The sequence below is a fragment of the Microtus oregoni genome, unplaced genomic scaffold (assembly GCF_018167655.1).
Source record: "Microtus oregoni isolate MIOR12 unplaced genomic scaffold, Mior012 000013F_ref0000133, whole genome shotgun sequence".
Lineage (NCBI taxonomy): Eukaryota > Metazoa > Chordata > Mammalia > Rodentia > Cricetidae > Microtus > Microtus oregoni.
Genome location: NW_024543072.1, coordinates 11056571 through 11128659, shown reverse-complemented (window position 1 = coordinate 11128659; position 72089 = coordinate 11056571). Strand labels below are relative to the sequence as shown.

At 41.0% G+C, this 72089-nt stretch overlaps 2 protein-coding genes across 2 annotated transcripts; one reads left to right on the top strand and one right to left on the bottom strand.

Annotated features, from left to right (window-relative positions):
- Positions 1-26682: 26682 nt before the first annotated feature.
- On the bottom strand, positions 26683-52007 carry Ptpn20 (protein tyrosine phosphatase non-receptor type 20). Its single transcript, XM_041663033.1, has 7 exons — positions 52001-52007; positions 51516-51664; positions 41686-41776; positions 31805-32139; positions 29918-30133; positions 27613-27675; positions 26683-26748 (listed from the first exon to the last, which is right to left on the bottom strand). Exons 1-7 carry the CDS (start codon positions 52005-52007, stop codon positions 26683-26685), a joined length of 927 nt encoding a protein of 308 aa, XP_041518967.1.
- A 16339-nt stretch (positions 52008-68346) lies between these two features.
- On the top strand, positions 68347-70256 carry LOC121454878 (ribosomal RNA processing protein 1 homolog A-like). Its single transcript, XM_041662255.1, has one exon. The coding sequence runs from the start codon at positions 68534-68536 to the stop codon at positions 69884-69886; it is 1353 nt and encodes a 450-aa protein (XP_041518189.1). The 5' UTR covers positions 68347-68533; the 3' UTR covers positions 69887-70256.
- The last annotated feature ends 1833 nt before the right edge of the window (positions 70257-72089 follow it).

The window sequence follows — 72089 nt, the reverse complement described above, 5'->3', positions numbered from 1 at the left end:
ATAACGACCATTTGCATTCTCCCCAGTGCGTGTCTTTCCAGTGTTTATTCGCCAACAATGTGACCTCTTCAGGGAAATGTCTCTTTTAAGGTTGTTATAATTTTCTAATTAGGTTTTATAAATTAAATCTTTTTTGACAACACCATACATGTGTATAATGCATTCTCCAATGTATGTTTTTGTTTTTGACAAAGGATTTGCGAAGTCTTTGTCTATTCCAGGTATGAGTACTGGGTCAGCGCACGACTCATGGGCTTTCCCCTTTACATCTGAAATATGTTTTGACCAAATCTAGAATCTGAAGCTGAAACTCATCTTTCAACACCTAAAACATGTTAAGCTAATTCCCTCTAACTCAATAGATTTGGATGATGAGACCACGGGCATCTGAACAGGCAACGTGCCATTCCTCTCTGTCTGCTTTCATGACGTTGTCTTTAGTTTTCAAGGGTTGGCTCTCATGCCTCTTCTTGGGAATTCGTTTGCTCTGTGTTTGTATTTTGGAGATCATCTAACTTAGGAGTCTGTATGTTTATGCCTTTTTCTGTATTTTGGAAGTTTTCAATCATTGTTCTTTGGCATACTTTGTAAGCCCTGTCTCCACCCCCACCACCACTGCCCCACCCTGGAGCTCTGTTGACGCTAACATTAAACCTTTCCCAAGACTTCCCATTTTCTATTCCCAGTGCCCATTCCTCTTTTCTCCAAACATATCAGGCACTACTGTTTGCTCCTCTCCCCTGGACATCCCTCTGACACCACCTTTTGGGGTTCCGTCTGCTTTATGAACATCTCTGCTCAGCTGTGTCCGCTGGGACTTTCTTATATTCTCCCACTGCTAAGTTCTAAATTCTTGATTTTTTTTTAAATTGAGACAGAGTCTCACTGTGTAGCCCTGGCTTGACATGGAACTCACTAACTAGACTCACAGATATATGCCTTAACTCAGAGGTCTGCCTGCCTCTGACTCCCAAGTGTTGAGATTAAAGGTGTGTGCCACCATGCCTGGCATTAGTCTTTGATTTTTATCTGTTTGTAAGCACAGCACACTGTCCCTGTAATTTTTTGTTAGTCTTATAGCTTCTCTCTCTCTCTCTCTCTCTCTCTCTCTCTCTCTCTCTCTCTCTTTCTCTCTCTCTCTCTTTGGTTTTGTAGCTTTGAAGCCTGTCCTGGAACTAGCTCTTGTAGCCCAGGCTGGCCTCGAACTCACAGAGATTCACCTGCCTCTGCCTCCCGAGTGCTGGGATTAAAGGCTTACACCACCACCACCCAGCAGTCTCATAGCTTTGTGACATCTTTGAGATTGGTTAACACTCGGCACTTCTAGCTCTAAACTCGCTCAAAGGTTCACTCTCATAGCTTACTTTTCAACATCTCTTTTCCAAGGTGACAACTGTCTGGTCCTCTGTTTCATCCTTCACTGGTCCTTTAGTCGTGTTCCTAAGTCTCCATTCTCCTTCCCATCTTTACTCACCTGGTGACTTACATTCACCGCTGGGGAGATCTCAGTGGTGTCAGCTTGGAGTCTCATCGTACTTTCCCATCATGTTGATGTTAGCATTCTCAAAACATGCCTTCCCATCTCCCCGCACTGGGGATTCCTATTGCTTTGCTAATAATTGACCTGACTTCTCATGTGTACCAGATCCCATCCCATGCCAGTCCATGGCATGGTTCTAACACTGGGAACATTGGTAGGGAAGCGAGTTCACCTCTCTTTCCCTCCATTGCCGCAGCCATCCCATGCTTCACCACACCCCTGAGACTCCCTCATCTCAGAGGATACTGTCAGCTTCCCTGGCTCTTGGTTTCACTCTGTCACTTGGCTCCCAGGGCAGGGTATGGACAGGACAGCAGCCTCTAGGCTGGCCAGTCATTTAGAACTCTGCTTCCGCTGCCTCTGGACCACGGGTTCTACCCTTTCCAGCCACACAGCGTTGCATTTCCAGCTCATGTTTCTCTGTCCCCCCAGAGACACTTCAGCTGCAAAGTCATGTCCTCTGCTGTCACGCTGCTAGTCCCCATCTGCCCTTCCATCTTTCTGCAGGTCTCATTCACCCCCGTCTTCAGCCCCATTCAGACCTGCATTTCTTCCTGTAACTTCCTCCAAAACCATTTTTATCCCTGGCCTCACACTCAGCCCCAACTCCTGACCCTTCTTTCCTGACATTTTTCTAGTCCACCTTGTCACCCGTCAACCCTGGATCAGCTACCACCTGTCCGTCTTTCTCTCCTGGCTATGCTGCCATGCAACGGCACGGCTTGGCCCCCTGACAAAGCAGTGCTCGCTGGCCTCCATGACTCCACCACTGCAGATCCCCCAACAGCTGTTCCCAATCTTGCTCCTCTTCCGGAGCCCTCAAGCCAGATCCCGCTTCCTGGACTCAGAGCAGATGAATGCGCTTTATAATTTATCGAGAACTTCATTCAATAATGACGTTCTCACTTTCGCTCCCCTTCTCTGAATGTCTCTATCTCCCCCCAGTGTGTCTTTATCGAAGAAATATCCTTCCTCTTTTCAAGACAAACTTTCCCCGCTGGACTCTGGATCCTTCTCCTTCCTGATTCCTTCCTGACCTCCTTCCATTTCTCTGTCTCCTAGCTTCTTCCTGCTAAGTTTAATATTTAGTTTTATTAATAAATTCTTATGAAGTACAACATATTACACACATCTGATGTAGATATCCCCATGAATTTGGATTGATGAGTACACCTGTGATCTGTCACCATAGCCAAGTGAACATATTCATCACCACCATGAATGTTCTTTCGTGGCTCTTTGTTTTTGCAGGAACACAGTGTGAAATCTACCTCATAACATTTCGGAGTGCACACTAGTACATTCACGTGGGTTTCTAGAACTTAACTCATCTTGCATAATAGAAACATTATGCCAGTAAAAAAAAATCATTTCTATTTTCCCCCATCTTTAAGCCCATGGCAACCCCCATTTCATTCTCTGCTTTCTTGTGGTGGATTGTTGTAGATAACGTCACATAAATGAAATAATGAAGAATTCATGACTTACTTCACTTCCATTATCCATGTCACGGTTACAGCATATTTCCTTTGTCATTGATTGATCAGTGGATAAAGCCATGGAATCGTGTATGCTGTGGGATCAGGCAAATGTGAGTGATGGAGACAGTTACTAACGAGGGGGTTCCCAAGATATGGAGGTGGAGTGAGGAGGTTGTGTCAGGGTTTCCTGTCTTACTACTATGACATCCTGAGCATATGGGTGCAGATACCTCATCAAGATTCTGCCTTCAATTCTTTTGGAGAAATATCTAGAAATAGGATCATACAGCGGCTCTGCATTTCACACCACCATAGTGGCTGTTCCACTCTGGGGTCCCTACCACAACAGTTTTGTGTCCTCCATACCCTTAGCAGCTCTTTTTAACCTTTTGTCCTTTCTGTAGTGGTCATCACAACCGGCGTCAAGTTAGGTATCTCTCTGTGGATTTGACCTGCATTTTACTTATGACCATGACAGTGAGCCCTTGCTGGTCATCTGGATATCTTCACTGGAGAAACACCTGTTCAAGTCTCTTGTTCATTTGTAACTAGGCCATGTGGGTTTTGGCTGTTGACTTGTAGATTCAAACATATTTTAGATATTGACTTCTTATCAGATAGATGGTTTTCAAATGTTTTCTCCTGTACCACAGACTGCCTCTTCACTCTGTTGGACTTTTTTATTTTCTGTGAAGAAATGGTGCCATTTGGTGTAGTACCACTTAACTAGTAGAGTCTTGTTACCAGTGATTTCTCTTTTTAATCTCCAACCCCAAAAGTCATCCAGAACCAATGTCGCGAGTATTTTTCCTTACATCTTCTTTGAGGCGCTTCAGATCTAAGCCTTCAGCGTGTTTAGACTTGGGTTTTGCTTATGAAGTGCAAGAGGGGCCCAATCTCATTCCTCTTTTGTGCATATTCAGGTGTTCCTATATTTGTTAAGAAGCCTATGTTTTGACAGAACTCTTCCACACAATTCATGGAAACAAAGTTTATTTATGAAATTAAATGATAAATTCAGCACTTACTGCTTCTTGAGTGTCTTCCATTTTCCCTTGGCCCTCGGGTCCGGTGGTTGGGTCCTCATATCTCCTGAAAGTCATATGTACAGTTCCCTTCCTTGTTCTCATTCACCACAGCCGGTTACACACACAGCTGTCCATCAGTCTCCGAGCAGAAGTGGGTCATGGTTCCAGTTCCACTCTGCCTTCCCTCAGCCCTATCCACCCATCTCTAATCCTACTGTCCGTGATCCCCTTAACCAGGGTAGCAGGGAAACGGAGATGCTTTCAGACTGCAGGTATCACCCACCCCAGGTAGCCTGTATGTTACTACCCCATCCATCACTCTGCAGCAACATATTTGAGTGTGAAACAGAGAAGGATGCTGTCTTAGCCTGGTGTCGCCCTAGCAGGTTACAGGGAGGGCCCTCTTCTTAGGCAGTAGGAAGCAGCATGCAGAATAAGCAAGTTAGACTCTGAGTTAAAGGATATGGTGGTTTGCTGCTCTGCAAACCTTTTTGCTGGTTTACATTTGAAGGACTCTCAGTAAGAATATTCTACCCAGGGAGGAAAACAAGGTACACAGATTTTGGGGGAGATCATTATTGCTAGTGATTTTGTTTTTGCTTATCTGTTTTTGTGATTTACTTACTTTTTTTTTCAGGCTCATGGGATTAGTGGTTTTGAAACACATAAGTGCTTTAGGGGGAGCTAAAGCTCTCCTTATGCAGATGGGACTCAACATCCGGCGGGTCCATAACCTATTTCACGGATGTGCAACTACCCCGACCTCAAAATCTGACAGCCATTGCTCTTGGATGCTAATATGTTCCACCTGTTCCTTCTTGTGGGTCACCCCAGAGACATAAGCTAAGTGACCCCTCCTTCCCACCCCCTCCTACCAGTTACAACTGAGCCAATCAGTTTGAGGTTCTCTGAGTAAAGGCAATTTCTCACACTTCCATGAATTTGCTTCCCAGTACTGAAACTGCAGACAGGTGGTTTTTGAAACATGTGTATTTGAATCTTCCCTATAACCTTGAGAATACCACATACATAGAAGATACCATATTGACTTCTGCCTATAAGACTGCTCCAGAAAAGAAGGGAAAACACAAAGAGAGAATATAGGAGTGGGCAGATTTGTGGATGGATGGATCGATGGATATATGGATGGATAGATGCGTGGGTGCATGGATGGATGAATGGAGGGATGGATAAATAATTTGGAATATCCATATTGGAAACTCTTATCTGATGAGAAGTAAAATATGTGGCATGATGAAGATTCCTTTCTTGACTGACTCCTTAGTCTCTGTGAAACCTGCTCTTCCAGTGAGACCTTGCTGAATTTTCCAGGAGACTAGGAATACTTCCCTCAACCCTTGATATCAACCAAGTTCCTCTGAACAATTCCCTGTCCACTGATCCCTCCTAATGACCTTTGGCTCTAACTCTCAACTAGCTTTGCTCTATGTGGAGCTGAGCTCCATCTACATTGTTCTCAAGCAGTAGCTTGAATAGAAAGAGCCCCTTTGCCACTTGATTTCTCCTTGATAGTTAAGAAGTGTGCCTACAAAGGCTCTGGCCTGGGTGTCCTTGGCTACCCCGGGTCAGCCTTAAGTTACATGGTGTTTCTCTTTCCGCGTACTTTCCGATGAAGGGGCCACAGTCTTCAACAGCAAAGTCTCATTGATCCAAGTTTGTTATCTCAGCTTAGAGATGCCAGAATAAGAATGGGCTTGAGGTGGGCAAGTCACCGGGCACAGCAGTTGAACACTGGTTCAGTTGTCACAGCACACCCGGATTTGTGCTAAGCCTTCTGACCAGTGAGCTCATCTGGTCTTGACCACCTCCTACTTTAACAACAGACACCCATCCCTGGGGCCCATTAACAGGAGCTGATCTGGTCTGAGCTCCATACAGCAGGGCAATGGCTTCCCTGAGAAAGCATAAGTTGCCAGTCCTGAGTGAGGCCTAGCGTCATCGCCTTGTCCACAGCTTGTCCGTAAAGACCCGTCAAAGGTCTAGTCCATATCTCCCAGGCAGGAAAAATTGTACCTCTCAAAATGATACCAGTGTTCATGTATTAAGGAGGAAGTAACTTATGGTGGCCCTCCCCCAAGACCATTTACAGCTCACACCAAATATGGAGTTTCCTCCTCAGCGAATGAGCCTCTGGAAAAGGCTGTGCTCACTGAGATGAGAAAGTAGTTGTTGGGCACCTTTGGGGTCACAGACAAGAAGTATGGGCCAGGAATAGGTGCTTACAGATTTAGAAGGGGACAAGAAAGTTCCACATTGAGTTCTGTAACAAACACTTGTCTATGAACGCTCAGACACCACAAACCCAAGCTAATCTGGAGAGGAAACTTACTTTCTGTCCCATGCCATGGAGAGTACTATGCTCTAGCAATGGGCCAACCTTCCCAGAGACACCCCAGCAACAAGGGTTATGCCTGGTTCTTGCTGGTGAGGCTGAGTAGGGGTGGATGGCTATAGCAGAGTCAAAACCTCACCTTCCAAGCTTTCCCAAGCAAAGCTCTGGAGGCAAAAACACCTCCTGGTTGTTCTCATTCCCCAAATGGCTATGTTTTATGATGTGTTAAGTTTGGGGGAAAGAGAGAGTTCCTCCAGCTGTGGCGTCCTCCCAGCTGAAGGCATTCCAGGCTTGGAGATTTATGACCTGCTGAGTGCCAACAGCCCACTGGCTCCACCAGAGGACCTGGGAGTACAGTGGATTGCCAGAACTCTGTACCCAGCCCTGCAGGGACTATAACTATGGCTCCCAAGCCAAGGCGTATCCTCTGTGGGCTCCTGATTTATACATGCTTGTAACCTATTTTGGCCTGTCACTGGTAATCTGTAGGATGTTGTGGTGGTTTGAAAGAAAATGGCCCCCAAAGAGAGTGGTACTATGTGGCCTTATTGGAGTGGGTGTGGTGTTGTTGGAGGAAGGTATGTCACTCTGGGGGCAGGATTTGAGGTCTCTTTTTTAAGGTTCACTCAGTCTGACAGCCGACTTCCTGTTGCCTGCACGTTGTGGGACATTTGGCTATGTCTCCAGAATCAAGCTTGCCTCCATGCCGCCATGCTCCCCGCCATGATGTTAATGGACCAAACCTCTCAACTGTAAGCAAGCCACCACAATTAAATGTTTCCTTTATAAGACTTACCATGTTCTTGGTGTCTCTTTAGAGTGACAGTAACCCTAACTAAGATAGACACGTCTTAGAAGAAGGCCTGAATTCCTTGATCCCAAGGCACTCATGTTATAAGTTGCCTTTCCCTTCCTCAGGACCATGGGGAGGTGGCAGCCTCTGATGAGCCTTTGATTGTCAGTATCCCACTCCCTAATCTACTAATGAGATTCACACACATCCCCACTCAAGATTCCTTTCACAGAAGGCAGAATGACATACTAAGAAATCAGACTTTGCAGTGGCCCAGCCTGGGCTTCCTGAGGTGGGACTCGTGCCAGCTCTTGAGGATGGCTTCTTCCTTAAGAGTGTACCGGAGAAACAGGCCACCCTAGAAGGCATGTACAATGCCTACTGTGTCAGGGTGCATGTATGATGATGCCTGATGCATGTGTGTGAGGCAGGGAGGAAGGGGCGAGGTGGGAGAGTGGTGGCTGGAAGACCCTACAGAGAAGGTTAGAATGGTCCAGCTAAGGTCACATCCAGAGTCCTCCTTCTGTGATGGTGCAGATCCTACCTGCTAAAGTCTCACTTGCAGACCCCCTCACCTTGTAGGCTGTCTGTACTTCCTGTAGGTTGGGGAAGGTGAGAACGAAGGCCATTCCTACAGCCCATAGCAGGGCTGTGGAAGTCATGTGACAATATGGCAGGAAAACAGGAAGTGCACACAGAAAGCGCCTGTCCATGCTCCTGTCAGCAGAAGTCAGTTGTGTCTCCATTTCTAACTCTACATAGAAAAGGTCCCCTGAGAGGACATTTTGATTGCTATACACACCATATACCAATAGCCATGCCCTGGATTTGCCCGTCTTTAGGGACAGCCTGACCCCACTGAGAGAGGCTGAGCTCTGATCTCCAGGTGGAAAGAAAAAGAGCAGCAGCATCCGGTTCTGGCCAGCTAAGGTAATTGAGCCTGCCAGGCCTCAAGTCCTCCAAAGGCCAGCAAATCTCCCTTGAGGTTTGCCATGTGTGCTCCCTGGGAGACGCTGGCTAGGAAGGGCTCCTGGGATCCTACAAAACAGTTCTTTGCAGGAAGCACACCCTTAAAGCCCACGAGGACAGCACTGCTCTCCCCGACAGGTCATGCAGGGAACAGGCTAATAATTAGTTAATCTGAGCTCACCCTGCTGCCTGTTTTCATTAACATTTATTCATTCAGTTATATAACAAATGTGTCAGATCCAGAAAATACACTAGGCAACAAAAATACAGAATCAATGTGCCACAGTTGGAAATTTTCTTGACCCAAGAATTAAGCTTATTATTAATTCAATGATCAACTTGTAAAATTGTGGTCTGTTGTTCTGAGGGCTGGTCGTCAGAGGAATTCCTACCTGAGTAATTCGACAATAAAGGTCCTGGTGGTTGGCTCGCCTGGTCTGAGCCCTAGTGGGTGCTGGTCTCTGCTTGTTCATTAGAAATTATTATAGATGCCCCTTGACTTATGGTGGCGTCATTTCCCTATGTAAGTTATATCATCAGTCTCAAATGCATTGAATAGCTCAACCTCTGACCATCCCAGCTCGGCCTAACCCATCTTAAATATCGTGCATAAGCCTGCTGTTGTTGGACAAGATCATCTCCCGCAAGCTTACTGGATAATGACACATTGAGTGTCTCATGTAATTTATTGAGTGTTGTAACAAACATGACAAACAAATGGGCTTTCTGGGTACTTTCACACCATCATACAGCTGGAAATTGTGCCGTACAATCATTGTAATTGTGGGATCATCTGTGCATGACCAAGAGGAAGACAAATGTAAGCGACACAGCGAACCAGCTCCCTTGGCCCTGCACCCTTCCTTCCTAACAGCCAGAAAGAGGCCAAGGCTTTCTCCTAACAAGAGTGGGTTCTAAATTTGGCTAGAACAATACTGGCCAGAGAAAATCATGTCACTGAGCTTGCCATGGCTTGTTACTAATGTCTGTCAGAAAAAAAGACAGGCAATTCAACTTGATGAAATCGCAGACCTACATGGAGGAGCTCCCTTATGAGCCACACCTGCTAAGAAAAGAAGGGATCTGTACAGGGTCAAGGCAAGACTGTAGTAATAGGGGCGGCGGGGCTGCATCCCCAGCACCCCAGCCACCCGCACGGCTAGCTTATGCCCCGAAATAATTACACGGACACTGTATTCATTTAAACACTGCTTGGCCCTTTAGTTCTAGCACTTAAAGGCTAATTCTCACATCCCGATCAACCCATCTCTAATAATCTGTGAGAACCGGTCTTACCGGGAAGATTCTAGCCTAGTCCATCCTGGGTCGGAGCTTCATGCCGGGAGCGGGGCATGGCGTCTCTCTCAGGCGTCTGCTCCAGAGAGCAGAGCTGTCGAGACTCTGAGCTCACTTCCTCTTCCTCCCAGCGTTCTGTTCTGTTTACTCCTCCCACCTATCCTCTAACCAATAAAATGGGCCAAGGCAGTTCCTTTATTAGCCAATGACCTTCCTCCATCACAAGACCACCGAGAGAATAAGCCAGGCAAGAGACAAGGTTTCCTCACTATAGCAGTGCTATTAGGCAGAGGGCCACATTGTGACCTTTCTGTTAACAGATGGTCCCAGAAAACTCAAGCTGAGCTAGAAAGGTAGTTCTTAGCATTTTTACTGTAGTTTTTCCACACTTAGAAATTGCCATCGGGCTACAGTTGCCTGTGGTACTCATACAGTACAATACTGCACAGGTGGGCAATCTAGGAGCAATAGCGGTATCATTCAGCCTGAGTGCACAGCAGGCTGTACCATCTAACTGTGTGTGTGACTCTGAGATGCTTGCACAGCCGTGCAGTTCTAAGAGTGAGTCCTGGTTCTTAAGTGACACAGGGCTGTACTGAGAAAGGACCAGACACACTGCATAGCCACTGTCTTGATTAAGGAACCACCTCTTCCCTCACTCCTCTTTTTGATTTCCTGCTTCTAATGTTCTTGCTGAGTGGGCTGTCTCTGGTACTGTCCAGAGAGAACAGTTCCTTTTCTACAGTTCCGTGTGGTACCACCTTTTCCAGCTTTCTGAGATGCACCAGGCAGGGAGATGTGATGACTAATTTTCATTGTCAACACATCGAGAAAGAGAAAGCGTCAACTGAAGAATTTCTTCCATCAGATTGGTCCATGGGCATGTGTGGGGGCCTTTTCTTGACTGCTAATTAATGTTGGAGGGCCCAGCCCACTGTGGGTGGTACCATTCCTAAACAAGCAGGTGTGGGCTGTATAAGAAAGGCAGCTGAAGGTGAGCCTGGAAATAAACCAATAAGAAGCATCCCTCCATCCTTCCTGCCTAACTCCCCTCAAAGATGGACTGTGGCCTGGAAGCATAAGACAAAATAAAACCTTTGCTCCCCAAGTTGCTTGTAGTCATGGCACTGAGCAGAGTGACAGAAAGTCAACCAGGAGTGGGGCTTTGTGATATTTAAGCCATCACACACAAAGGGCACCATCCAATGGAAGACGATTTATTTTAACCAGCAAATCTTTTGTCTCTCATCTATCAGCAGAAGGGGCTTAGCAAAACAAGCATTCTAAAATTTGAAGGATTAAATGAACATATTTCTGCAGGGCCTGTATGAATGCCAAGGTGGGTAAAATCTGACCCTGTTACAGTGTATTATGGAGAGCTTTCCTCTAGTAAGAGATGTCTTGGAAAGGCCTGGGTCCCAGGCGCTGGCCCATCTGTCAACTGTCTCTAACCATCCTGGCTGGCACTGCATAGTGAAAATTCAAATGCGTCTCTTGCCATTCCACATAAAAGGAAAGTCCCTATGGCCTCTTGTGACAAAATTGCTCTATTTATTCTTTACTCTGGAGAGGTGCTTGGCTTTGTTACAGGCAAAGGAGAAACAATGGTGTCTGTAAGAAACTACATGATGAAAATAAGGTCTCTCTGTATTTGTTCTGTGAACTGAAGCTAGGGGGGTGGGAGGGGTAGGTAGCCATAAAATTGAAGGACTCATTAGAATTTTTTGACTGTGCTGAGCTGAATGTCACAGGTCCAGAGCCAAATTATCTCATACAATCTTTAGTCTCCTAACAAACACTCATTGCCTACCTGTGTGCTCAACCTGACATCCTTTCAACTATCAGATTATCTCTTTGGGGTATATTAACAGACCATTAGAGTCTACCAGCCCCAATGCTAATAACATCGTCAGAAAGCAGTACGCCCTACAGCTCCCCTTTGCAGTGACCCACTTCACTAATGTCCCCATTTACATATTGGGAATGCCTCGACTTCAGACGTTGGATTGTGTAACCACTTCTACATTGGAACACATTATTTGGGGCACCCCGAATCCATGCTTCTGGGCCACAATATGTGGCTCCAGAACAATCTTTCTCCTGTTCCCTTTAAAGTGAGAGCTATGTTTTGCACCGACAGTTCTACTCATTTACAATATGAACTACTTGGAACAGGACGGGGACATACAGAGGCCCTTGTTGCTGCGGATATTTAGAGATAACAGCAAAATCCAAGCTGCCCCTGATGACTGGGGATGTGACTTATGCAGGGAGAGCATGTGTCTAGAAAAGTAAAAGAGAAACAAAACAACCCCAAATCGGAGCTGCAGGTGAACGAACTATCCCTGTGCCCAGCCAGAACTAACTGGTAGAGAGAAGGGCTGCTGTTCCCTGGAATAACAGGAAAGCTGCTCAGGAATCCAAACAGAAAGGAAATCAACAGCCCAAGGCTCAGCATCCCCACCAGATAGGAACGACACTGAAGCTTCCACAAGACTGAGCAGAGACCGGCCTGCAATGACAGTAACGGGGTAACAAAAGGAGTTGCAGCAAGATGGCAGTGCATGGGGGCAGGGCTAGGGATATTCTTGTTTATTATCCAACCTTCCTGCTGGCTCACTAAGAAGGAATCAGTGAACTGTGCTCTGTGCATGAAATGTGTATTCAATACTTAACATTCAATGTTAAGAGAAAAGGAAATGACATTTCAAGACCTCCAAGAGAGGAAAGATTTGGCACATGAATTTGACACGGATCTAAAGCAGCACCCACACAAAGACAGCCCACATATGCAATCAAAGAAGACAGAGATTAGCATCCCACTTTGAGAAAGGGACTGAAGGATGAGCTCCAGACAAGCAAGCCCTGCATCATGCCGACCTCAGCAACAAAGTCAAATATGGGGTGTTTGTCAGCTGCTTGACCTGCTCATCCCTGTTCCTACAGCCATAATTCCATACTGTTGACCAGGAGACCTGGCACTCTTGATAAGCCTTGTCCTTACAAGTGTTCCAGTTGGGAAGACACTAACACTGGAACACCAAGAGAAATGATGCAGTGTTTCCAAACCCTTGCAATCATGAGGCCATTCTCTTGTGGACAGTTCTGGAGGAATGGGTCTGTTATGCAGGATTAGCTGAAGATGTGTTACATTTGTTTGTGCTGTGGGACATTTGTTTAATTATGCGAAGATGTGTTGTGTTCTTTTATATTGCATTTGTTTAATTCTGTGAAGCTCTATTACTTTACCCATCTAAAACACATGATTGGGCTGATAAAGAGTTGAACAGCCAATAGCAAGGCAGGAGAAAGGATAGGCAGGGCTGGCAGGCAGAGAAAATAAATAGGAGGAGAAATCTTGAGGAGCTAGAAAAGGAAAGGAGGACTCCAGGGACCAGCCACCCCGCTACACAGCAAGCCATGGAGTAGAAGGAAAGAAAGGAATACAGAATAGAGAAAGAAGCAAAACATAGACAGGATAATTTAAGGAAAGGTGGCTAGAAACAGCCCAAGCTAAGGGCAGTTGTTTATAAGAATCCGCCTTCGTCAATGAAAGGAGACAGAGACAGAGTCCCACATTGGAGGACCAGACTGAAATCCCAAGGTCCAAATCAGGAGCAGAAGGAGAGAGAGCACGAGCAAGGAACTCAAGACCCCGAGGGGTGCACCCACACACTGAGACAATGGGGATATTCTACCGGGAACTCACCAAGGCCAGCTGGACTGGGTCTGAAAAAGCATGGGATAAAACCGGACTCGCTGAACATAGCAGACAATGAGGATTCATGAGAAGTCAAAAACAATGGCACTGGGTTTTGAATCTACTGCACGTACTGGCTTTGTGGGAGCCTAGGCAGTTTGGATGCTCACCTTACTAGACCTGAAAAGAGGTGGGAGGTCCTTGGACTTCCCACAGGGCAGGGAACCCTGACTGCTCTTCGGGCTAATGAGGGAGGGGGAGTTTTACTGGGGGAGGGGGGGAAATGAGAGGCGGTGGCAAGGCAGAAATCTTTAATAAATAAATAAATAAATTTAGAAAAAAGAATCCGCCTTTGTGTATTTATCTGGGAACTGGGTGGCGGGTCCCCCAAAGAGCAAAGAGTAAAAAAATCCCTTACATGGGTCTGTACAATATGCCTCAGTGTTGGCGTTTGGGGGGTCATACACTCACCTCAGAAACAAACTCCAAACTTGGCATAAGACTCCAGGGCCATTCATGTGACACTTCCTGAAGACCCACTATGGGACCATTATGCTGGGCACGTGACTTGAAGCCAAGCAAAGTATGGGTAATTCTTTGCAAAGATCACGGGAAAGACATAAGTGACAAACTATGTAAGGTGCTTACTGAAGCGAGTGCACGAACAAATCATTCACAAGACTGTAAGGGGGAAGAGACACAAATCATGATGCTTCGCAAATTCGTCATATTTCCCGACATCCCTCACCTCTGACAGGACAGGGCCGGTGGCAGGAATGGTGCGTTGTACTGCTTACCCTGTGTAGAAGGCAGGTGTTGGGTAAAGTGCATGGAACATGGCCAGAACACCTACTCTGGCATGAAGGCTTGTGCGTGCAGGTGTCAAGGGCTGAGAGTCGCCACCCACATGGTCCTCAGTGCAGCATGGAGTCACACCCTGGTAAGCCCATCACAGGCTGAAAATGCATTGGATCAACCTAACTTACTGAGCATCCAAGCTTAGTGGCACAGCGCTGTAGGGTTCAAAACATTCCTCCCTACTGATCACAGGGCTGACCATGGGTGCTGGCTTTCTCAGCTGCCCAGCATCTTGAGTGACACATAGTGCATCCTATCTAAACTCAAAGTGCAGAATAAGATTTCTATTGACTATGCACTGCCTTTGCGGTTAATGTGTAAAATAATAAAACAATAATAATGATAATAAAATAATAATAATAACAATAATAATAATGCTCAACAGTTATGGCTGGGTGGTGGATCAACAGAGCATCTGTCCAGCCAGGGTAGAACAAAACCACGAGCTTCTCATCCACATCCAAAGCCTTTCCTCACTGACACTCCCAGGATTACGGCCATTCTGAAGATCCCTGTCTCCACTCACAGCACCTTCTCTCTTGTCCAGTGGGTCCTGGTCCTGAGCACCTCTTGGGACACTTTCCAGTCACCTCTGGCCTCTAGTCAATAAGCGACAATCGCCTGTGTCCTCATCCTCAGTGATGAGCCATGCACTCTTTTCTCATTGAGACCCAGAAGCAGCCAAGGAGTTGGAACCTCAGGCGTTCGTGTAGCCGCCCTACTTTGCTTTTACGTTTACCACCGCACCCGCCCTTCCCCGACTTGACATTGTTAGCAGGACCACTGTAAAGCTCCCTGATTTGGGGTCAACTATGACAGTTCTTGAAAATAAAGTAATTTGTTCTCTGGACTTTTGCCCTCCTGGCCCTATTAGTCAGGAGACATGCTTGTCCATCCCCTCACATAAACTTCCCATTTCTAGGCTACCCCTCATAACAGCTAACTTCTAGCCCAAACACAACTTCGGTGTCCTTCCCACTCCCATCACTGAAACCTATAAGAGACCCCTGAACTCTGCTGTGTGGACCCAAACTTTCCTCAGAGCCCCTGCCATGCTGTTGTCTGCTTGTTTCTGCCATGGATACCTCTTCTAATACGTGTCCTTGCTCAAAGAACGATCTGTCTCCATGTTCCCCTTAAACCCCACATTTGAAACCCTTCAGACCCAGTAGCCAAAGGTCAGATTCAGATAAACAGAAGCAACCCAGCTTCAGGGTGAACCTGCCTTTAAAAGCCCTTATGCCGAGGCCTTGGTTCTGCCAGGAGCCTTGGCGGTCTCTACCTGCTGGACAAATCTCTCCCACAGGACTTCACTGTGAGGTTAAGGTTCACCACTGTGCTCTGATACTACAGGAAGTCAATTTCTGTGTAGCTCTGAGAGCAGCCATAAGTGGCAAGGCACCCAGGTATTGTTTTCCAGAGGCATTGGAAATTGACATGTATTCCAGCTTGTCAGAGGCCATGGGAGTTCCAGCAGATGACAGCTAGTGTTCAGATGTCAACCCACTAGAGGAGTGACTTTCTGATGGAGGAGAACCCCATTCAGAAAAGGCCTGTAGGACCACTGACCCTGGAAACTTGCTCCTGTCTGTAATTTCATGTGTGCAAATGCAGCTATGGTGTCTTCCAGGTACTTGTAAATGAATCCCAAGTTAAAAACTTTACAGATATGCACAAGGTCAGAATTGCAGATGTCTAACCAAGATTAACACAAAGCAACTTAAAAACTCATGCCAATTCTTCACTTGCCAAGTCCGGCTGATAAAAATACCTATGTCTCCCAGCTTGTCTCACGGAGTACTGTGATCTGGTTACAGTCTTATGCCAGGAACCTTGAAACCTTCCATTGCTATGGTAAATGGCTCTGCTCTTATTGTTTACCTAAGGAATGAGCTATGACCAATGAGATGTAACTCTTGTAGCTTTTTTTCTTATTGCCTCAAGCCTCCTTTAAAATGTGTATTTATGCTAGGTGAACAAAGAAGCAAGGAAGAATTGAAACAGAGAATTGGAGCTAAAGAGAAATAGAGTTGATTAGAGCAAGGGAATTAGAACTGCAGAAAAATAAAGTGACCCTCAAATCTTATGTGAAGTTATTGCAGAATTCTTGCTCCTGAGAACTCTTCTCTGAGTTGCTCTGGGTTGTGGCTTGGAAGCTAGACATTTGGTCCACTAATCCAGCCCAGCATCCCTGCAGGCCCCAGCATGGCAATCCTTGGTGGCAGTCACAACAAACTAAAGGGTGCATGTTTGTTGTGTGGGACCAGTACTGCTTAGCCTCTCTCATTTGGCCTTGGTCGATTTTCTGCTTTATACTGGCAGAATCCCTGGGAAATGAGTGCTTTGGAAGTACTTACTGGAAGAGTACTTCATTGGAAGAGCATGTGCTTTGCTAAAGATGGATATTTTGCAGAATGAAACACTGCCACTATCTACATTTGAGTTTGGCCTCTGAAGAGTTTTTTGTACATTGAGTTGATAAAGGAAATGCTTCTTCCCTAGCAGAGAGATACAGCAGAGTGTGTCATGGGTACTCTAAGGGGTAGGTTAATCAAATTCACTCATTTATCTATGTAAGAGTCTCAGGCTCATTACCAGTCTGACTTGTGGTAGAGTTTTCCTACCCTCACTCCATCCATTCTTTAGAAGGCATGAGAGACGGTACTCGAGTTGTAAGAGACAAGGCTTCAGTTTTAATAAACGCCTGTGGTATATTTGCTTCTGCTTGAAGGTGGCATCTGGCAGATCAATGCAATTTCCTGCTATTCTTAGTTTTCTAAGACTCCTTTTCAACATTAAAGATGGGTAACATGTTGGAGTCAAATATTTCTCTGTGATCTACCGAGTTGTACAGTGGGAGGACTCTCAGGAATGATACTCTCCCAGCACTCTCTGATACACCACTTGTGCATAAATATCAGTCTTCTAAGATGAAATCCTGGACTCTTGATCTCTCACTGGAAATTACTTTTATATTTCTTTTAATTGTAAACCTTTACTAGCAAAAAGACTGACAGTAAGCTAAGTTTCCCATCACATTATTTTTGAATAGATAACCAAAGGATTTTTAATTTATTTCAAACTTCAGTAACTTCACTAGAGAAGCCTTTGTTATTTATTCTTCCTCATGTGATATCCTCAGGGACACATTATAAACTTTCAATACAAAGACTTAAATATTTTATTTCAGGAATATTTGAATGACTATTCAAAACTGTCCTAGCTGGGAGGTGGTGGTGCACGCCTTTAATCCCAGCACTCGGGAGGCAGAGGCAGGTGGATCTCTGTGAGTTTGAGGCCAGCCTGGACTACAAGAGCTAGTTCCAGGACAGCCAGGACTGTTACACAGATAAACCCTATCTCAAAAAACAAAGACAATAAAACAAAAACCTGTTCTTTGGTGGTGCATTTGTCCTGACCCTTGCTTTATGCCTTTAGAACCAATTATCTGTATGCTGGTTGTCTTAGAGAACTTTTGGTCACTGTGAAAAAATACTATGACTACAAGCAAGTTATAAAAGAGCTTTTTTGGGGGGCTTGCAGTTCCAGAAGAATCCACAATGGTGGGGAAAGCTGCAGGATCAGGAAGCTGGCTAAGTATATTTTAATGCACACAGAAAGCAGAGAGAGGTCATGAGGTAAGTCTATAAATTCTCAAAGACCTGCCCCCAACACCACCCTATGAATACTTCCTCCAGCAACACTCCATGTACCAAAAACTGGGGGCCAAGTGTCCGGCCTGATGCATCTATAAGGGACCACCACACTCAGGAATATTCTTTGAATCACTCTTCAGAGTTGTTCTTGAGTATTAAACCCTCACTTTGGTTATGTCTCTAAGACCTATTTTCTATGGCCTTGTCCTCCTCACCTGTCCTCCTCAACCTGTCCTCCTCACCTGCCCTCCTCACCTGCCCTCCTGTAGTAATATGAGCGGCGGGGCTGCGTCCCCAGCACCCCAGCTGCCTGGCTAGCTTATACCCAAAATAACAACACACAAACTGTATTCATTTAATCACTGCTTGGCCCATTTCTATCTAGCCTCTTCTAGGCTAATTCTCACATATTAATTTAGCCCATTTCTAATCATCTGTGTTGCGCCCCTAGGTGCGCTTACCGGGAAGATTCTAGCCTATGTCCATCCTGGGTCAGAGCTTCATCGCGTGCGTCTGCCTGGGACCTGGGAGCATGGCGTCTCTCTGAGGCGTCTGCTCCTGAGAGGAGAGCTGTGGAGTCTGAGCTCACTTCCTCTTCCTCCCAGCGTTCTGTTCTGTTTACTCCTCCCACCTATCTTCTAACCAATGAGGGCCAAGCAGTTTCTTTTTATTTAACCAATGAACTTCCTCCATCAGCCTCCTCACCTGTCCTCCTCACCTGCCCTTCTCACCTGTCCTCGGTGATTATTATGATTCATAAATTCTGCTTTCCTGTCCAGTGTTAATGTTTCTTCATAAGGTGACAGTTGCTGGGTTTTTTTTTTTCCGTTTTTGTTTGCTTGAACTAAATTTGAGTTTTTCTGTTTAGGCTGCTCTTCAGGTCCTACATGACTTTTCTAATGTGTCTGTGTAAATGTTTTTGGAAATGGGTTACGGTTCGTCTGATTTTTAAAACATATTTTTATTTTTCCCCAACATAATATTTTTATTAATTACTTGAAAATTTTATAAAACAAACCCACATCACACTTGCACACCCCCCCCAGGTTTACCTTCCCACCCTGTTCCCTCCCTAAACAAACAAACTACCAAAAACCAAACCTACCAAGTCCATTTTGTGTTGCCCATCTATCACTGGAGTGTAGTCAAACTCCCAGTGGCCAGCTCCAAAACCGACTCCTTTGTGGTCCCCACCCCTGCTAGGAGTCATTAACAATGAAGAGCTACATTTCAGCATCTTTATCACAGGTTTAAGGACTCCCTTCAACGTCTTCCAGTCTAGACTGGTTCTTTCTTATTGGGGAGGGGAGAAGAGGTTCTCACAGCAGCCTTCACTATCTCAATTAGGAGTCTACAGTCGTTGATCCCACTGTAAACGAAGCTTTCCTGCTCCCTGAAGCCAGTAGGCAGCATGGACTTGTGCATGGCTTCTGGCTACAGCACAGATCATGGACAACAACAGTTTCTGGGAGTAGCATGGATCATGGACAGAAGCATGGCTCCTGGTGACAGAAAGGACTACTGAAGTCTTTTGAGGAGATTTAATCCAGAAAATGAGACATTCTTCATCTTGATATCTTGTTGCTCAGTGTTGGGGTCAGGGTGATCAGCCTCTGGGTAGTGTGCCCTCAGCACTGGCAGTGCCATGAGCATCCTGGGCATGGCAGTAGTGTGTGTTCTCATCCCCCAAGCCAGCGAGCAGCAAGGCCAGCAGCAGCAGGTGCTCCATGCCCTGGGCTGGGCCTTCAAATCCAGCTGCCACATTGACCTAGTGGGTGGTGACTGGACAAGGTGGGCCTGAGCCTCCTGGCAGCCTGAGAACGAGGTCTACTCAGCATGCGACATGCTCCTTTGTCAACTGCCAAGTCTCTGGTTCCCTTTTCTCCACAGTGGGCACTGACATCTTTTTTCCCAGTCCCATGAAACCACTTTTTAGAAGCATCTTCCCAAGAGATCTGTCATTTTTTGGTTGTTCTACAGATATTGTATGCTTTGCCAGCTCATCCTCCACCATCTCAGTCTGAGAAGCCTCCCTGAGTCTCTCTGGCTCATCAAAACTGCCCTGTAGCCCCTTGGTTGCTGGCAGCCACCAATACATTCTTTATAATAGAAAAACCCCAAGTCGTGTTCCTTGCCACTGGACAGTGCTGTGGCTCAGGCTCGGGCTCCAGTGCAGCTCCTCCATAGTGGCTGCAAAGCTGAGAGCAAATGCGGGCGAGGTTTTTTGTTGTTTTTATTGAATCATACATTTTTATCCACTTCTCTCTCTTCCTCCCCCTCTGCTTCTACCTACTCCCATGACCCCCATGCTCCTAATTTACTCGGAAGTTTTTTTTTTTCTTCTTCCTATGTATATCCTTTTGTGTGTGGGCATGTACATTTAACTTTGGGTAAATCATCAGATCCCGTGGAACTGGAATTACAGACAGGTGTGAGCCACAATGTGGGTCCCGGGGATCAAACCCAGATCTTCTGGAGGAACAACCTGTACTCTTAATCACTGAACCATCTCTCTAGCCAGGCTCCCTCCCAATCTGACTTTGAGCATGATTTTCTGTGCCTTTATTGTCCAAACAGGAGTGATAGAATTTCCTGAATCTTTTGATTTCTTCAACTTCACTCATAGGGTATTTGATGACAACACTTTTGTTCTCTGTAAATTTAGTCTGGGCCTTTGCTGGCTTTCACGTACTTCCTGTAATCGTCAATGAACCCACTGTCTGAGCTCTGCTCACTCCACTCTCCTCTCTTCTATTTGGACTTTTCCTTCACCTCTTTTCTCAATGTTCTGTTAAAATTTTGTTTTAAGATTTATCCTCATTGTGGGACTCTGTTAAAGTCCTTAACTGTTAATCTTAAGTACTTTATATACTTGATAAAATGTTTTAAAACATTTTGTTTCACATTTTAGAGACATTAGCCCTTTTCACTGTAGATTACACATTCAGTTTTAGTCACCACCTTCAAATGAGACTACCCCATTTTCTAGTGAGTATCTGTAAGCTGTCAGTGTCCTTTGGCATAGAGCTTAGGAAGCACAGACAAAGAATAAGATGGGGACAGACACCATTGTGTAGCAATTTCCTCTAAACTGAGGCATTCTACAGGAGGGATGTTCATTACCACCCAGAAAGTGAACAACACACAAGTCTGAGGAAGTCCTGAAACTTATCAGGTTCACGAGGTCCCCCTGTACACAAGATTATAAAAGAAGTAAGGACTACTAAGGAATGAGGACTCTCTGACCTGTCAAGGTGCCTGCTAATTCTGCAGAGTACCAGCTTTTAATGTGTTTCACCCATGCTAGGGTGGGCTTTGGATAATACAGTTGCCTTTGAGTAGACAGTGCTGCTAAAAAGAATCCCATACCCATACTTCTGAAAGAAACCCCCAATAAACCCATTCGTTAGTCAGGTTAGATTTCAGCAGTATCATTATTTTGATTGTCATTGTGGTGGTTTGAATGTAAATTGGCCCCCAAAAGATCACTATTAGGAGATGTGGCTTCATTAGAGTATGTTTGGCCTTGTTGGTGGAGGTGTGTCACTGTGGAGGTCTCAACTATGCTCAAGCCGGGCCCAATGTCTCAGATCACTGCCTGTTGCCTGCGGGTCTAGATGAAAAACTCTCAGCTTTTTCTCCAGGACCATGTCTGCCTATATGTTGCCTTGTTTCCCACCATAATGATAATGGACTGAACCTCTGAAATGTTAAGTGAGTCACCCCAATTAAGTGTTTTCCTTTACAGGAGATGCTATGGCCATCATCACAACAAAATCCCTAGTGAAGAGAGTCATCAATTGCTCACCTGGGGAAAGTAAATGTCAGTACACGTTACCAAGGAATGGTATCACATAATACATTTTGAGTGAAGAAGTGACTCAGCAGTCAGGCGACCAAAGGTAGTTAAGAACACTAGAGCTCTCCAGGGCTCAATCCTTGGTCTCCATCTTATATTATTTGGGCAGTTCATCCCATGCCTCGGCATCATGTTCAAGGCAAATGTCCCCTCAGATCTGAGTTTTTAGCTTGGGAATAGTTTTAAAGCAGCTAACATGGAGGTCTCACAGGTATAAAATACAGCAGTGCTCAAACTGTATACACCACTCTCCCTCCTAAGGACATGACCACATCTCACAAGTTTCATTTACATTTAGTTCAAAATACTCTTTAGTTTCTCTAATAATAAGTTTCCTTTTCGACTTCTGGGTTATTTAAAAAGATACAAATATATATTGGGCAGGTCAGATGGCTCTAGAGGCCTCTGCTGCCAAGCCTGACAACCTAAGGTTGATCTCCGGGACACACATGGTGGGAGGATAGAACCCACTTCCTTTACAAGTTGTCCTCTGACCTCCATCCACATTCAGACTGTGAAACATGTGCCACCCCCCACAAAATAAAAAATATGCTGAATATTTTGAAACTTTGAAACTGACTTTAGTTAATCTAAAAACATAATTAATATATTATTATGATTCTTTTCAATTTTACTGAGGCAAAGAATTTATTCTTAGAGAATATCCAGTATGCTTCAAAAGAATGTGTATTCCGCTACAATCTGGTGCAGAGTTCTTTTTTTTTACCATGTGGATCTGGTTGACAAGTCAGATCTCAGCAGAATATCTCACCTTTTTCCACTTGTCCTGATAATTACTAAGACAAATGTTGAACTCTCCAAGCATTATTGTATATTTGCCTATCTTTTTAGTATCATCTGATCTGTCAAAATTTGCTTTAATTGTTAAACTCTGGACTTTAAATAATAACTTTATAACAAATTAAAAAAATAAGTGGACATGGGTTGGTGAGGTGGCTCAGAGGTTAACAGGCACTGGCTACCAAGGCTGATGACCTCAGTTTGGTGCCTGGGCCCCATAGTGGATTCCTGAGAGCTGTCCTCTGACCTCTCCATGCACTGTGGCATGCATCCACCCAGGCACATGTGCACACTTTCACATGCACTGTGGCATGCATCCACCCAAGCACATGTGCACACTTTCACATGCACTGTGGCATGCATCCACCCAAGCACATGTGCACACTTTCACATGCACTGTGGCATGCATCCACCCAAGCACATGTGCATACCTCCATGTGCACTGTGGCATGCATCCACCCAAGCACATGTGCATACCTCCATGTGCACTGTGGCATGCATCCACCCAAGCACATGTGCACACTTTCACATGCACTGTGGCATGCATCCACCCAAGCACATGTGCACACTTTCACATGCACTGTGGCATGCATCCACCCAAGCACATGTGCACACTTTCACATGCACTGTGGCATGCATCCACCCAAGCACATGTGCACACTTTCACATGCACTGTGGCATGCATCCACCCAAGCACATGTGCACACTTTCACATGCACTGTGGCATGCATCCACCCAAGCACATGTGCACACTTTCACATGCACTGTGGCATGCATCCACCCAAGCACATGTGCACACTTTCACATGCACTGTGGCATGCATCCACCCAAGCACATATGCATACCTCCATGTGCACTGTGGAATGGATCCACCCAAGCACATGCACACATTAATACAAAATAAATAATAGCTTAAAGATTTTAATGTATGACTCTGTAATTTACAGCTCTATTGTGTTCCACTGATTCATATCTCTGCACACTAATTGCTCGCTTTCTATTTTTGTGTGTGCTGTGGATCAAATTCACGGCCTCACACATGCTAGGAAATGCTCTACCACTGAGCTACACTCCTGCCCAGAATCATAAGTGTTCAAATCCCTTTGACTTTTCTACCATATGTGCTTACTCTCCTTCCATCCCAATTAATTTTCTTTTTCAAAATAATCTTCTCTTTAATGAAATTATTGTCATCTAGAGCATGGTCATTAACTGCTCGATTCTTATTAAGTTTAATCTTACATTGTTTTGGTTTTTGAAAGAGGGTCTCACTGTGTAGCCCTGGCTAGCGTAGAACTCACTATGTGCACCAGGGTAGCCTTGAACTCACAGACATCTACCTGCCTCTGCCTCTTGAGTTTATGAGATTAAAGCATATGCCACCATGCCTACATCTGATTAAAACATTTTGTACAACTTTTTAAAAAATATTTTTATCTCTTTATTGATGATATAAAAGGAGCAGGCAAAACTCCTCTTTAAATGGGCCGGGCAGTAAATACCTTAGAACCACACCATCCCTGATAATATGAATTAACCCAGTCATTTTTATTACAGCACAAAGCAGCTATAGAATGTAATTTACAAGTGAAAGAAAGAGAGGCTACAATATTACAAATAAAAGCAGGCTATGAGGTAGCTGAAAAATCATAGAGAATTAAATTTTACGAAGGTACCTTGAAGTCTGACTTTGTAATATCTTTTCTAGTATTATTTCCAGTAAACTATTATAATTCTATGGAGGCAAACAAGTAATTTTGTCTTAACTGTCCAATATTATTAGCAATGATCGTACTTTGTATTCTTACACTATCACCAGCTAACTCCTCAGCGATAGTGTTGATGGCTGTTAATGGGCTCTCCTTTTCCACCCTCAAATATAATGTGATTTTTCTAAAAACTGTTCCTTATCATGTTCAGCCTTCAGTGATGACAGCTGCATGGATAGCATTTACAATACCATCAAATGCAGGCTGTTTCGTAATGACACCATTATTCCTACTTTTGGATCACAGCTAGAGACTGAGTAGTCTGAGCCGTCCATCTTCCCTCCCCAGTCCACTGACCCATTTTTGCCGAGTGGACACATTCCAACTCTTCTCCTTCAGTTTTTCAAATCTCAAGACAACACAGAGGAAAATTAAGTCTTTCCAGGGTTTAGAAACAACTAATAGGAAATGGAAATTTCATTTTAGATTTTTCAAGGTGTTTTCCTTTGAGATTTTTCAATAAAACAAATCATTGAAATGGCTTGAGTCATAAATGTGAACTTCATTGGAAGTTGAATGATACAGAGAGAATAAGAGTGAAAAGACTACAGGAAAAATAAATGAGTAGGAGCAGTGTGAGGATAAAATATGTAGTACTTATTTCTGAAAAGCCTCGGTCTAACACTTAAGTGTCATTAAAATATTTATTTAAAGTTGAAAGTTAACAAATACCTATGCTTATTTATAAATATTTTTAAACTTTCTTTAAATCAGCTTTCACACGCTCACAAAGTTGCCAATGAGAGTTGCATATTCCCACCCTGGGTGGAAAGTGACTCACTACTAGCAGTGTTCCAGTCAACCCCAAGTTTCTACCTTGAAGTAAACCTTCAAGAACGAAATCAAAATAAATCCAATTACTACTCCCATATTTATTACTTATATCCAGGAGAACTCAAAATAGTCCAGCTGTAAAGATAATGAAACACATTTTAAAAAAAGGTATGCTCATCAAGACATGAAATCACAATATCCTGATAAATAAAAATACTTCAGGCAATATATAGAAAATATTTTTAATAACATACAGTCCATCTTGGGAACATTGTTCTGTATTATATTATCTTATAGTAACAGAATGAAAATACAGTTACAGATGCAAATATTAAAAACCAATAATCAAAATGATATTTTTGTTCTACATAAATTACTATGTATATTATCAGTATAAATAGCTATAATCATCAACTTGAGTTAATGTCAAATATATGGCATATAATTATTTTTAAAATGAGACTTATCAATTCTAATTTAACCGATTCAAGTATTCATTTAACCAAAGCAATAAACCTCTTAAAAGTTCAGGATTTATAATTTTAGGAATTTTCAGTATGATTCACAGCTCTTATCCTACTGAACTGACTGTACAATACCCTTATCAATTGCTTTATGGGTTATAATTAGGAATGACTGACTGATTGCCAAAATCCCTTAACCAAAGAATCACTATAACTGTCTGAGGCAGAATCCTGATATGATGAATATAATAATGGCCAGAAGTTTTTAGCAAGAATATAGAAGTTTCACTTTCACAACTACGAATTTAGTTTTCCAAAATCTAGTTCGAATGTCCAGAATCTAAATCTTTCTACGGAGGAAACAAACAACTTAATGGACCTCTGGAGAAAAAGAAAGAGGAGGGGGAAGAAAGGAGGGGGGAGAGAGAAAGAAAATGAAGCTTTTTTTAGATCTTAGTTTGAAAAAAATTGGTTTAACAAGTAATAAAAAACATAGCATTATCATTACATTAAAGTTTATTTGCTAGCTAAAGATTAAGAGGCAAGTACCATATAATACTTGCTTCTGATAAAGCAGACAGAATGGTGTGTTAACTGTTAGGGCAGGGTAGAAAAGAAGTTTGGGCCTGACAAACATTTCCACTGAATTTACAGATCAACGAGCATTTTTGTTTGGGACTGTTCACTGGTGTGCTCGCATGAGGGCGAAGAGGGACTCTGTTCACCAATAAGGTGTTTCTCAGGGCAGCAGGACAAGGGCCTGGCTGCTCCAGGAAGGTAGCTGTTTCGTGGAAATCCCTAGGGCACTCTGGGACTATGCAAGTATAGGACACTAAAACCATTTATATTGAAAGTCAATCCATCCTAGTTAGAGTCCTTTTGAGTTATTCAGTTGCCAGTTGAGAGTATGGACCCTAGCTTCTCTAAAGACCATAGACAATACCTGCAAAATGCCCGTGAGAGGTCAACATATGAACCTACCATTTATTAGTCCCATGTTCTCCCTGAGTAAGGCTTGTAAGGCTTGGAAATCTTCTGAGGTTGTTGGCCACCTTTCCAAATAAAAGCTTAATCAATATATTTCAGTCTTTTATTGAACTCTAAAGACCCTTAACCCAAACAGCTAAGCTGGGGTTATTTTATGTAACCTTTGCTCCACTGAAAAACATGGGTGGGTATTTTGCCATTGTCCAGAAAGATCAAGTGAAAACAGTTCGCTCTGTGCCCAAAGATGCTGCCTTCAGTGAGATTTCAGAGAGAAAATCAGAGGGCAAAGTGCACGGCCAGCAGCGCCTTCAGCACAAGCTTCTTGGTAATCTCAAGTGAGAGGCGCAGTCTTTCTTAACTCAAAGCCAGAAGATTCTGAAGAACTTCAAGCACAATTTTATAACAAAAGTGATACTGCTCCTGCGCACACACAAACGACACGGTTAAGCAACCAGAAGCCAAGGTCTCCTTCGGGAGTACACAGCTGTAACATGAGAAAATTCCCCTCAAAGACCAAATGTTGACTACAAACCCTTGAGAGCTTCTTTAAGCAAGTATGTATTTAAATATGAAGAACATAAATAATAAAAATAAATGTCTTGGTGTAGGATTCTTTAGCAGACAAATATCTAAACAGAATGAAATGAAACATCCCTTTCCTTATGTCTTCTTTAGCTAATCTAAGGCTCTCATGTAAGTCTAACATCTCAAATATATACAACGGTTATATAATATATAACCAAATATATCCCTAATTATATATACATTTTATATATAGTATACATATCAGTTCAGAGGCAACTGTTTTTATTATAAATATTCTCTTTATTTCTCCTGGTGGTTAAAAAGTAATCTGTGATATTAAAAAATACCTTTTTACAATGTGCCAATAACAAAAAAACAGACAGACAGGTGAGAAATAGATAGATAGATAGATAGATAGATAGATAGATAGATAGATAGAGGCAAGTACACATTTCAAATTACTGTCTAGAAACCTAGAAATAACATTTGATATACTGCTTATACAGAATGTGGTCAAGGCCTGTGATTTCAGTCTCAGTGCCAAGTCCTCCCCTTGTTCTCTAAGTAACCCCATGGAACAGACTCCATTGCTGGAAATCTAATGTACTTCATCAAGGTTATCAGAGCAAAACAACTCCACCAAAGTTAAGAATTAATGCTATCACAAAGGTAAAAAGAGCACTATGAACTATAAAGCGCTGCAGTACACTAATCTGTGTCTTGGCTGTCCTTATTAAGGTTTACGAGAGGAGCACCTACCTTTGTTTGGATCATGCCACAACGCTGTTTTCTCATCTGGGTCACTATGTTCATAATGTTGAACTGAAATGAGATGGTGGTAACTGAATTATCCAGACAGAGGAAAAATGCCAACTCATATGTAGAGTACAAAAGTGAGCACTCTATACGTCCTTCTATTGAAAAGGGACGTCAAGACGTAACCAGAAAGGTCTCCTTCCCAGTCACAATAGCACAGTCCGATGACTAGGAAGGACTTGTTTCAGTCGACTTCTCGTGGGGAAGAAGGAAGCCATCATTTACAAGAAAGAATGTTCCCAAAAGGAGACCCCCTTTGTGCTACCAGGGAGAACTGAAAGCAGCACGGGCTCACATATGCTGTGCAGTGAATGTACATTTAGAACCCAGAGGTCATCTTTAGGTCTTATCCCTTGAGAGTTATCCACCTTATTTTTTGACCTTTTGGGACCAAGATTTTTTTATATACCTAAGTCTACACTCTATATTGAGCATTTAAGTATAAGGTTTTAATTAAGTATAATATAATTTAAATTATAATATAAATTATAACATATTTTAATAAGTATAAAGTATAAAGTTTTAATTAAGATTTATTTTACCTATTTATTGGGTATGAATAGCCATTTGTTCCAAAACCATTGTTGAAAAGGTTATTCTTCCTACACAGAATTGCTGGGACACCTTTATTTAAAATCATTTGGAGAATTCTGGCTCTGCAGTTTGTTCCATTGATCTGTGTGTCTTATTTTGTTGCTAGTATCAACCTTTGTATCTCTTTAACCGCATAAAATATTTAATATTAGATAGAGTTATTCTTTACACTTTATTCTTACATTTCAAAATTGTCTTAGGCAGTTTAGAATCTGTGTTTTCCAACATATACTTTTTATTATTAGTTTGTGTCTTAGTTAGGATTTCTATTGCTGTGATAAAAAGCAAGTATCTTGAGGAGAAAGGATTTATTTCAGCTTACAGTGCCATGTCATACACATTAAATCACTGGCAGAAATCAGAGCAGGAACTCAAGGCTGGAACTAGGGTTTCCTAGTTTCGTTCCCATCACCAACCTACCCAGATTTGGCACAAGTGACAATGAGCTAGGCCTTCCTATGTCCATCACAACTTAAGAAAGATTATTTTCAAGAAAGGCCAATATTATGGAGGCGTTTGCTCAGTTAAGATTTCTTCTTCCAAGATATGTCTCTAACATCTGTCAAGGTGACATAAAACTAGTTAGCACAGCTTGCTTGTGGAATTGTGGTAAAAATTACCTGCAGTCTATATACGAATTTTTGGGAGAACTGACAATTTCCAGAATTTTCATGAATTTAGCAAATCCATGAACATACTATATATTTCTTCATTTTTTCCTATTTTTGTTTTGTTTTATTTTTCAGGACAGGGTTTCTCTGTGTAGCTTTGGCTGTTCTGGAACTCTGTAGACCAGGCTGGCCTTGAGCCCAGAGATCCACCTGCCTCTGCCTCCTGAGTGCTAGTATTAAAGGTATGAGCCACCACCGCCCAGCTCAAACTGTCTCTTGCACCCAGTTTAGGAGAAAAGTAAGGGATTGCTAATGTTTGGCTCACACCTGTGTATAATTCTCTCCTCATTTTATGCTAAGAAAACTGACTTTTAGGGCTAAAGAAACAGCCCCATGCTCAAGAGAGCAAACTGCTCTTGCAGAGGACTTGAGTTCAAATCCCAGTACCCATGTTGAACAACTCACAACTACCTGTAAACTCCAGCTTCAGAAAAATCTGAACCCTTTATTCTCTCTGGCATGTGCACATACACACATATACACATAGTTAGAAATGTTAAATCACAAAACATAAAATAATACAGCTGATATTTGAGAGAGGATGAGAGACCTATATAAAGTCACCCAAATCTAAAGCATATAGTAAAATTGTCAGTTAAGCCTAGGGACCTCTCATTAATCCGAGCTCAACATGTTTTCAGTATACATGCATGTCAGATTTGTTCATGGAAAGCAATCACACTTCACTGAAATTACCTAGAAAAATGGTAATGCCGTAAGTGGCACACAGAGGAAGGAAATGAATGCACATTTACAGAGTGTCCATTCCTTTCCACACTATCCTAGCCATTTACTTGTATAATATGCTTTAATCCTCCCCACTATTCCCAGGAGCCTGCAGCAAGCGCAGTGAGAATGAGGTCTCCTAAGCTACTGCGCATCTGATGTGCTCCACTGGTCCAAGTCAGTCTTGCAGTAACACCAAGCTGTTAAGAACTGTGTTTAGAGACAGCCTCAGTCCATCTGCGTCATCACACACTTACAGACAAATTCTTCTCGATGGCACAGAACACAACATCCACACATATGAACACCCCCGTACGGCCTACACCAGCACTGCAGTGAACAACCAGGGGTCCTGAGATGTGGCTCTTCCTCACATAACGGACGTATTTGATGAAAAAGTCCGCTGAGGCAGGAGTGCCATGGTCTGGCCATTTTGTGAACTGCAAGTGTTTTACACGGTGACTCATTCCTGTCTGTTAAAGAGACACAGAGAGGTTTATTGATTTCTTATATTAGAGGTCTCATTTCAACTTCTAATATACCAACAACAGCAACAACAATGATGATGGAGATAACACAAACTGGTATACAGAGCATTCAGAGTACTGGAACCTAATTTTGATGTTTACAGAAACTCTGGAAGTTGTCAGAGTTAGCTTTTCTCCATCTAAAAAAGGAGAACACAATAATGAAAACAATAAAAATAAAAATGCTCTCAGGAGGCAGGACTTCAACACTTGATCCACACCAGGTAATGTGGCAGGAATTTCACATCAGTTATAATTTAATCCTTATATCATCATTTTTAGAGGCCAGGGTTGGGAGGTAAATGCTAGGTCACAAGGCTTCCACAGTTAGAGCCTGGTTTGTATGTATGCCTTTCAAATCCTAAGCTACCTTTTCTTCTTCTCTATCATGAGGCTTCAGAAAAACCAAGATTTCAAAGTATTTAAAAGTAAAAAATAGGCTGACACATTCAGAAGAATCTGTACATTCTGGTACAGTAACCAAACTTAGGCATGGTTGACATGGTTTCAAAACCCTCTTCGTGTCATAAGTCGCAAATCCTAAGCACCTTATTAAGTGTGGCAATTTTATTTAAAACAAAACAAAACAAACAACAATTCCACCTGTGAGTGTTTCATCCCAGTTACCACTTATTAAATTTATGTTCTTTTGAAGAAATAGGGTATGTTCCAGCTGGTCCCTGCTTTATGTTTATAGTCACACTTTATTTCTCATTGTCCCTTGATAATGAATGAATTTACGTCCCAGAGCATTTAACTTTTATGTATATGGGACTGTGTGTGTGTGTGTGTGTGTGTAATGTGCATGCCTAAGGCAATTTCTTTTTAAACTGTCTGCTTCCTTTCCTTCTCATCTAAGTCCTGCACGTTCCCGGTGTGATGTTGCCCCCAGTCGTCCTTTTCTCCACCTTCAGGTAAAACACTAGGTTTCCCCATCTTAGCCCCAAAGTGCCCCATGTGAATCCAGTCACTGTGGCTGAGCACAGCAGCTCAAGAACGGGAAAATACAGATATCTCCTGGCTCACTGAGTATGGTGGAATCCAGCAGTAGTAAGCACGCTTGTCTGGGCAGAAGCCACCAAAGCACATCACAGGGCCATCTAGTGCCCACTCCCTGACCTATTTTCCCTCTCCATTTTCTTTTCTCTCCAGTTTGACTAAGCAGAAGTGAAAATTTATAGCTTCATTTTTAGAGAAAAAGAGGCTAAAAGTTACTTTTATTTTTCTATTAGAGACAGGGTCTCTCTAAATAGCACTAGCTGTCCTGGGATGCTCTCTGTAAACCAGGCTGGCCTCGAACTTAAAGAGACTGTCCTATCTCTGCCTCTGGAATGCTGGGATTCAAGGCATGTGCCACCACCACTGATCACAGTTACGTTTTTCCCTTTTATTTACTTTATTTATTTTCTTCATTCCAACCGCAGCCTCATCTCCCTCCACTCCTCCCAACCCTTACCCTATCTCAGATCCATGGCTCCTCCATTTCCCTTCAGAAAAGAACAGACCTCCCAGGGTTATCAAGCAACACAGCATACCCTTAGTGCCTATTCCACCCTAGTGGAATATGGCAGCTTCTATCATAAAGCATGCATCTACTAGCAGCAGTTTAAGACTTACGGACTTCTTCACAATTTGAAATATTTGAATGATGAAATATTGAGTTATCTGGCAGTTCTCCAGAAGGATGCTCAAGTGTTTCAATTCCAAAGGTTCCTTCAGAGAAATGGGCCAGTACCTCTGACACTTGATAACTCCACCTTCTATCTCTCTGGTTATCATAGCAATAACATTACAATTATTTTCCATAACCATTTGCCAGAAGTCTTCTATAGTCTCTGGCAGTGGTCCTTGAGTAGCAATATAAAAATACTCTTCTTCATCATTTTCTATTCTAATATAACTAGCATTGATGTAGTTTTTGTTTTTTCCAAGAGGAACACGTGTTGAATCATCTATTATAGAAACAGAAACATGTGGTGAAAATATGGAAGAGTGGGTAGACAACCCATCCAGACTTCATAAAGCATCCCACATAGGTAAATCCATGACCCTCCCCTCGAAAACTGGCACACAAGATTCTTTTCAAAGGGGCTAAGTTTAAATTCACTCCTCCATAAAACCTATTTGCAAGACATGATAAATACACAGCCAGGAGGATACTGAGAGCAAGAGCCAGCGCCAGCGCCAGCACCTGTGACATGCAGCAGTCTTAGACCCAAGGGTGTCTGGTGACAACTACTCTGCAACTGAGTACAGCAGCTGTCGGGGACAGCAGTGAGTGGCATTCTCCTGAGAATCAGGGAAATCTGTACGTATGTGGCAGCAGAGACCATAGTTTTTACAGAATGGCTTGATAATGGTTTAGCAACAAATTCTAGTATTAATGGAATTCCACCAATGCCCTTATTGCAGCCAGGCAGCCATATTTTCCAATCCTTCCTCAGCTTTCACTGGGTGAGGTAATGTGCCAATCAAAACAAGGTGTGGTGATTTGAATGTAACTGGCCCATATAAGCTCATAAGGAGTGGTTCGGTTAGGAAGTGTGGCTTTGTTGCAAAAGGTATGGCCTTGTTGGAGGAAGTGTGTCACTGCGGGGTGGACTTTGAGGTCTCATATATGCTCAAGCCATGCCTAGTGTCTCAGATCACTGCCTGTTGCCTGCGGGTCAAGATGTAAGACTCTTAGCTCCTCTCCAACACCATGTCTGCCTGCATGCCACCATGTCACACCATGATGATAATGGACTAAGCCTTTGAAAATGTAAGCCATCCCAGTTAATGCTTTTCCTTTATCAGACTTGCTGTGGTCATGCTGGCTCTTCACAGCAATAGAAACCCTGAGACAGACACAAGGGAAGTGGCAAAAAGGTGGTACTGGTACTGAAAGAACTGGCTCCAAATAGCATGGGACTTGTCTCACACTGTTAGAAAGTACAAGAGGGAAACTGGCATTTGGCCCATAATAAACTTCACCGTCCAGGAGCTCTTGATTTACTGCACACAGACATCTGGAGCTCTGTTCCACCACTGCTCCCACGTAAAAAGCATCAGTGTGTTCTGCTCAGGGCCTTCCCTGCCACAGTGTTCTTCTCACCAGCTACTTCTCTTACTACTCAGGATGTCATGAGCAGTCATTTAGCAACTACGCTATGCTTAATGGTCACCAAACAAGGTCTGTGGAGTCTGACAGAGTCTGTCTTGAATTCCAACGCAGTATAAGAACTCTCTTATAAAGATGAACAGGAAAATCTGTTGCTAAATATAGAAAAACAAATATTTTCAAATGGAAGTAAAGTCAGTACATGCTGTTAACTGACAGGAATGTACTTTATATAAGCATTTTTAATATTGAAAAGGGAGATTAGAAGTGTTAAATAATTCAACCAAGTCTGGCTTAGAGATACAAACCAAAAGTACTCAATTCAAACTCCTGCCCTACTTGTCCCATTCTATGCAGCCTCTTGTAGGCTTCACAAATCCAAGCAATTATTACAAGCTTTGTGATTCTCAAGAAAAGAGTCAGCTTTGCAGAAAGCCACCACTTGACTTGGAATAACATTAAAGAAGAGAGTTGTTAACAGCTTAAGGTCAATGTCATGGAAGTTAACAACTACTTTCTGATTGGATTAAAGGTACACTCCATAAGATGAAACCCATCCTGGAAACCATTAGTGGCCCAGAACCAATGACTAGACAGTTACTACAGACCCTAGGGTAAAGCCTACTATGATGGCTGCTAAAAGGCCAGAGTATTAAATCAACTCCTAATGACCTATCATTATACCCATATATTAAAGTATATCTCAATCCTCATCAGAGGCATTTACATTTATAGTAGATAGTAATCAATGCACAGACCCACAATTGGGCAAAATTCCTAATTGAGAATAACAAACTGCAGAATGAATGTTCAGCCCTAAATGAAACATACACACCCCACTCTTCCCTCCAAAGGCTCGGGCTCCACTGTAGAAGAGGGTACATAGGAACGTAAGAGCCAGAGAGGTGGAGGGCAACAGGAACGTGCTTTGTGGATACAGCAGGCAGTTGCGTTTATGAACTCACAGCAGTTGTTGCAGCAGACATAAGACCTCTGAGAGCCCAAGTCAGACCAAATGCCAGCATGGAGAGGAAAGTTGGGTGCAAAGTTCCACCCCTAGCTAAGGCGCTACTGGCAACTGATAGCTGCTGGAAGAAGTTTTCTCTAAGAGTGTGCTGAGACATAGACCATGCTCCAACAAAGGCCCACACATTCCAGAACGTTTGGACAGACCAGGTTGGTCTTTATGGGGAAAGGGAGGACATAAGTCTGGGTGGGAAGGGAAGGGGTGGATCTAGGAAGAGCTGGGAAGAGTGAATGTGATCAAAGCATAAACAAAATCCTCAATGACCTAATGAAAATATCTCACCACCACCACAACAAAGACAATGAGAAGTCACACAGCCAGAAGGCAAACATTGTGCTGATGGCTTATTAGAGTGGTGTTGCTCCTGTGTGTACCCCTTAGTCTCTGAACCCTAGCCAGGTACTGTGTATACACACAGTCTCCTAGAGAATACTGTCCCAAGAAGAGAATGTCACCTATTTAGCACTGTATCCAACCACTATATCAAGTAAGTCTCCCCAGAATGGTGAGTTCCTTTGTGCGGCACACCCATGATGGTGTATAAGGCATTCTGTAGGTCTACAGAAGGTATATTTGGAAAAAGCACGGTGTCTAGGTAAGAAAAATCCATATACAGAGCAAATTTATCTTTTGTTTAAAAAAAATCACTATCTCTTTCAGATAGAAGTGGCTCAATTATAACCTGCCATCTCAAGGAAAGGTTTCATGACAGGGACTCAGTGCCGGTCCAATGCTTCTGGAAGCCCAGATACTCATCAATGGTTGCTCTTGGTAAGTGGCAGGAAGTCTACAAAACTGAATCCATACATAACCTCCAACAATGCTGAGTAGGCTGTTTTTTCATGAGCTACTGAAAACTGGCAGGGTAATCAGGGAAAATGACTGTTGTCCATAGAATAATATTCTATCTGCATGGCTACTGCCCCTGTTGAAGCCACTCTTCATGAGTGCTCACATGAGACATCAGGATCTATGTGGACTGTGCTCATTTAGAAAGCTCTAGCTACATACATTTTCCTAGACCTTCTCTTACTAATTGTTCAGTCATATTTTTCCAAAGCCTTGACCATCCACCCAGTTAAGGCACTGGCTTTCACTTAAGCTTACCCTCCAACCATTTCTCTCCAAGAAAAAAAATGAACAACCAAGTATACCAACCAAAGTTATTCCCTCACCATTACACTTCAGAAATGTCTCAAAATGGTGGTGCAATTGTCAGGTGACACAGCAGATCTATGGAAACAATACAGGCCACGTGGAACCCTCCCTTTGCTTCCCTTTGGGAACTCTTCATAAGAACATAAGTACAAGCGAGGGAGAGAAAGCAGTATACCAGGAATAAGGATCATAGATACTTAGACAGTTTTTTCATGGAACTTATTTGTGCCTTCAAGGTTGTGAGGGGTTGAGTGAGGATGACTCCCATAAGCTCTTAAGTTTGCATGTCTGTTCTCCAGGTGTGGGACTGTTTTCAGGAGGTTAAAAGGTTCTGTCTTACTGGAGGTGGTGTGTTTCTGGGTAGGCTTTGAGAATTCAAAAGCCCATGCCACTTCCCAGGTCTCTTTCTTTGCCTTGCACTTGTGGATTAGGTGTGAACTCTCAGCTACTGTTCAAGTTTCATGCTGGTCTGACTGTTAACATGATGTTCGTGGACTCTAACCCTCTGAAATCATGAACTCCCAAATTAAATGCTCTCTTTTATAAGTTGTCTTGGTCATAATGCTTTGTCACAGCAACAGAAAAGTAACTAAGAGGGTCTACTCGAGAAGAATCTCATGTCTACCATATTTCTCTGCTAATAAGTGCTGTTGTGTATACCCACCTTAATATCTTGCTTATTCACATAGAAGCAATCTCTACTTAGTTCTCTTCTATGCAGTCTCTGCTAAGGTGTAATAGTAGGCTAAAGCCTGCCTCTCCAAAGGAAAGCAGTTCACAGAGGGATTGCAGAGCATTCCTTCAAAATCCTAAGACACTTTGGAGTAATGCAACAGGTTCTAAACACCACAACTGCCACCAACCATTACATCTTCTGAATTTAAGTGGCAGAGCCTTCCACAGTGGTCTACATTTGTGGCAGAGCCTTTTTTAGAATTCCCATCTAAAAGAGGAATATGTTGCCACCCAGAGGCTAGAGAGGCTCAAGAGACATTGTGACATCATTTTTGGCTTGAGAAGCCTTATATAGTAATTTATCTTTCTTCATAGAAGAGAGTATTGCAAATTGTCCCACAAATTTGGATCCCTTGAAACTTCAACCACAGAAGTTCCTTTTAAGTGTATTTTCCATTCTCTGATATGAAAATGTGTTACAAAAAAGTCTAGACTATTTGCTACTGTTTTCTCACCATAATGGCCTATAGAAGGAAAAGATGTTGAAAGCCCTTTGAACTAAATTATGACAGAACTGAAAAGTTAATCTATCCTGAGTTCAGACAGTGAAGTGAAAGCGAGCTACTTCTAGTCCATCCACCTCCTCAAAAAGTCTCAAATCTTTTGTTCACTTGTTGTTAAATTGTTGTTCTTTGAGTCATAGAAGTTCTTACTATATTATAAATGCATATCCTTTATTAAGTAGATTTTTGTACTTAATTTTTTTCTAGCCTGCTATTTGCCATTTTGTTTTTAAGATGGCATAATTAAAAGCACATTTTTTTTAAGAAAGTTTGATGAAGTCTAATTATTTTTCCTTTGGCAGTTTCAGAGTTTTGTGTCCTGCTGAGAAATTTTTTACTTAATCTAATGATGCTAAAAAATTTTCTTTGGTTTTACTCCAAGAAGTTGTATGCATTTATGTTTTTAATTTAAAATATTTTATATGTATTTGTGTATGTATCTGTGTGTCTATGCCATATGTAATGTGTGTATGCACATGTGTGTATGCATACACATGTGTGGAGAACAAAAGAAGGCATCAGACTGCCTGAAACTGGAGTTACAGGCAGCTGTGAGCCATCTGACATGGGTGCTGGGAACTGAACTTGTGTCCTATAGAAGAACAGCCTGAATTCTTAACTACTGAGCCATCTCTCCAGTCCCAAATATGACTTTTATTATATTTAGTTTTGTGACCTATTTTGAGTCCATTTTTATATAAAAGTATGAAGATTAGAGAATTTTTATATAAATATGCAGCTAACCAGAGTGTTAGTTGAAATAGTATCTTTTCCTTATTGTTTTGCAACCTCAAATTCACATATTATTATCTTCCCTGCCCTCCTTGCATTTTTATAAAGAATATCCAGAAATCTGAGACACTATCTTGACCTAGAGACAAGTAACTGAAAAGATATTCCACTTGGAGTTGGATACTTGACATACAATGTGTTTTCACTTTAATAGCCATTAAAATGGTTTGCCAGTTATAAAGTGTTAAATAAATACACTATATTGTGTTTCCACCTGGAAACCCTTGTAATAAAGGCCTTCCTTGCTTTGCATGATGGTACAAGGTCAAAATATGACTATGCAAAATGAAGTTTCAAAAATCTTAATAATCAATAGAAAAATATCATTGTTTCATGGCCCTTACAATTTTTGTCAAAGCTTTAAAAATTTTCCTATTGACTATAAATACACAGAAAAAAAATTAAAGCAAGATTTGTATTTATTTTGAATACTAATCTAAAACATTAGAAACACTGAGAATAAAAGCCCTTCATTTTTAGTTTGAACAGGGTTTGCACTTCCTTTCAATGTATAACTCAGGGCGAGCCTCTTATTTTATTCTATCTTGATTGTCATGACCCTGCCTACATTTGCATTTGTTCCTATCATTTTGCCCTCTGTGTTTCCTTTGTCGAGGAACTAGAGTTCCTGCAATGCAAAGCCAGCACATTTCTAGGTGCTCTTCATCCTGGTCATCCCAAACTTCCTGCTTTTATTTTGGTAAGCCACCCTTCAGCAAGTCCCTGGATGCAGCAAAAGAGACTTTTTTTCAATATCAAATGCTCCCAGCCAACTATTGATTCTATAAGGTCAGGTGTGTTAAATTCTAATTGTATCCCCAGAATCATAATTTTTCTTTTCTTAGCTGCCAATGACTGATATCTTTGTAGAGTGCCACGTGGGTTCTCACTGGGAGATGAAGGGCACAGCATACAACTGCATGCTTTGCTGTTTGTTCACACAACACAAACAGATTTAGAAGGAAGTCAGGTTAGTCCTTGGTATGCTGCCCATCTTTTACTGACAGTAATTTGCACACTTAGGAGTGAACAGGCATATTTGCTATGTTTGCAACTATTCACAGTTAATACAATGACAACTGAAATCTGATTCATGTTTTAATATTTTAAACAATATATTATGTAAATAATATATGTGCATGTTAGACTTTGGAAGGTGAAGACTAACTGAAGTGGAAGAAAATAAATGAATTTTGGCCTTCTTGACATGTCGTTAGAACTTCCTCTGTATATGTGATGAAGAAACCAAAGATGTTTTCCCACCTACATAGGCTGACACTCAGATCATACTAGATTGTACAATGGTTCTCACCTACACAGGCTGACATTCAGATCACACTAGACCGTGTCATGGTTCTCACCTACACAGGATGACATTCAGATCACGCTAGACTGTGTCATGGTTCTCACCTACACAGGATGACATTCAGATCACGCTAGACTAGACTGTGTCATGGTTCTCACCTACACAGGATGACATTCAGATCACGCTAGACTAGACTGTGTCATGGTTCTCACCTACACAGGATGACATTCAGATCACGCTAGACTAGACTGTGTCATGGTTCTCACCTACACAGGATGACATTCAGATCACGCTAGACTAGACTGTGTTATGGTTCTCACCTACACAGGATGACATTCAGATCACACTAGACTGTGTCATGGTTCTCACCTACACAGGCTGACATTCAGATCACGCTAGACTGTGTCATGGTTCTCACATACACAGGATGACATTCAGATCACGCTAGACTGTGTCATGGTTCTCACATACACAGGATGACATTCAGATCACGCTAGACTGTGTCATGGTTCTCACATACACAGGATGACATTCAGATCACGCTAGACTAGACTGTGTCATGGTTCTCACATACACAGGATGACATTCAGATCACGCTAGACTGTGTCATGGTTCTCATATACACAGGATGACATTCAGATCACGCTAGACTGTGTCATGGTTCTCACATACACAGGATGACATTCAGATCACGCTAGACTGTGTCATGGTTCTCACATACACAGGATGACATTCAGATCACGCTAGACTGTGTCATGGTTCTCACCTACACAGGATGACATTCAGATCACGCTAGACTAGACTGTGTCATGGTTCTCACATACACAGGATGACATTCAGATCACGCTAGACTATGTCATGGCTTTTACCTACACAGGCCGACATTCAAATTACACTAGACTGTCAAGTTTCCACCTATTCGTGCTGATAATCAGATCACAGTAGACTGTGTCATGGTTCTCACCTACACAGGATGACATTCAGATCACGCTAGACTAGACTGTGTCATGGTTCTCACCTACACAGGATGACATTCAGATCACGCTAGACTAGACTATGTCATGGTTCTCACCTACACAGGATGACATTCAGATCACGCTAGACTAGATTATGCCATGGTTATCACATACACAGGCTGACAAATCATCTTAGACTAGACTGTTTTATGAAGTAAGCAAATCTTAAATCAGAACTTAGTTGAATTATAGTTTAAATAAAGCAAAAACTTTAGGATGATTTTCCTATTTTTAACCATTTAAGTGAACATTTTTTGTGTCTCTGTACCTCCTTGTCAACCTTTGTGCCCAGGATAGAACTCAACCAGGATCAAGTACACATAAACTTTACTCTTAAAATGCACTTATTCCCTCTTAAAATCCTGAGAGGATCACTTTTTAAAATCTTTTTGACTTTCAGTTTCCTTGATGAATAATTGCACATATCGGGATAAAAGTCAATATATGAGACCTTTGACCTTTCAGTGTAGCACCAAATGGTTTGCAGCACTAAAATGTTGCATAGGGGATAGTTATGGATCTGATTTTCAGAAGTACTAGTGAATTTCATATTGTCTCACAGAAGATAACAAAGTACATCATTTTAACCATCTTGAGAGGGTACTCATTGATTTATAATCAATGTTATTTAAGCTGGTATGAGCTGACAAAACACAAAGGTGTCTATTTTATCTTGGCAGACAGTGTCCTGCTTTGATTCTCTCTAGAGAAACAGCAAAAATCATTAAAGAATAATTTGGAAAGTGGGAAAAGTACTGACTAACAAGACACTAGGACACTTGGGAAATCAGCACATCTAGCTTTGTGGAAAACAACAGAGGCTGAACTGACAAGCTCTAGATGACAAGGATAACTACAGCAGAGAAAGGAGACCATTCTTGCATGGGTTGAAGATTTAATCATTTGGAGGGAAGAAAAAGAATGACTTTTAGAAACATAAAGCAGGTACAGAGACAACCAGACAAACACCACAGAGAAAATCAGCATGACTGTAACACAGGGTCACAGAAGAGGATGGCTGGGTGTCCTCACTATGAAAATCCCTCAGCAGCTCTTGTGAATGGGTAGGAAAGGGGCAGGATGAAGACGAAATCAGCTGAGAGGTGAGAGAAAATTCAGTCCAGGTTGGCAACACTGTCAACAGAGAAGGGTGGGGGATTCCAGAGGCATTAGAGAGGTCAGAGGGAAAGAACTTCCAAGCACATTTTGTGTATAACAAATGACCCAGCCTTCGGGCTTGAACAGTGGATGGTTACAGTAAGACAGTAGTTAATAATGGAAGCTGGTCAAGTTATTTAAAAAAAATGGTAAATTTGACTTAGAAAATTCTGATTTTGAAAGAGATGATCATAAAATAAAATTTCCATTAAGTCTGCAGTATCTTATTTTTCTTTCTGTTCTCTGGATGGTTGAGATTGACAAATATGGTGAGAAAATATACAGAAAAGAGAACACCGTTCTTTCTACCTTCTGCCCAATGCATGGAAGCTACAGGTAGAACCCTGTTGATATAATAAAGCTGCTGCCTGTTGGGCAGTAGATTGATGAGTTAGCATGAATGTCTAGGGCAGAGGACATAAATAGCCCCACTGTATTTTAATGTTTAAACAAACTCTAAAGAAGGTAGCCAGGCTTCGGCTACCAGGTGACAGATGGCAGCTTAATAAACAGACTTTGTTTTAGATGGCAATCAGACTAATGGGCTGTATAAAGAACTCATTGACAGTATTCAGAAGAGATGCCACAGGTGCTTAATACCAGAGTTCTTCATGATAAAGTTCAAAATGTGTCATACAGAAAGTCAGTTTTTACCTTTTCCCAACTGTTAACAGGAAAATAATTTAAAATGCTCTCAGCTTACATGGAAGAATATCTCGGTATCTGTTTTTGTCTTTGTTGAGTAGTTCATTCCCACAGTTGAAGTCATCAGGCACAGTCATTTGTTCTAACTCCTGCAGAAAGGAAAACAAACCACATATTTACCATTTAAAAAGAAGAAAACCCTCCATTTGATTAGCACTGATTATCCTTAAATTCTGTGTGATATGACCTGCTATTCAATGTTACACAACAAAAAAGAGAAACTTGAATCTTGTCTAATAAGGATAGCTGCATAGAATATACTAAGTTAAGAGAATGAATCAATGAGTTGCTTGATTTTTTTTTAAAAAAAGGTAATTCTCAAGATAGTTTTTTCCCTGAACACTATTGTTTACTTTTTCATAAAAAATGAAATAGAGTATTTAATTATTAGGATCTAATTATAACGCTATCATTTTATAAAAAAAACTATAACAGAAACATTTTAAAACCCTATAAGAAGCCTTAAAATTTACTGCTTGAAGAAATTATAGCTGGGATAATGACTAAAGAAAGCTCTTTCTCTCAAAAGATTTTTTTCTTTTTATAAGATTTATTTATTTTGCATATAAGAATGTTGGATCTGATGTGTGACTTTATGCCAGAAGAGGGCATCAGACCCCACTATAAATAGCTGTGGGCCACCATGTGGTTGCTGGGAATTAACTCAGGACCTCTGGAAGAGCTTTTAATGGCTGGGCTATCTCTCCAGCTCCTCAAAAGAAATTCTTAAACAAGTATGAATTCACCAAAATTTATTAAGCATTTAGTTCTAGATATTGGAATAAAAAGACAAACTAGAAAATTTTCCCATCCTTAAGCAGTGAATAAAGAATATTTATCAAATATGTGACTTATAGAAATAATAGTGTTAATGATAGTATCTAAAGATACATAAGAAAACACCAAGAGAGTAAGCAGAATTTAGCCTTGGTCTTAGGGAACTATCAAAACGACTATGTGATGGAGGAAGGTCATTGGTTAAATATAAAGAAACTGCTTGGCCCTCATTGGTTAGAAGATAGGTGGGAGGAGTAAACAGAACAGAACGCTGGGAGGAAGAGGAAGTGAGCTTAGACTCCACAGCTCTCCTCTCGGGAGCAGACGCCTCAGAGAGACGCCATGCTCCCAGCTCCCAGGCAGATGCACGCGATGAAGCTCCGACCCAGGATGGACATAGGCTAGAATCTTCCCGGTACAGTTTATTAGAAATGGGTTGATCGGGATATCAGAATTAGCCAGTAAGGGCTAGAGCTAAAGGGCCAAGCAGTGCTTAAAAGAATACAGTTTCCATGTAATTATTTTGGGTAAAGCTAGCCGTGGGGGCAGCCGGGTGCCGGGGACGCAGCCCCGCCACTCTTATTACTACAACTATGTGAAAAGTAAAGTGAGTGGAAGGATGCAGGAAGGGTGGATGTAACATAGTAACAAGAGCCCAGAGCATCTCATCTAGCTCAGAGATATGATAAAACTAGGCATCATTCCCTATGAGATCCATGGAAACCAATACCTGGTGGACATAAGAGGTGAGACAACAGTGGCCCTGGGACTCCGGACCCCCCACTCCCTAAAATCTCCACATGGGAGAAAGGCCAGGGCTCCCCCCTCCCCAGGTGCCTTCTGCATTCCTAGCACCAGCAGGGTGCTGGTCTGCTAGACAGCCATATACCCCGCCCCAAATGCGTCCTTCCCTGCGAGCTCCGTGGAGACCAATACTTGGTGGGCATAAGAGCAGCCAGCAGGTAGCTTGTCTGCTAGACAGTCATCTATTCTGCCCCCAACGCATTGTTCCCTGCAAGCTCCATGGAGACCAATTCTTCGTGGACATAAGAGACATAAGAGCTGAAGGAAGAGATGGGGAGGCACCAATGCAAGAACTCCTCCAACATCCTAAAAAGCAACATATTACCACCAGAACCCAGAGGACACACAACAGGAAGACTTGATCATCCTAACCCGAAGATATAGAATAAAATGACTTTAAACATTACTTAACGAAAATGATGGAGACCTTTAAAGCAAAAGTGGAAAACCTCCCTTAAAGAAATGGAGGAGACAAACAAAAACTGGAAGAAATTAATAAATCCCTCAAAGAAAATCAAGAAAAAGCAATCAAACAGGTGAAGGAAACAGTTCAAGATTTGAAGACTGAAATAGAGGAAATAAAGAAAACATAAACCGAGGGAACTCTGGAAATGGAAAATCTGGGTAAATGAACAAGAACTACAGAGACAAATATAACCAACAGAATACAAGAGATAGAAGAAAGAATCTCATACACTGAAGATTCTATTGAGGAAATAGACTCATTGGTCAAAGAAAACACTAAATCCAACAAATTCTTAACACAAAACATTCAGGAAATCTGGAACACCATGAAAAGACCAAACCTGAGAATAATAGGGGTAGAAGATGGAGAAGAATTCCAGCTCAAAGGCACAGAAAATATATTCAACAAAATTATAGAAACTTTCCCAACTTAAAGGATATACCTAGGAAGGTACAAGAAGCTTACAGAACACCAAAACGACTGGATCAAAAAAAGAAAACATCCCCTCGCCATATAATAATCAAAACACAAAGCATACAGAATAAAGAAAGAATATTAAGAGCTGCAAAAGAAAAAGGTAAAGTAACATATAAAGGAAAACCTATCAGAATTACACCTGACTTCTCAGTGGAAACCATGCAAGCCAGAAGGTCCTGGATAGATGTGCTGCAGACACTAAGAGACCATGGATACAAGCCCAGACTACTATACCCAGCAAAGCTTTCATTCACCATTGATGGAGAAAACAAGATATTCAATGACAGAAACAGATTTAAACAATACACATGAATAAACCCAGCCTTACAGAAAGTATTAGAAGGAAAGCCATAACCCAAGGAAGCTAACTACACTCACAATAACACAGGGATCGGATAACCCACCACCAGCATAGCCCATAGAAGGGAAACACACAAACATGACTACCAAAAGATAACCAGAGCCAACAACCACTGGTCATCAATATCACTTAATATCAATGGTCTCAATTAACCTATAAAAAGACACAGGCTAAGAGAATGGATATGTAAACAGGATCCAGCATTCTTCTGTTTACAAGAAACACACCTCAACCTCAAAGACAGACACTACCTTGGAGTAAAGCATTGGGAAAAGGTTTTCCAATGAAACTGATCTAAAAAACAAGCAGGTGTGGCTATTCTAATATCTAATAAAATTGATTTCAAACTAAAATCAATTAGAAGAGATGGAAAAGGACATTTTTATACTCATAACAGGAACAATTCATCAAGATGAAGTCTCAATCCTGAATATCTATGCCCCTAATTCAAGAGTAACCACATATGTAAAAGAAACATTACCGAAACTTGAATCGCACATCAAACCCCACACACCAATAATATGAGATTTCAAAACTCCTCTCTCAACAATGGACAGGTCAAACAGAGAGAAACTTAACAGAGAAATAAGAGAACTAACAGATGTAATGAATCAAATGGACTTAAGAGACTTTTATAGAACATTCCACCCAAACAAAAAAGAATATACCTTCTTCTCAGCACCTCATGGGACCTTCTCTAAAATTGATCACATTCTCAGTAACAAAGCAAACACCCACAGATACAAAAAATTGAAGTAATCCACTGTGTCTTATCAGATTGCCATGGAATAAAGTTAGAATTCAACAATACTGCTCCCAGAAAGCCTATAAACTCACGGAAACTGAACAGTCAACTACTGAACCACTCCTGGGTCAAGGAGAAATAAAGAAAGAAATTAAAATCTTCCTTGAATTCAATGAAAATAAAGACACAACATATCCAAACCTATGGGACACCATGAAAGCAGTGCTAAGAGGATATTTCATAGCATTAAGTGCCCACATAAGGAAAATGGAGAAAGCTCACATCAATGACATGACAGCATGCCTGAAAGCTCTAGAAAAAAAAAGAAGCAGACTCACCCGAAAGGAGAAGAAAACAGGAAATAATCAAGTTGAGGACTGAAATCAACAAAATAGAAACACAGAAAACAATCCAAAGAATCAATGAAACAAAGAGCAAGTTCTTTGAAAAAATCAACAAGACTGACAAACCCTTATCCAAACTAATCAAAAGGCAGAGAGAGAATATTCAAATTAACAAAATCAGAAATGAAAAGGGGGGCATAACAATGGACATTGAGGAAATTCAGAGAATCATTAGGTCCTACTACAAAAATCTATACTCCACAAAACTGGAAAATGTAAAAGAAATGGACAATTTTTTTAGATAGATACCACCTACCAAAATTAAATCAAGACCAGGTGAACAATTTAAATAGACCTATAAACTGTGAGGAGATTGAAGCTGCCATCAAAAACCTCCCAACCAAAAAAAGCCCAAGGATGGATAGTTTTAGTGCTGAATTCTACCAGAACTTTCAAGAAGAGCTAATACCTACACTCCTCAAAGTGTTCCACATAATAAAAACAGAAGGTTCATTTCCAAACTCTTTTTATGAAGCTACAGTTACCCTGATACCAAAACCACACAAATACTCAACAAAGAAAGAGAATTACAGACCAATCTCACTCATGAACATGGATGCAAAAATTCTCAATAAAATTCTGGCAAATTGAATCCAAGAACACATAAAAAAAAATCATCCATCATGACCAAGTAGGCTTCATCCCAGAGATGCAGGGCTGGTTCAACATACGAAAATCAATCAATGTAATCTACCATATAAATAAACTGAAAAAAAAAACATATGATCATTTCATTGGATGCAGAAAAAGCATTTGACAAAATTCAACATCCCTTCATGATAAAGATCTTGGAGAGATTGGGGATACAAGGATCATATTTAAATATAATAAAAGCAATACACAGCAAGCCGACAGCTAACATCAAATTAAATGGAGAGAAACTCAGAGATTCCACTAAAAGCAGGAACAAGACAAGGCTGTCCACTCTCTCCATATCTCTTCAACATAGTTCTTGAAGTTTTAGCAATAACAATAAGACAACATAAGGAGATCAAGGGGATTCAAATTGGAAAGGAAGAAGTTAAACTTTCGTTATTTGCAGATGATATGATAGTGTATATAAGTGGCCCCCCAAACTACCAGAGAACTCCTACAGCTGATAAATACCTTCAGTGAAGTGGCAGGATACAAGATCAACTCAAAAAATTCAGTAGCCCTCCTACACACAAAGGATAAAGAAGGTGAGAGGGAAATCAGAGAAACATCACCTTTCACTATAGCCACAAATCACATAAAATATCTTGGGGTAACACTAACAAAGGAAGTGAAAGATCTATTTGACAAGAAGTTATGTCTTTGAAGAAAGAAATTGAAGAAGATACAAGAAAATGGAAAGATCTCCCATGCTCTTGGATAGGAAGGATCAACATAGTAAAAACTGCAATCTTACCGAAGGCAATCTATAGATTTAATGAAATCACCATCAAAATCCTAACACAATTCTTCACAGACCTTGAAAGAATGATACTCAACTTCATATGGAAAAACAAGAAACCCAAAATAGCCAAAACAGACCTATATAATAAAGGAACTGCCGGAGGCATTCCCATCCCTGACTTCACGCTCTACTAAAGAGCTACAGTAATGAAAACAGTTTGGTATTGGCATAAAAACAGAGACATTGACAAATGGAATCTAATTGAAGACCCAGATATTAATTCGCATACCTATGAACACCTGATTTTTGAAAAAGAAGCAAAAAGATACAATGAAAAAAAGAAAGCATCTTCAACAAATGGTGCTGGCATAACTGGATGTCAACCTGTAGAAGAATGAAAATAGATCCATATCTGTCACCATGCACAAAACTCAAGTCCAAATGGATTAAAGACCTCAACATAAATCTGACCACACTGAACCTGATAGAGAAGAAAGTGGGAAGTAACCTTCAATGCACGGGCACAGGAGACCACTTCCTAAATATAACCCCAGTAGCACAGATAGTAAGAGCATCAATAAATAAATGGGAACTCCTGAAACTGAGAAGCTTCTGTAAAGCAAAGGACACAGTCAATCAGACAAAAAAAGGCAGCCTACTGACTGGGAAAAAACTCTTCACCAACCCTCCATCAGACAAAGGACTGATCTCCAAAATATATAAAGAACTCAAGAAATTAGACATTAAAATTCTAAATAACCCAACTAAAAAGTGGTGTACTGAACTAAACAGAGAATTCTCATCAGAATAATTTCAAATGGCCAAAAGATACTTAAGGACATGTTCTTCATCCTTAGCTATCAGGGAAATGCAAATCAAAACAACTTTGAGATACCATCTTACATCTGTCAGAATGGCTAAGATCAAAAACATTAATGATAGCTTATGCTGGAGAGGTTGTGGGACAAGGGGAATACTCATCCATTGCTGGTGGAAATACAAACTTGTGCAACCACTTTGGAAATCAGTGTGGCGGTTTCTCAGAAAACTGGGAATCAACCTACCTCAGGATCCAGCAATTTCACTCTTGGGAATAAACCCAAAAGATGGTCAATCATACTACAAGAGCATTTGTTCAACTATGTTCATAGCAGCATTATATATAGTAGCCGGAACCTGGAAACAACCTAGATGCCCCTCAACTGAAGAATGGATAAAGAAAGTGTGGTACATCTACACATTAGAGTACTACTCAGCAGTAAAAAATAATGACATCTTGAATTTTGTATGCAAGTGGACAGAATTAGAAAACGTTATCCTGAGTGAGGTAACCTAGACTCCCAAAAATGAATATGGTATGTACTCACTCATAAGTGGATACTAGTCATAAACAAAGGGCAATGAGCCTATAGTTCAGGATCCTAGAGAAACTAAGTAATAAGGTAAACCCAAAGAAAAATATATACAGACCACCCTGGAAATTGGAATCAGACAAAAATTTGGGAGCAGGGGGAGCAGGAGGTAGAAGGAAAGGGAGAAGGGGGTTTGAAGAGAATTTGAGGGAATGGGATAGTCGAGATGGAGGAAGGACAGATAGATATGAGAGCAAGGAAAGAGATATCTTGATTGAGGGAGCCATTATGGAGTTAGCAAGAAACCTGGCTCTAGAAAAATGTCCAAGAACCCACAGGGATGAACCCAGCTGAGACCCTAAGCAATAGAGGAGAGGGTGTCTGAACTGACCTTACCCTGTAGTCAGACTGATGATTTTCTTAAATATCACCAGAGAACCTTTGTCCAACAACAGATGGGAACAGAGGCAATGACTCACATCAGAGCACTGAACTGAGCTCCCAAGATCCATTTGAAGAGTGGAAGGAGTGAGAGTATGAGCAAGGAATTCAAGACCATGAGGGGGTCATCCACTGAGACAGTTTGCTTGAGCTGATGGGAGCTCACCAACTCCAACTGGATTGGGGGTGAATGAGCATGGCAACAACCAAGCCACTCTGAAGGGGGTTGATAACTAGAGCAGACTGAGGGGCCCACTGATAGTGACACTGGGATGTACCAGCTTCATGGGATCCTATTCTCTTTGGATGTTAACCTTGCTCAACCTAGATGTAGTAGGGAGGTCCTTGGACTTTCCACAGAACGGGGTGCATAATACTTCCTTAGGGTTGGAGAGGTGGGAGAAGGGTCTGTGGAGGGAGAGGAAGGGGACTGGGAGGAGGGAAGGGAATGGAAATTTGGACTGTGTTTTTTAAGTAATAATAAAAAAAGAAAGACACTATTTCATCATCCCTTGGTATCTGATGTAGGTGGGTCTTCTTTCTATGTGTTGATTTCATTGGTTAATTAATAAAGAAAACTGCTTGGCCTGATAGGTCAGAACATAGGTAGGTGGGGAAGACAGAACAGAATGCTGAGAAGAAGGGAAGTGGGTCAGACGCCATAGCTCTCCTCTCCAAGATGGATGCAGGTTAGAATCTTCCTGGTAAGCCACCATCTCGTGGTGCTACACAGATTACTAAATATGGGTTAAAGCAAGTTGTGAGAATTAGCCAATAAGAGGCTGGAACTAATGGGCCAGCCAGTGTTTAAATGAATACAATTTGTGTGTTGTTATTTCGGGTGTAAAGCTAATCATGCTGGAGCTGGGCAGAATGAAAAGCAGGCCTGCTCACCTCATCACTACAGGTATCCTCAAGGAACTGGCCCTAGGACTCCCACGGAAATAAAGATCTAGAGCTGTAAGAGTCTTGTATATATAAAATGGGGAACAGTGTTTTCATATGCCCTGTGCATATTCTTTCATGATTACATGATCTTCAGGTCACTTACACTCAATACAATATAAATATATATACACAGTTGTTACACTTTATTGCTTAAGGTATAAAAACAGGTAAGCAGTTCAACATAGATACAATGTGTTGCCATATTTTTTTGATCTACAGTTTATTGAGACCAGTAGTGCAGAAACCACAGACACAGAGGGCCAATGGTACAAAAGAAACTGGAAAGTATCAGGTCCTTTTTATTCTAATATATATGAATAAAGCCTGAGACTCTGTATATTTTAAATTTTCTTTGCTAATTTTTGTGTATCCACTATTTAGCCACCAGTGCTTAAATGAGTGCCAACAACTGCGGCCATCATAAGATGGGGCTTACCTAGGTGTCAAGCACTATGATACTATGGCCAAATTAACAATTTTATTCCTTCTGAAAACCAATTCCAAAACTAACCCAGAAAGAAATCCTTAAGAATAATCAGAAAAAAAGTCATACAACAGTAATTAAGGATAGTCCTAATATATGGTAAAATCCTAGAAATCTTGAATCACTACATGAACAATAAAGTCAATTTTTAAAAAAAAATCTAAGATAAATGACATCAGCAGAATTTTCAGTAGAGTCTTAAGACAAATGGACAGATATACAATAGTGGTTCCTTCCAAACACCTTAAGTCAAGTTAAAAATCTAACCGGACACTAGATGAAAGATTCAAATACTAAAAACACTTTTAATAGCACCAAGAAAATATAAAATAATTATTATGTTCTTAGAATAAAATGGATAATACTAAAAATATAAAAACTCAGAAGTTCTTTGGTCACCAGATTTCAGTACAAAAATTAGCTATTCCTTAATGGTAAACAAGTATATATGCATGTGCTCATATCTATGTGTATATACTACACATTTAAACAGAAAAGGAATAGTTTCTTCATTATATGAAGTGCAATTAATATGAGAAATAATAAGAAAAAATTGGGGTAAGAACCACATGAAATAGGCAATGTTTTAAAATATGGAAAGATAATTCTGTATCTAAAAATACAGAAATGACAAATCATCAACCAAAGTCATGATGGATAAATTTGAAAACATGATAGCCCAAAATACTGTTTTTTAGGAATTTGTTCTTTAAAAAGACAAATGTATAATATACATATGAAGGATGTTTGATATTTAAAAAGCAGAAAATAGAACAGACTAAATGTCCTGGAACTATTACAAGAAATGAAGACGCTTGGTATGTGATTAACTCAAAGGTTCAGCTGTAAATACTGGTCATATGAATGAAAACTGTCTGTCATAGGAAAGACTCTTTAAAGAGGTAGACACATGAATACAGAACACCCCAATACTTTATGCTTACAGGACAAGCCTATAGTCAAAGGGGACTTAGGGGGAAGTTGGGGGAGGAGAAAGGAGCATATCTACATATTTTATACCTTTTTATGCTAAGTTGATTATTTTTACCATGTACATCTATTATTTTTAAAATACGATATTTAAAAATACAAGCAATGCACTTCGCAAAAAGGAAGAAAAAAGCAAAAGGAACTTTTGGTTGTGGTATAGAAAAGAAAATTATAAACTTTTCTTTAGACCAACATATTTACCAAAAACTCACGGATGATATCATATTCATCTTTTTTCTGGAGCATTTTCAGACAATCCCTCATAGCAGACTGTGAAGGGTGGTTGAACATTAATGGTCGGATCTGTGCCAACTGAGTCAGCTCCTTTTCAGAGACAGTTGTTTTAACGTCTGAGGAACAAAAAGGACCACATTTCTAAGTTCCACGTAGTTACTGAAGAGTTATTCTTTATTTCTCGGATTTTTTTTCCTCTATAAATACAAAGCTTTAAACTTCAACAGAAGTTTACCTTTCCAGAAACACCTCTTACTTTTAAATAGACTACCATTGTTTTCGAGAAAATATGCTACCTACCTTGAGATGATGGAAAACCCATTCAGTGGTATGGCAGACACAGTAGACTGAAGCATATTCTGTCTTGTAATATGAATGTGGTATGTAGATTGACAACTACATGAAGGGATATGCATATGACTTCAGACTAAGACAAAAACAAAGCTCCTTACCCTCCATGGATTTAGTATTTGGAATATTTAGAAGTATTTGTATGTCCCTAGAGTCTAAAGAAGAGGATGCAGAGAGTCTAACACATGTCTCAATCTACTAAAATAGATCAAACAACACAAAACACATCAAAAGACAGAGTGGGTCTAAGTATTACAACCCACAAGACAGAATAGCAGATATACATCACACATAACAACAATAGAATAGTATGTTCTTTATCAAATAACACATATGGAATCCATGATTTTATAATGACCTTTAGGTCACACTGTCAAGTATAAGTGCCAAATATCTGAAATTGTACAAGCATCATTTGAGGGTCAAAATGCAGTAAGTCTAGAAGTTCATAGTAAAATATAATTTTTAAGTTTCACAATTTTAAGGTAAAATATTGAAGTTCTTAAAAATCTCTTTCCAAAGAAAACAAAAATTGCAAGAGAATAAAAATTAAGTTACTTCTAATAATACATAAAAATCAATTAAACAAAAGAAGGAGATGACCATTTCCAAGAACCTCAACAACCTTGGGTAGGTCATCTTGTCTTGTAACCACACACAATATAACCAGAATCCCTTTAGAGGGGCAGGAGAAAGAGGTTATTATTTAGTTAACAGCAATAGAAACCCTACAGTTCTTTATGAATGCCTGTAGCAACAGTGAGAGAGGCAGTATAAGCAATCCATAAGGGGAAATGTGATTCTCACAACAACAGAGGCTATTTTGATTACCTTTTAACCACAACAAAGATAAGCAAAAATATTGAAGTCTTGGAGATTCCAGTTGAATGACATATCATATCTTATTAAATCCAAAGACATATGGTCATCTTGACAGATGAAGATAAAGCATTTAGTAAAATGCAACATCCTATCATGGTAAAACAAAACATTTAAACCCTAGATAAAAATTTAAGAAATGTACCGTAGTACAATATAAAGTTACACATTATAATCTGCAACAAACATCCTGAAATGAAGAGCTAAAAGATTTTACTGAGAAGTCATGAATGAGATAATGTCCATTTTCATACTATTATTCAACACAGGATCCAGTGAAAAGATAAAATGGCTTTGTAAAACAAGTAAGGAGAAAGTCAGAGGTTACTCATTAATAAATGGCATGATTTATTAATGGAAAACCATGAGCTTTTCTCCTAAAACAAAATTTGTCAGAACTGATATATTTACTAAATTTACAGGATACAAAATCAAAAGACAAAAAATGTAATTTTATAAATAAAAAATTTGTTGATCAAGAAATTAATAAACAAGCCTATTCATGGCAGCCAAAATAAAATAATCTAGTGGCATATTTAACCAAGGAAGTTGAGTTGATCTCTACAACAAAAAACTATAAAATATTAATGAAGAAAATGATCAGGATATTGAAAAGTGAAAAGACCTCCTGTATCCTTGGACTGGATAAGCCAATATTGCTAACCAAAGCAATTTACAGACATAATGTGATATCTAGAAAAATGCTAATGGCATTCTTCATTTATATTTATGGTTGTGAGCCTAGCCTTTAACGGCTGAGCCATCTCTCCAGCCCAATGGCATTCTTCATATAGGAATAGAAAAAAATCTAAAATTCACATGGAAGCAAAAAATATGCCTATTGGCTAATCAATCTTGAATAAAACAAGGCCATAAAAATTTGAATATCTGACCTTTACATATTACAAGACTATATAGTAAACAAAACATGATACTGTCACAAGAAAGGGCACACAGCAATGAAACAGATCACAGAAATTAATCCATAACATCTAAAGACAAATCATCCTCAACAAAGTTTTTGAAGTACACACTGGAAAGTAATAGTTTCTCTAATGCATAATGCTGAGAAAACTAAATGCATACACAGAAGAACGAAGTCATCTTCCACCGTCTGCAAAAATCAACTCCAAATGGACTAAATGCTTAAATGTATGACCTTAAATTACAAAACTATTTACTTCAAGAAAGCTTAAAGAAGTCTTTCAAGAAATTCATATAGACAACAACTTTTTGGATAAAGACCCCTAAATGCTGTGCAAAACTGCTAAATTAGGTCTGTTATTTCTCATGCAGAGAAGTAAGGTGAAACTAGATTAAAAACCTTAATTTAAAACCTGAAAAGCTGAGGCCACTAGATGAAAACATGGGACAGAGATAGACAGAACATTGAGAACATAACACCAATAGTACAGAAAATAGACTCAAGAATTCACAAATGGGTTTAAATAAAATAAAAAGGGTCCAAAGTGAGGATACAACCTAGAGAACAGGCGAAAACTCTTTGCCAGCCACACTTCAGACAAGGTATTAATATCTAGAATATGTAAAGAATGACAAAAAATGAACTCCCTTGAACAAAACTGCCAGGTCAGTGAACTGGCCAGATATTTCTCAAAAGAAAACACAGAAATGTCATAACATAAGTATTTTTGAAGTGTTCCACATCCTTAGACATCAAGGAAACATAAATCCACTTTGAGAATCCACCTTTCCCCAATAAGAATGGCTATTATCAAAACGAAAACAAAACAACAAACAAAAAACACTAGCAAGAATATAGGGAAAGAGGAACCTTATTTTTGATTGGCGGGAGTGTAAGCTGGTGCAGCTAGTCAGAAATCTGCAGTTTGTCAAAAAACTAAAAATATTACTATCATATGACCTAGCTAGACCACTTATAAGTGTATACACAAAGGACTCTACACAAGAGATACTTATCCATGTTTATGAATGTTGTCTTCTTAATATTAAGGAAGCAGAGTAAGCATAGATGTCCATCAACAGATGAACAATGTAAATGTGATATAAATACACAAAGGGAAATTATTCATGTATAAATTAAAATAAAATTATTCAATTTAAGGAAAAATATACGGAACTGGAAAATGTTATATTACACAAGGTAGCCCAGGTTTAGAAAGACAAATGCCACATTCTCTCAAATATGGATCTCAACTTTTAATTTCTTTTTGGGGGAGCAGGATCTTGCTATGTAGCTCTGGCTGGCCCAGAACTTTCTATATGGACCAGGCTGGTCTCATACTCACAGAGATCCGTCTGCCTCTGCCTCCCATTTGCTGGAATTAAAGGCGTAGGCTACCACACCCAGCTTTAATTTATATATAATGCATTGTAGTGAGGGACCATAGATGCCAAGGAACAGAACGGGGACCTGACAGGAAAAAAGAAGCTTTAAGGGGAAGCAATAGGAAAAGTAATAGAACACATGTGATATGATACTAAAAGGAGGACTACTTAGGATAGAGGGATTTGTTTAGATGTAGCAGGGTGAGGAGATGCTGAAGAGGGTAGGGGGAAGAACAATAAAACCTAGTAGGTATATAAGTGCCATAAGGAAATCTGCTACTTTATATGTAAAGAGAGATGATAAATGGACAGATGATAGACAGACAGATATATGACAGGTAACAGATATAAATGATAGATAGACAGACAGACAGACAGACAGACAGACAGACAGAAAATAAAAGCATAAAAGCAAAGGGGTGGGGGGGGGGAACAAACGAAAAGCCAAGTGCCAGGTATGTGTCACCTCTTTAGGATGTGTTGGTCAGTGAGGTTACATAGTCCTCAAACATTACCTTCTATTACAGTCTACTGCCAATGTTCTTGGTGACGTTTTAGAACTCGACAGTTAAGACCTTATTGCTTTTGTTACCGCATCGTTTGGATATGGGTCATGGAGAAATCATGTTGGTCCTCACCTGGAAGCCTCACCCCTACTAGATAGCATTCATAGTGTTGAAAGGTATGGTGTAGGCTACCAGAAGAGGTCACTTTGGAATACTTAGCTCCAAACAGGACAGATATATTACATTCCTGTTTTGCAAGGCTTGTTTAAGAGGGTATAGAAAGATCATAAAAGCAAGAAGCTGTAGGTGACTACAAGGAAACTCTGTTTTCCAGACATAGCAGGGTGACTGCATGTATGAACTCACAGTGGTTGTAACACCACACACAAAGTCTGTGCAAGCTCAAGCCAGATAAAGTCCCATCATGGAGCAGGTAGGTAGGCATGAAGTTCTACCCCTAGCTGAGTATCCAGCTGCAAAAGTTGGGCGAGGACAGTAAGCTGTAATACTGTGGCCCCCGATAGGTCTAAAATCACACATCCAAGAGTATATGGATAGCAGAAAATTGACTTAATTAGTTTGAAAAATGAAGAGGACATGATTTTAAGTGTGTAGGGAAGAAAGGCAGATCTGAGAGAAGCTAGCAGAGGGAGGTGAATATGATCAGAATACATACATAAAATTCTCAGAGAAAAATTGCAAAAACATTACAAAAAGTGTCCCATTTCAAAATGGAGAAACAGGAGCATAGCAAGGAAAAATGGGACCAAAGTAAAACTCAAGCCTAGCAGGCAAACATCAAACCCATGTCCAGAAATGGGGTCCCTCATGAACTGTCAGATGACCTGGGGTAGCCTTGCCCTTCTAGTTCTTCTCTCTCTCTCTCTCTCTCTCTCTCTCTCTCTCTCTCTCTCTCTCTCTCTCGGCTTATTCCCGTGGCATTCTTCAAACTTTGCCTGAGTGGACATCCTGATGTTTTCAACCACCTGAGGACTCCAATACAACTTGGGCTTCACCCTGACAGCTTCTTCCGGCAACTGTTTGTCAGAGTCTCCAGTAGAGAATTGAATTCTTTAACACATTTGCTTGCTGTACCAGGCATTTTCTTTTGAGCCAACAACCAGATCCCAAATCATGACATGGAGAGTTAATTTTAGTTATAAATGCTCAGTCTAATTTAGGCTAGTTTCTGACTGGCTCTTTCAACTTAACCTATTTCTCTTTATCTACCTTTTGCCTCAGGGATTTTTATCTTTCTTTCTACATATATTACTCTGTGTGTGCTGGCTGGCAGCTGCCTGGCTGGCCCCAGGCATCTCCCTCCCTTTCTCCACTGTTCTCCCCTCTTCTTTTCCTCTCATCCTACTTGAGCCTAGATTTCTCCTTATTTTTATTCTCTCTGTCCACTAGCTCCACTTATCCCTCTCCTTCCTAGATATTCAGCTTTTTATTAGAGTAATATTGGCCATTTAGCTTTTTATTAGACCAATCAGGTGCCTTAGGCAGGCAAGGTGAAACAGCAACACATCTTTACACAATTAAACAAATGTAGCATAAACAAATGTAACACATATTTACATCATTAACAAAGGCAACAGAAACAAATGTAACACACTTTCACAGAGCTAATTAAAGTTTAAATTCTGAAGCATAAACAAATCTTTGCCTAGTTAAAATAACATCCCACATCATGTTGGCCTCGTTGGCTTTCTGAAATGTTGACACAAACACCCATAACTCTATAAGTATTGCATTTTGGATCATTGTAAAACCAGCACCATGTGATGACACTGCCAAGTTCTGCTGCCAACTCAAGGTGTAGTCTGTTCCCTTCCTATCACAGTCATAGGCCTCTGTACACCTTGGTGACTGAACCTGGGAAAACACTTTATAACCAAGAGACATTTTCAGCCTTTCAGTTAGTCTTGTTTCTTTCAAATTAACTTTCATTTTCATAATTATGAGCCCCTAATGGGTAGAGTTGTATCCTCAGGGCATGCATTTTTCCAGAAGTAATTATGAGTTTTCTTTTTAATGACATCAATCTTTTTCTAAAGATATTATTTACTTATTATGTATGGTGTTCTGCTTGCTCGCCAGGAGAGGGCACCAGTTCTCATCATAAATGGCTGTTAGCCACCATGTGGTTGTTGGGAACTGAACTCAGAACCTCTGGAAGAGTAGCCAGTGCTCTTAACATCTGAGCGATCTCTCCAGCCCCCCAACAGCAATCTTTTTCAAAAGACTATAGCTGCTCTTTCTATAATCCCTTATCTAAATTCAACTTTAAACTCATTCATGGTCTTTTTTTTTTTTTATCAAATTGCACATGTTTCATATCTTTCTGTTCTCTCTCGCTGGAGAATTGCCTAAAAGCAGCGAGTAGCAAACCACACCATAGCCTGAATGCAATATAGTCTTAAAATTTCTTCAACCAAATGACTTAGTCCATTACTTTTGAATTTATTCTCATTCAAATTTGTAGGACATGGGAACAATACAAATAAAGACTTTGTTAGAATGTAATATTAATAGCTTCTAGGTGAGTTTCCAAACAGTCCTTACTGAGGTGAGATGTCCTTCTATATGCTGCGAATATATGTTCTTTTAATTGGCTAACTAAAACTGCTTTAGCCTATGATAAGACAGAATATAGCTAGGCAGGCAGTTCAAACAATATAGGAGAAGAAGTAGAACAAGTTTGAGAACAATGCAAACCAGCTGCCCAAGAAAAGAGATGCCAGCAGTAGCCTAAGGAGAAAGATGCCAGTCTATGTGGTGTTCTGTAAGCATCTTGCCATATAATAATCAAAACGGAAAACAAACAGAATAAAGAAATAATATTAAGAGCTGCAAAGGAAGAAGGTCAAGTAACATATAAAGGCAGACCTATCAGAATTAAACTCGACTTCTCAACAGAAACCATGAAAGTCAGAAGGTCCTGAACAGATGTGCTGAAGACACTAAGAGACCACAGATGCAAGCCCTGACTACTATACCCAGCAAAGCTTTCAATCACCATCGACGGAGAAAACATGATATTCCATGACAAAACCAGATTTAAACAATACTTATCCACAAATCCAGACCTACAGAAAGTACTAGAAGGGAAACTCAACCCAAAGAAGCTAAGTGCACCCACAAAAACACAGGCAACAGATAACCTCACACAAGAAAGCCCCAGGAGGGAAACACACAAACAGTACCACTGAAAAATAACAGGTATTAGCAATAACTGGTCATTAATATCCCTTAATATCAATGGATTCGATTAACCTATAAAAAGACAAAGAGTAACAGAATGGATATGAAAGCAGATCCTTCTTCTGTACACAAGAAACACACCTCAACCTCAAAGACCATCATTACCTCAGAGTAAAAGGTTGGGAAAAGACTTTCCAATTAGATGGATCTAAGAAGCAAGCAGGTGTAACTATTCTAATATCTAACAAAATAGACTTCAAACTAAAATCTATCAGAAGAGATGGAGGACACTTTATACTTGTCACAGGAAAAAAATCCATCAAGATGAAGTCTTAATCCTGAACATCTATTCCCCAAATACAAGAGCAACCACACATGTAAAAAAAAAATTACTAAAGCTTAAATCACACACCAAACCCCACAAAGTAATAGTAGGAGACTTAAACATCCCACTCTCACTAATAAACAGGTCAACCAGACAGAAACTTAACAGAGAAATAAGAGAACTAACAGATGTCATGAGTCAAATGGACTTAACATACATCTCTAGAACATTTCACACAAACACAAAAGAATATATATTCTTCTCTGCACCTCATGGAGCCTTCTCCAAAGTTGACGACATATTCAACTGAAACAAAAAAAAACTGGAATAACCTCCTGTATCTTACCAGATCACCATGGTTTAAAGTTAGAATTCAACAACACTATTTTCCAAAAGTCTACAAACTCATGGAAATTGAACAATGCACAACTGAATCACCCTTGCATCAAGAAAGAAATTAACACTTCTTAGAATTCAACAAAAATGAAAGTACAACATACCCAAACCTATGGGACACTATGAAAGCAGTGCTAAGAGGAAAGTTCATAGCACTAAGTGCCTACATAAAGAAAGCAGAAAAATCTCATGCTAGCAACTTAACAGCATACCGGAAAACTCTAGAACAAAAAGAAACAGGAAGAGTAGATGACAGAAAATATCAAATTGAGAACTGAAATCAATAAAATAGGAAAAAGAAGACAATACAAAGAATTAATGAAACAAAGAGCTTGTACTTTGAGAAAAAAACAACAAAATAGACAAACCCTTATCCAAACTAATCAAAAAAACAGAGAACATCCAACTTAACAAAATCAGAAATGAAAAGGGGGACATAACAATAGATACCAAGGAAATCCAGATAATCATTAGGTCATACTACAAAATCCTGTACTCCATAAAATTGGAAAATGTAAGAAATGGACAATTTTCTGGAAAGATACCACATACCAAAATTAAGTCAAGACCAGGTGAACAATTTAAATAGACTTATAACCTGCAAAGAAATAGAAGCAGTTATCAAAAGCCTCCCAACCAAAAAAAGCCCAAGGTTGAATGGTTTCAGTGAAAAATCCTACCAGAACTTCAAATTGTTCCACATTAACAGAAACAAAAGGAACATTGTGAAACTCTTTTTATGAAGCTACAGATACCCTAATAACAAAACCACACAAAAACTCAACCAAGAAAAAAAATTACACAACAATCTCCCTCATGAATATTGATGCAAAAATACTCAATAGAATACTGGCAAAATGAATCCAAGAATACATCAGAAAAATCATCAACCAGAGATGCAGGGATAATTCAACATATGAAAATCTGTCAATGTAATCTACCACATAAACTGAAAGAAAAAAATTTTGATCATCTCATTAGAAAAACCATCTCAGTAGAAAAACCATTCAGCAAAATCTAACACTCCTTCATGATAAAGTTCTTGAAGAGATCAGAAATAAAAGAAACATATCTAAACATAATAAAAGCAATATAAAGTAAGCCGACAACCAACATCAAATTAAATGGGAAGAAGATCAAAGCGATTCCACTATAAGCAGGAACAAGACAAGGCTGTTCAATCCATATTATTCAACATAGTTCTTAAAGTTCTAGCTAGAGAGCAATAAGACAACAAAAGGAGATTGGGGGATACAAATAAGAAAGAAGAAGTCAAACCTCCACTATTTGCAGATCATATGATAATAAACATAAGTGACGCCAAAAATTCTACCAGGGAACTCCTACAGCTGATAAATACTTTCACTGATGTTGCAGGATACAAGATCAACTAAAAAAATCAGTAGCCCTCCTATATGCAAATGATTAAGAAGCTGACAAAAAAATCCGAAAAACATCACCACTCACAATAGCCATAAATAATACAAAAATAATATATAAAGTACCTGTAACAGGAGGAGCGGGCTGCCTGCCATCCTGGCCACCCAGCTATCTTACACCCGAAATAATCACACAGAAACTGTATTCATTTAAACACTGTCTGGCCCATTAGCTCTAACTTCTTACTGGCTAATTTTTACATCTTAAATTAACCCATTTCTATTAATCTGTGTATTGCCACATGACTGTGGCTTACCGGCAAGATTCTAACCAGTGTCTGTCTCAGGCAGGAGATCCATGGCATCTCTCACTCTGCCCTTCTTCCCAGCATTCAGTTCTGTCTTCTCCGCCTATCTAAGTTCTGCGACAATCCTAGGTTAAATATAGGTACTGCAGGCTTGCCCCACCCAGTCCAGCATGGAGGAGCCGCTTGCGCCTCTGAGAGTCAAGCACACTGCCCCACTTCTAGGCACAAAGCTGGTCCACATTTCCATCAAGCAAGCTGTAGCACTTTACTCACAAACCCCATCAAAATGCTGTCTCCAGCAAGAGACAGAGGTCAAACAGGCAACATAGCCCAGAAAGCTGGCATTTTTAAACTGTGCAGCTTTTTTTCCCCGCTATAGCTGAATCAGGAAAATCTCTCTTAAAGCAGCTGTGGCAAGCCACCAGCAAGCAGTAAGAAGTTGTGTTAAACTCTGTTTTCTATTTGAAGCTCTCTCAGATTTTATGTGGATTTAGTTGATAACATGGACACTACTCTGTAACAGGAAGAGCAGGCTGTTTGTTGTCCTTGCTGCCTGGTTATCTTACACCCGAAATAATCACACGAAAACTGTATTCATTCAAACACTGTCTGGCCCATTAGCTCTAACTTCTTATTGGCTAAATTCTTATATCTTGATTTAACCCATTTCTATTCATCTGTGTATTGCCACGTGACTGTCGCTTTCCAGCAAAATTCTAACTGGCATACATCCCAGGCAGGATATCCATGGCTTCTCTCATTCTGCCCTTCTTCCCAGCATTCAGTTCTGTCTTCTCTGCCTACCTAAGTTCTACCCTATAAGGCCCAAAGCAGTTTCTTTATTCATTAACCAATGAAAGCAAGACATAAACAGAAAAACCTTCTACACCAGGTACTGTTGACCAAAGAAGTGAAAGACCGGTTCAACCTTTAAGTCTTTGTTTTAAAAAAATTTAAGAAAGAAATTGAAGAAGTTATAAGAAAATAGAAAGATCTCTCATGCTCTTGGATAGGTAGGATCAATATAATAAAAATGGCAAGTCTACCAAAAGCAATCTACAGACTCAGTGCAATCCCTATCAAAATCCCAACACACAATTCTTCACAGACCTCAAAAGAACAATACTCAACTTCATATGGAAAAGCATAAGAAATCCAGGATAGCCAAAACAATCTTGTACAATAAAGGAACTACCAGAGGCATTACCATCCCAGACATCAAGCTCTATTACAGAGCTACAGTAATGAAAACAGCCTGATATTGGCATAAAAACAGAGAGGTTAACCAATGGAATTGAATCAAGGACTTAGATATTAATCTACACACCTATGAACACCTAATTTTTGATAAAGAAGCTAAAATTAGGATCAAAACCCCGTGCCATTGTCCTTTGCGTCTCATCAGCCCTCATTGTTCGCCATGTTCAGAGAGTCCAGTTTTATCCCATGCTTTTTCAGTCACAGTCCAGCTGGTCTTGGTGAGCTCCCAATAGATCAGCTCCACTGTCTCAGTGGGTGGGTGCATCCCTCGTGGTCCCGACTTCTTTGCTCATGTTCTCCCTCCTTCTGCTCCTCATTGGGACCTTGGGAGCTCAGTCCAGTGCTCATGTGTGGGTCTCTGTCTCTATCTCCATCCATCACCAGATGAAGGTTCTATGATGATATGCAAGATATTCGTCAGTATTGCTCTAGGATAGGGTCATTTCAGGTTCCCTATCCTCAACTGCCCAAGGAACTAACTGGGGACCTCGGCTTGGGCACCTGGGAGCCCCTCTAGGGTCAGATCTCTTGCCAACCCTAAAGTGGCTCCCTTAACTAAGAATTGTGGTTCCGTGCTCCCTTGTCCAACCTTCCTTTATCCCAATCCTCCTGTTTTCCCAAGGCCAGACCTCCTTCCCTTCTAACTTTTCTCTCCCCATCTCCCCTTACCCCCATCCCACCCCACCCCCAAGATCCCAATTTTCTCCCCGGCAATTTTGTCTACTTCCCTTAGCCAAGAGGATAACTATATGTTTTTCCTTGGGTTCACCTTCTTACTTAGCTTCTTTAGATTCACCTATTGTAGACTTCGTGACCCTTATTTATGGCTAGAAACCAATTATGAGTGAGTACATCCCATGTTCATCTTTTTGGGTCTGGGATACCTCACTCAGGATAGTGTTTTCTATTTCCATCCATTTGCATGCAAAATTCGAGAAGTCATTGATTTTACCGCAGCGTAATACTCTAATGTGTAGATATTCCATACTTTCTTCATCCATTCTTCCATTGAAGGGCATCTAGGTTGTTTCCAGGTTCTGGCTATTACAAATAATACTGCTATGAACATAGTTGAACAAATGCTTTTGTCATATGATAGGGCATCTCTTGGGTATATTCCCAAGAGTGGTATTGCTGGGTCCAGGGGTAGGTTGATCCCGAATTTCCTGAGAAAACGAAACACTGACTTCCATAGTGGTTGCACAAGATTGCATTCCCACTAGCAATGGATGAGGGTACCCCTTCCTCCACAGCCTCTCCAGCAAAGGTTATCGTTGGTGTTTTTGACTTTAGCCATTCTGACAGGTGTACGATGATATCTCAAAGTTGTTTTGATTTGCATTTCCCTGATTGCTAAGGAAGTTGAGCATGACCTTAAGTGTCTTTTGGCCATTTGAACTTCTTCTGTTGAGAATTCTCTGTTCAGATCAGTGCCCCATTTTTTAATTGGGTTAATTAGCATTTTAAAGTCTAGTTTCTTGAGTTCTCTATATATTTTGGAGATCAGACCTTTGTCTGTTGCGGGGTTGGTGAAGATCTTCTCCCAGTCAGTAGGTTGCCTTTGTGTCTTAGTGACAGTGTCCTTTGCTTTACAGAAGCTTCTCAGTTTTAGTAGGTCCCATTTATTCAATGTTGCCCTTAATGTCTGTGCTGCTGGGGTTATACATAGGAAGCAATCTCCTGTGCCCATCTGTTGTAGGGTATTTCCCACTTTCTCTTCTATCCTTTTCAGTGTGTTCGGGCTGATATTGAGGTCTTTAATCCATTTGGACTTGAGTTTTGTGCACGGTGAAAGATATGGGTCTATTTTCATTCTTCTACAGGTTGACATCCAGTTGTGCCAGCACCATTTGTTGAAGATGCTTTCTTTCTTCCATTGTATACTTTTAGCTCCTTTATCGAAAATGAGGTGTTCATAGGTTTGTGGGTTAAAATCCGGGTCTTCTATACGATTCCATTGGTCGACTTCTCTGTTTTTATGCCAGTACCACACTGTTTTCATTACTGTAGCTCTGTAATAGAGTTTGAAGTCAGGGATGGTAATGCCTCCAGAAGATCCTTTATTGTATAGGATTGTTTTGGCTATCCTGGGTTTTTTGTTTTTCCATATAAAGTTGATTATTGTCTTCTCCAGATCTGTGAAGAATTTTGATGGGATCTTGATGGGGATTGCATTGAATCTATAAATTGCCTTTGGTAGAATTGCCATTTTTACTATGTTGATCCTCCCAATCCAAGAGCAAGGGAGGTCCATCCATTTTTTGGTATCCTCTTCAATTTCTTTCTTCAATGCCTTAAAGTTCTTGTCAAATAGATCTTTCACTTCCTTGGTTAGATTTACCAAGCTAATGGGAACCCATTAACTCCAGCCTGACAGCTAGGGAGCCAACGTAGGACCAAACTAGGCCTTCTAAATGTGGGTGACAGTTGTATGGCTGGGACAGACTGTGGGACCACTGGCAGTGGGACCAGGATTTATCCCTATTGCTTGTACTAGTTTTTTGGAACCCATTCTCTTTGGAGGGATACCTGTTCAACCAAGATAGAGTGTGGAGGGCCTTGGCCCTACCTCAAAGCAACATGGTAGACTTTGCTGACTCCCCATGGGAAACCTTTCCCCTTCTAAGGAGTGGATGAGGGGTGGGATGGGGGAAGTGAAGGGAATGGTAGGAGGGGAAGGAGTGGAACTGAGACTGGTATGTAAAAAGAGAAGATTTTCATAACAACCATCTAGCTTTACAACTTAAGGCATCCATAAAAAAAAAGAAAGAACTAGATGTATGGATTGATATCTGGGTTTTGGTTTGGTTCCATTGGTCCTCCTGTCTGTTCGTATGCCAATACCAGGCTGTTTTCAGTACTGTATCTCTGTAGTAGAGACTGAAGTCAGGGATTGTGATGCCTCCAAAAGTTCCTTATCATGGGTTTTTTGCTTTTCCATATGAAGTTGAGTACCATTCTTTCAAGGTCTGTGAAGAATTTTTCTGGGATTTTGATGGGCATTTCATTGAATCTGTAAACTGCTTTTGCCATTTTGACTATGTTAATTCTACCTAGCCAAGAGTATGCGAGATCTTATCATTTTCTGGTGTCTTCTTCACTTTCTTCAAAGATTTAAAGTTCAAAAAACAATAAAAAATGGAGTAAAAAAACCCTGTCGAAAAATTAAAAAAAAATGGAGTATAGACCTAAACAGAGAACTCTCAACAGAGGAATCTAAAATGGATGAAAGACACTTAAAGAAATATGCTCAACATCCTTAGCCATCAGAGAAATGCAAATCAAAACAACTCTGAGATTCCATTTTACACCTGTAAGAATGGCCAAGATCAAAAACACTGATAACAACTTATGCTGGAGAGGATGTGGAGTAAATGGAACACTTCTGCATTTCTTGTGGGAGGGAAAACTGATACAGCCCCTTTAGATATCAGTATGGCGATTTCTCAGAAAATTAGGAAACAACCTACCTCAAGACCCAGCAATAACACTTTTGGGTATATACCCAAAGGATGCACAATTGTACCACGAGGACATGTGCTCAACTATGTTCACAGCAGCATTGTTTGTTATAGCCAGAACCTGGAAACAACCTAAATGCCCCTTGACTGAAAAATAGATAAGAAAAATGTGGGATATTTACACAATTGAGTACTACACATCTTGAAATTTGCAGGCAAATGAATAAATCTAGAAAACATCACATTGAGTGAGATAACCCAAACCCAGAAAGACAAATATCCTAAGTGGCTTTTAGACATAAAACAAAGGAACAAACCTACAATTCACAATCCGAGAGAACCTAGACAACAATGATGACCCTAAGAGAGATATACATGGATCTAATCTACATGGGAAGTAGAAAAAGACAAGGTCTCCTGAGTAAATTGGGAGCATGGGGACCGTGGGTAGAAGGGGAGGGGGAAAAAGGAAGGTGAGTGGAGAAAAATATATAGCCCAATAAAAACAATTTAAAAAGATGGGAAAAAAATTAAGAATTAAATAAAAAGGGCAGGTATAATAAAAACTCATAGATAACAGAAATACAAAGTTTCAGATATAAAACCAATAAAAACAAGGTAAGCATGTTAAAATACAACACCAAGTTTGGGTAGCTTTTCTTTAGATGATGTTATAACATGGCTCTTAAGTGTAGCCAAAGAGCCACGTAGGAAAGTCTGGTCTTCCAGCATGACTCTATTGGCAGTGGTGGAAACTTCCATAGCAGGGTCTAGTTGGGTGATCTTCAAATCATTGGGGAAATATTCTCTTTCCCTTGTCTCTCATGTCCAATGAGTAACAACTTTGCTCTACCACATACATACAAATTCCACAATATGCTGCTTAAAACTAACAGTCAACCAGTCTAAGAACCTCAAAGCTGTGAGCTGGTATAAATCTTTTCTCTTTATGATCGAATTACCTTTTTGTTAAAGTAATGAAAATCTGACTAACACAAAGAAAAATATTCAGGTGACTGAAATCAAGAGTAAAGGTTAGAATATTAATACCAATTACTAGGAAATTAAAAATCTTATATTCAAACATATACATAAAAAAGTTAGGTAACCTAAAGGAAATGGACAAATGGTGTAGGAGGTCCTTCAACGCAAACAATATTTGCGTTGTTTTCATTGGTTGAATAAAGAAACTGCCTTGGCCTTTTGATAGGGCAGCTCTTAGGTGGGCAGAGTAAACAGAACAGAATGCTGGGAAAAAGGGAAGTGTGCCAGATGCCATGCTTCTCCAGCCCAAGACAGACACTGGTTAGACTCATGCTGGTAAGCCACAGTCAAGCGACGATACACATTAATGGAGATGCGTTAATCAAGATGTGAGAGTTAGTCAATAAGACGCTATAGCTAATGGGCCAGGCAGTAATTTAATTAATACAATTTCTGTGTGGCTATTTTGGGAGTTAAGCTATCTGAGCAGTGGGACACAGCCCACTCCTCCTATATAGATTGGCGCTCCAACGTGATGGACTAAATCCACTTAAAAACCTGAGCTTAATTTTAAACACAGAAAAAACAAAGTTTAACACAGCTTTTTGATGTTTGCTTGCGGGGTACCACAGAGAAATTTTCCCGACTCAGCCATAGCAGCAGGAAAAAAGCTGTGCCATTTTACAATGAGGCTTCCTGGGCCCTGCCACTGGTGCAAACTCAGGTTTTGGAGCATATGTGGGCCTGGCTGGTTGTGGGCTCACTCAAGGTCGGGAGAAAAATATCTGAGATCATGCCTATGGCTCAGCTCTTCCTGCCTGGGTAGGCAGTGGGGTTAGGTCTACTAGAAAGTGGCGGTTTTGAAATACCAGTTTCTGGGCTGTGCTGCCATTGCCATCTCTGTCTGGCTCCTGTGGGAGACAGAACTTTTGAATGGGGTTTGTGAGTAAAGTGCTATGGCTTGCTTGATGGCAATGTGAACTACTGTGTGCTTAGAACTGTGTGTAGCTCAAGGGCACCAAATGGCTCTGAGGCACGGCTCTGGCATGCTGAACTGTGCTGATCTCAGGCAGGAACTATCGTAATTATCATAATAACAGCACAGTTAAGGTTTAGACTGGGCAGGAAACAGGCGATACCATATTACCCCTACATGGCACAAGCTAAGGTTTTAAAGAAGTGCTTAGCATTTTAAGAAGTGCTCCTGAATAGTAAAGAATTACAGATTCACGACAGGATAGATTCAGACATAAAAGACCTCTAAATGGGTCACAGTGTTGAATAAATGTACATAGGCTAGGAAGAGAAAAGATAAAGAGCACAGAAACTCATAAAATAAAGTTAATGCTTTAAAAAATATTGGGTAGGACCGAGACTGGGCGTGGGTGGAGTGTGAGTCCTAGTGGAGACCCCACACCCCTTCCCCAAACGGGCGGCAGTTGCGCCTCCAGGCCACTGAGGGGGCAGCAGCGTGCGTCGGCATCGTCCGGGACATTTGACGTTTAGCTGTGCTGTGTCGCCGCAGTGTGACGTTAGCCGTGGTATCGTGCAGACGCGTGCAGACGTGACGCATCACTCGGCGGCGTTGGAAGCGCTGAGTCCGTGGTCTTAGGGTCCTCATCATGGTTCCTGGGTTGCCGCTCCCACCGGAGGTCCAGCTGGCGCAGCGCCTGGCCGGCAATGAGCAGGTGATGCGGGACCGCGCGTTGCGGAAGCTACGGAAGTACATCATGACCAGGTCGCAGCGGGCCACAGGGGCTTTCAATACAGAGGAGATGTTGAAGATATGGAAAGGGCTGTTTTACTGCCTGTGGATGCAGGACAAGCCGCTCCTGCAGGAAGAACTAGGAAGGACCATTGCCCAGCTCGTCCATGCTTTTCAGACCACAGAGGCACAGCACCTGTTCCTGCGGGCGTTCTGGCAGACCATGATCCGAGAGTGGACGGGCATCGATCTACTGCGCCTGGACAAGTTCTACTTGCTCATGAGGCTGGTCCTGCGTGAGTCACTGATGACCGTGAGAACCCGCAGATGGGAAGAAAGAAAAATTGAGCAGCTGCTGGAGTTGCTCACCACTGAGGTACTCCACCCTGACAGCCAGGCCCCCAATGGGGTGAAGAGCCACTTCCTTGAGATCTTCCTGGAGGAGCTGACCAAAGTGGGCGCTGCAGAGCTCACCGCAGACCAGAATCTGCAGTTCATTGACCCCTTCTGCCAGATAGCAGCCCACACGAAGGACTCTCTAGTTCTGCATAAGATCATTCGGTGCATCCTCGAGGCGATTGTGGAACAGGCTCCCTTGGCCATTGAAGACCTAATGAATGAAGTGGACACACAGAGTGAGGAGGGCGAAGAGTCAGATGGTGGTGAGGAGTCAGATGGTGGTGAGGAGTCAGATGGTGGTGAGGAGTCCTCAGAGGATGAGCAAGATCTGCAAGACACACCACCCAAGAGGCTACATGCAGGCTCCGTATATAGGGCTGAACCTAAGGAGTATGTGTGGGATGACGAGGAAAACACTGGCCCTGTCCTCCAGTTTGACTACGAGGCCATTGCTAACAGACTGTTCACGCTTGCCAGTAGACAGAGCACCCCATCTCAGAACAGGAAGCGCCTCTACAGAGTGATCCAGAAGTTTCGGGTTCTGGCTGGAGGCACTTTCCCAGATGATGATGTCCCTGAAAAAGCCTATAAGAAACTGCTGGAAGGGAGGCGGGAGCGGAAGAAGAGAAAGAATCGTTTGTCCACGCTGCAGCCCCAGAACGAGCAAGCTGCTTGTTCTGTAGAAGGAAGCGAGGCAGAAGCCTCAACTTCAGACATGAGCCCAGGGATGAAGAGGAGCAGGAGGGAGGATGAGAAGACTGGCCAAAGAGAGCCTCCTGGGAAGAGGAAGAAGCCTGGTGCTAGAGCAAAGGGGGCTGGTGTCCAGCAGCCAGCGAGGAAGAGGAAACAACCCTTGCAGAGTGAGAAGTGAGGTCATGGCCTAAGACGGCCATCATCCTTGTTGGCCCCTGGTTGTTGGGACAGGATACCTGGGCTTCCCCCTGTAGCCTCTGAGTGCCGTTTAGTGCTGGAATGCGCCTGCCTCAGAGCCATTGCTTACATACTAGAAACTCACTCCTAAGACTCATAGTTTCCCCTGTACTGTGTGCACACCTAATCCTAGCCAGAGGCCAGGGCATCTAGAGTTTGAGTCCAGCCTGGGTCCCAGAGGCTTCTCTCCCCCAAACTAAGATAAACGAAACCAGATAACTCCATCTGTGTGGGTTCTGTCACCTCTGCCCTGGGCTGCCCACAAATAAACTATGGTCCTCAAAGCAAAAAAAAAAAAAAAAATATTGGGTAAAGTCTTTAAAGAGACAGAGTAAAGTAATAGAGTAAAAAAATAAGCCACATAAAACTGGAAAATTCACAGAGAGTCTGGAGTCTTTGTATTATTGGGTTTTCTTTGAATTTTTTTTTTTTTACAGTGAAGGAGCTAAATGCAGAGAGACATTTCATTGCTAAGCTAATCCACCATGTATATTATTAAGGTATCTTGACTTCAGAAGTTGGGTCTAAGGATATGATGTTTTGGGAAAGAGATTCTTCTTTTGTTTTCACAGAGGATGAGACCCTGTGGATTGCTTCTAGACCAATATGGTATGATAGACCATGCCCTTCTGAAAGGTTGCTGTAAACACACTCAAAATAATTATTACTTCACTCAACTACCAACTGAGATGAACCTGACACACAGGATACACCATGAAAGACCTAATTAACAGCGCCCCCATTCAGCATAAAGCAGTTTGGAGAGAAATAACTATGTCCATATTCTCAAATATTGTTTATAAATGTTCTTTTACATTTAAAGGAGGATATGCTATAGATATGAATAATTTTCATTGGTATGGATTTTGCTTCATTGGTATAAATTTAAGGTCAATCTTGTTATATGTATTTTTCTGCTCTTGATTAAGGTATTGTGATTATGTAGTTCATTTACAAATGTAATATATAATTAGGAAATATAGGTTGTTAATAAATAATCATCAATAATAGTCAAGCTTGTAGTCATGTTAGATTTTCTAGATATACAGAGGTATATTTCAGTTAGATAGGCATTCTTCATATCTCTCAAAGGCTACAGAATATGGCATTTAAAATGTTTTAATAACTTAGGAGTTTTCATGATAATGAGACATATCTGCTACTGGCAGCACCAGCTACTTCAAGAGGAAGATGGGCATCGAAGAGGCTCATTATGGAGTTTGCTAGCCATTTGGGCAAGAAACTGCTCTTGCCTGGACTGTTGTATAAACTGGACAGGAAGAACTCACAGAGAGAGGACTGCTGAACTTGCCTTAAGGTGAGATGATCCTTTGAGGTTCCTGATTCATGAAAGAGTCTGTGAGACATTCTGCAGGATACAGAAGAAAGTGACTGAACTGTCTTTAAAACTTCCTGCCTCATGGAAATGTCTGCTGGATACTATGGGCCTGTAGGCTGAAGATGGATGCCCAAACGGTACAGAGGGACTTTGGGGGACTGTCTAGGCAGCGAGATGTTTCTGTCAATTTTAGAGTTTTGGAAGCTGCTTACAATGTACTTCCTGTTAACTTAGGTAATATTATATCCTTCTGGAGTCTTTGATGGATTAAAGAATGGTTAGTTATAGTTATAGTTTTCCTTAGTTATGATAAAAGATAAAATAGATATAAATATTGTAACTGTAATTCTTGCTTGATAAATGTTTTGTTTTATGTAATTTTACTAGGTTAAAGTGAAACCCTTTCTTTTTGTTTAAATAGAAAAAGGGGAAATGGTGTAGGAGGTCCTTCTGTATTTGTGTTGTTTTCATTGGTTGAATAAAGAAACTGCCTTGGCCTTTTGATAGGGCAGCTCTTAGGTGGGCAGAGTAGACAGAGCAGAATGCTGGGAAGAAGGGAAGTGTGGCAGATGCCATGCTTCTCCTGTCCAAGATGGACGCTGGTTAGACTCATGCTGGTAAACCAGTCAAGTGGAGATACACATTAATGGAGATGCATTAATCAAGATGTAAGAGTTAGCTAATAAGAGGCTAGAACTAATGGGCCAGGCAATAATTTAATTAATACAATTTCTGTGTGGTTATTTTGGGGGTTATTTAAGCTAGCCGGGTAGAAGGACACAGCCCGCTCCTCCTACTACAGACA

What these genes read in the sequence shown, in the direction of transcription:
- Ptpn20 (XM_041663033.1), bottom strand. An exon ending in ATACCGAGATATTCTTCCAT is followed by an intron (nt 32,140 to 41,685) that starts GTAAGCTGAGAG and finishes TTTCTATAATAG; the next exon opens with ATGATTCAACACGTGTTCCT. An exon ending in CCATCGAGAAGAATTTGTCT is followed by an intron (nt 27,676 to 29,917) that starts GTAAGTGTGTGA and finishes ATCTCATTTCAG; the next exon opens with TTCAACATTATGAACATAGT.
- LOC121454878 (XM_041662255.1), top strand. Translation starts at nt 68,534, where the DNA reads ATGGTTCCTGGGTTGCCGCTCCCACCGGAGGTCCAGCTGGCGCAGCGC.